Source organism: Pelobates fuscus, chromosome 1, assembly GCF_036172605.1.
Source record: "Pelobates fuscus isolate aPelFus1 chromosome 1, aPelFus1.pri, whole genome shotgun sequence".
Taxonomy (NCBI): domain Eukaryota; kingdom Metazoa; phylum Chordata; class Amphibia; order Anura; family Pelobatidae; genus Pelobates; species Pelobates fuscus.
The window spans coordinates 204776013-204848101 of NC_086317.1; the positions used below are offsets into that span (position 1 = coordinate 204776013).

Below are 72089 nucleotides of genomic sequence, written 5' to 3' on the forward strand. Positions count from 1 at the left end.
ACTGAAAAGGACAGGTCTCCTGTATGGCACTGTAGCTTCACGAAATAGTGCCAAAGACATACAATGGGGGTACCGTTGTACTCAGCAGAAGTAACTGAACACATAATAAAACTTTGTACAGGAATAGCACACACCAACTTTACAAAATACACATGAGAAGTTCTTTGTTATAAGTTTGTGTGCGAAAACCCCCAAAAAACACAATTTTACTCCAATATTTAGCAGAGGTTGGCGGTAAAATGGCTACGTAGAAAGTGTCAAAACAACTTAGGTAAATAGCCTGTGGTGTCTACTTTATATAAATATATACTTTTGTGTGGCAATTTTGTTTTCTTTTATGGCTATTAAGCTTACAAGACAAACATACCAAATTCTAAAATCGCTCCACATTAAAAGTTTATTTTACTCCTTGTGCTTTGTGACCTGTAACTACCAAAAAAAACCTTAAAATCCCAGACACATTATATATTCTGTAAATCAGAACAACTAAATGAATTTATTTTTATTTACTTTCCTTAACCTGCACTAATTGTGCACACATTATTATTGCAAAAACTGCAAAAAAAACACAACATTTTTCATTTTTTTTTCATTTTTCTGTATTTTTTAATAATAAATAAGCATTTATGTATATATATGTTACATCAAATTAAAGCCCTTTCTGTCCTTTAAAAAACGGTATATAATATGCGTTGGTGCAATAAATTAGTCAAATGCAAATTGCAGTTGAACGCAAACAGCAAAAAATGCAAAAAATGCCGTTGTCATTAAGGGAAAGACAAGCTTCCGAAGCTCTGTCCTTAAGGGGTTAAGGACGGAGCCAAATGCACACGTTGTGAACGAAACAAAATGTAAACAAAAGCTGGCATTTGCGCTATATGTCTGTCCAACCGTAATTCACCTCTTTCATATTAAATGCACCCCCCTTATTATATATCATTTTATTCAGGGGAAACAGGGCTTTCATTTAATATCAAATATTTAGCTATGAAACATAATTTAATATGAAAAAAATGGGAGAAAATAAGAAATTTTGTTATTTTTTTAGTTCTACATGACATTTTAACTGTCAACGTCATAATACTGTTTGCTTTTACTGCAATAAAATACACATATTTGTATTCAGCAAAGTCTCACGTGTAAAACAGTACACAAACACTGGCCAAAGTTAGCGTTAGTATTTGTTTGTGTGTGAAAAATGCAAAAAACGCCAATTTTGGCTAGGGTTTGTGACTAAGTGGCTACTATAAAGACTGGACATACCCCGTTTGCAATACCTTGGGTTGTCTACTATTGCAAATGGTATGCCATCATCGGGGTAATTTTCATTCTTGGGCTACCATAGGGTCTGAAAGGCAACGTACCCAATCTGGCAAATTTTAATGTGAAACACTAATATGTGTTCAGCAAAGTCCCCCGAGTAGAACAGTACCCCCCATGTACAGGTTTTATGGTGTCTTGGAAAGTTATAGGGTTAAATATTGTGCTAGCAAATTAAATTCCCTTTACTTTCGGCATGGGTTGTCAGGCAGGTCCCGCTAATTGTAAATAATTAAGATACCCAATTATATAAAAATATTACATAAATATATATGTAGAATTAATATATGTATATATATATACGTATGTGAATATATATATATTATATTTCTAAAATATTTTTATTTATATATAGGTATATATATAGTGATATTTAAGTATATATTTATGTATATAGATATATATATTATTTCGTTCTACGTGTTTTTTGATATAAATATATATATTAATATTACAATACAGTTAGAACGAAATAACACACATCTATATATTTTTTAATTATTTTTTTTAATTATTTTATTTATTTTATTTTTTAACGTATTTACATATAAAACATTTTTATATTATATATAAATATATATATATATAACAATAATTCTATATATATTTAATCAGTATCAGTCTACGTGTAATTTGATATTAATATATATATATATATACAATTATATATATATTAATAGTGAAATACACCTATACAGTGTATGTGTGTGTATGTATATGTGTACATATATACTTAGATCATATATATATAATATATATATATATATATGATCTAAGTATATATTATTATTTTTTTACACTTTTAACATTTATTTTATTTTATTTTCAGCCAGTAGGGGGACCACCTGTCATTACAGGCAATCCCCCTGCTGGCAATACAGAAGCCAGCTAACCCGGCCATGTGATTGTGAGGTCCTCGCAAGGACCTCACTCTCACATGGCCGGGGGGGACCGGAGGAGGAAGATCTGCCGCGGGCGGGCTCCCTGGGAGTCCCCCCAACCGCGATCGCCGGCACCGGGTAAGTAAGGAAAGACCGGAGGGCGTACTATTACGCCCGGCGGCGTTTAGAGCCGCCTATAATAGGACGTAATAGTACGCCCTCCGGTCTTAAGGGGTTAATAAATAGTATAATAATAATAATAAAAAAGACCAATAGTAGCACAGAGACTGGCCCTGTATATGTTTGAATAGAGCTCTCATATCCCCTCTGAACTGTAGATTTTTAGAAAACTTGTGCCACATGTATGCAGATGAACAGAAAGAATGCGAAAACCCATGGGTGGCAAGGTGTCCAATGATTTTCAGATCAATCCGCTGACAGGTTTCCATTCATTTCTGGGATTTCTATCACCACATCTTGGACATTTTGACATTCAGTGGAGTCTTGTGTATCGGGTGACTTTTTCTTGCACTGTCCATTAATGCAAGGTCTTACTATGGCAGGTAGTTCCATCTCTATAGTACTGGAGTTTTCCTCAGTTCCTGACGGGTTTTCATCTACTACTGCATTGTTTATTGGCATGTCTTGTGCATCTTGGAATTCAGCTGAGTCTTGTGTAGCTGGTGCCTTTTTCTTGCACAGACCATTCTGAGAAGGTTTTACAAAGGCCAAGCATATAGCACCAAGTGCCATCCCGACAGCACTGAAGTAGAATGCAGACCCATAATATTTTGTTTTGTCCACCAGTAAACCTAAATAAAAGAAAATAAAACAAAAAAGTAGAAACATTACTTTCAGCCATATAATCTTCTGCAGACATAGCTTGTACTTATGTTAACCCCTTAACGCCGTTACGGCGTTCTATGCCGTCCCGCATTAAATGGGCTTTAAAGCCGTTGCGGTGGCAGAGAACGGCTTAAGCCCCCAGCAGCTACGATTTACTCACCTCCGCCGCGATTCTCTTCTGGAGGGCTGCCTGACAGCCCAGGCAGCCCTCCCACGGCAAATGAAGCCCCCGGGGGCCATGTGATCACTCTCAAAGAGCGATCACATGGCCCCCTATAGCTGGTTGTGGATTTGCCAGCAGGGGTACTGTCTGGAGTGTCAGACAGTCCCCCTGCTGGTGGATAGTGTTGGTAACAAAATACACTTAGAATGACATTCTATATCTATCTATCTATATATAAAATACAAATAACCGCAAATATATATATACAGATAAATATATATAATTACATAAATAACTACATAAGTGTACACGTAGACTTTAAATACATATATATGTATATATATTAAAATTCTATGTGTATATTTAAGTAATATTTTAACATAATTATGTGATTTAATTAGTTAAAATTTGATTGACATACCTGACAACCCAGGCAAAAAGTGCAGAGTGCATTTTTCACACATGATCGGCACTTTTACTGACGATATTATTGTTGTAATACAAGTTACCATTTTGAAACACTAACATTTGTATTCAGCAAAGTCTCCTGAGTAAAACAGTACCCCCCATGTACAGGTTTTATGGTGTTTTGGAAAGTTAGAGAGTCAAATATAAGGCTTGCATTTCATTTTTTTCGCATAAAAATTTGCCAGATTGATTATGTTGACTTTTGAGACCGTATGGTAGCCCAGGAATAAGAATTACCCCCATGATGACATACCATTTGCAAAAGCAGACAACCCAAGGTATTGCAAACGGGGTATGTCCAGTCATTTTTAGTAGCCACTTAGTTAGAAACACTGGCCAAATATTAGTTTTTTGCTTTTTTCACACAAAAACAAATATGAAAGCTAACTTTGGCCAGTGTCTGTGACTAAGTGGCTACTACAAAAGACTGGACATACCCCACTTGCAATACCTTGGGTAGTCTACTTTTGCAAATGGTATGCCATCATGGGGGTAATTCTTATTCCTGGGCTACCATACGATCTCAAAGGCAACATAACTAATCTGGCAAATTTCAATGTCAAAAAAAGGAAATGCAAGCCTTATATGTGACTCTCTAACTTTCCAAAACACCATAAAACCTGTACATGAGGGGTACTGTTATTCTCGGGAGACTTCACTAAACACAAATATTAGTGTTTTAAAACAGTAAAACATATTACAACAATAATATAGTCCATAAAAGTGCCGTTTGTTTGAAAAAAATGCAAAAAACTTAACTTTTACTTAAAATATCATTGTTTTAATAAAATTTACCAGTTTTAAACACTAATATTTCAGTTCAGCGAAGTCTCCCGAGTAAAACAGTATAGGTTATAGGTATTTAAAATCTACGTGCATACTAATGTAATCTTTTATGTAATTATATGTATTTATCTCTATATATATATTTGCGGTTATTTGCATTTTATATATAGATATATATATATAGAATGTCATTCTAAGTGTATTATGTTACCAATATATATATATTAATAGCAAAATACAGTTAGAATGAAATTACATATGCATATATAATTTATTTAAAATTTTGTTTCAATATTTTATTTTATTATTTTATTTATTTATTATTGTAATTAGACGTATTTATATATAATATATGTGTATATATCTATTATATATATAATATATATACATATTATATATATGTAACGTCATTCTAAGTGTATTTTAATATTAATATATATACTAATATATATATAAATACTTTTAATTTAATTTTACACATGTTTAATACATTTTTTTTACTCTTCCTACCAGCAGGGGGACTGTCTAATATTTTAGACAGTCCCCCTGCTGGCAGATCCATAGCCAGCTATGGGGGCCATGTGATCGCTCTTTGAGAGCGATCACATGGCCCCCGGGGGCCTCATTTGCCATGGGGGGGCTGCCTGGGCTGTCAGGCAGCCCCCCAGAAGAGGATCGCGGCGGAGGTAAGTAGCTGCGATCTTTTGGGGGCTTAAGCCGTTACGGCGTTCTATGCCGCCGCAACGGCTTTAAAGCCCTTTAAAGCCGCAACGGCATAGAACGCCGTAACGGCGTTAAGGGGTTAAACATATATTTCTCAGAATTCTTAGCCCCAGTGTTTGCTCCATCAGTGCAAACATTCCTGCTTTTTTGTATAAAACTAGGACTAGGATTATGAACTAGTGAGCAGGCACTGAGTCAGATGTAATTATTACACATTCACACAGCGCCTGATACTTGTGGAGTTTATAAACAGTTTTCCAGAGGATGCTGGACTGACCAAAACAGTCACATCTGTCATATTGCAGGGTTCGCAGTGTTGCATAGCTCATTCAAATACTCAAAATAGGGTGACTCTAATCATTGTAGACAATATATGATTCTGTTATGATGGCACAAGGAAACGAGCCCTGTGGAGACACTCAGAGTATTGCAGGTTATCATTATTTTAAATTTTGGAGTGGGCATTGGCAGAGGCCAACAATGAAGATCAAAGGATGCCCAGTGCTGGCCCATGCACAGCTGGTGCTAACCAAGTGCTTGTCTTGTTGTGTGACTTCATGGGCTAGTGGGGAGATAAAAAAAAATAATTATAACAAATTGTATTAGTTACCTGTTAATGGGGGTCCCGTCAGTGATGTGAAACTTTGAATAAAGACAAAGACTCCAACTGCTGATTCCATCTTCTCGATGCCAACAATGTCCTTTTCCCCTATCAGCGGAATGTAAGTTGCTGCAACAGCTCCCATAATGTAGCTGTAAAAGAAGCTACATGCCATCAGTCCCAGAAAAGTATGAGCAAAAGGGACGGCAACAAGAGCCAGGCACAGCAGGATGACAAATGTCAGTTCAATGTAAATCTTATTAATTGGCTCCTTGTGCATGATAAGGCCTCCACTAATTCTTCCGAGGAGTTCAGCAAAGGCCATGAAGATAAGAATGCGTGTTGAAAGTTCTTCAGGTATGCCCAGACTTACACTGTAAGGAATAATGAATAGGGGAGGTACAGAAGTGCCAAAGACAGCAAATAATCCAAATAGTGTGTAAAATATAAAGCTAGTATTTTTCAATACAGAAAAATCAAGTACAAGCTCATCCTTTTCAGACTCTACTGGCTCAAGCATCTTCTCCTCTTTGGGCATGTCAGTCTTTGCCTTTGTATTGTCTACAGAATCTGTGATGTCTATAGTAATGCGTGTGTCCTTATTATCAACTTCTGAATGTTGTTTTGGGTCTTCTTCTGGTATAATAATGATTGGCTGTAGCAAGAATCCACAAACCATGATGACAAGTTGCAGAGCTCCGATGACGAACAGGCAAATTCTCCAGCCCATGTATTGCATAAGTGCAGTATAAGCTGGAAAGTAAAGAAAAAAGCATGAGCATGTAAGTGGGAAACAATCATCAGAAAAATATAAATCTCACAATATGTTTTTACATAGTTAAAACCCTTAAAACGTTCTTCATATTAGTATTCGTTTATACAGAATTTGTTGGCACTATATAAGTGTCAATAATAATAATGATAATCATAATAATAATAATAATAATAAAAAAGGAGCAATGATTAACTAGAAACGGAATTTACAGTGCTTAGGTCAAACATTGCCAAACTGGGATCATTATTGAGTTGAAACACAGTTCCCAATTTGCAGAACTGTTCCTGAATTCACTACAGTTTTGTTTGTTGTTGGGTTTACTCACCAAACTGTGAATTGCAAACCACATTTAAAAAAGAAAAAGAAATGTATAGTCACAACTTGGCTATTTTTGTTATTAGGTTTGCAATTCACTAGCATTCAGTCATTATCCATATAATTGTGCTTCGCAGTCTGCTGAAAAGTAGTTCTATGACCAAACATTTTTAGACTAGATTTAACCCCTTAACGACGAGTGACGGACGAGGTCCGTCACTCAGGGGAATGCGTTAATGACGAGTGACGGACCTCGCGGGGTTAATGGTGCTCCGGTCTGCCTCTGCATTAGAGGCAGACCGGGAGCACCGGATCGGGCTGTCAGAGTACATGTGCCCGCTCTGACAGCATGCCAGAGCGAGCACATGTGCTGTGTATACTCACCTCCGCCTCCCTGCACTTCCTGGTTCTGTGTGAAGTGCAGGGAGACGGATCTTCAGTGATCCTGCCCCCTGGTGGAAAGAAAATATAGTAAAATTAAAATCCCACCCCCCTTTACCCCCCCTTTACCCATTTTAATAAAAAATTAACCCCTTCCCTGCCAATTGATCACTGACTACAGTGATCAATTGGCAGGGATTACATTTTACTAAGATCTGATTTTTTTTTAACCCCTGAGGGTTAATTATTTTTTTTTTTAACCCTCAGGGGTTCAATTTATTTTATTAATTAATTTAAATATTTTAAAATTATAAATTTAGCTAGCTGGGGAGGGTGGAAGTTAGTGGGGAATTGGGGGATTTAGTATTACGCTAACTAGGGGTTAACGTTAAAAAAAGTTTAAAAATACGCTTTAAAAAGTTAAAAAATTAAGTTAAAAAAAAAGTTTTAATAACATTTAAGTAAAAAATTTAAAAAAATAAACCCTTTACCCAGTCCAAATAAAAATTAACCCCTTCCCTGCCAGTCGATCACTGCCTACAGTGATCAAAATACAGATCACAGTATTATACTGTTCTAATTTTTTTTTTAACCCCTGACGATTAACTTTTATTTATTTTTTAACCCTCAGGGGTTAAATTTATTTAATTAACTAATTTAAATATTGTATAATTAAATATTTTGCTAGCTGGGGTGGGTGGGAGTTATGGGAAAATGGGGAATTTACTGTTAGTGCTGCTTACTGCTAGTTAGGGGTTAACGTAAAAAAAAAAGCTTAGAAAAATGTTAAATCTGTAAAAAAAAGTTTTACGAAAGTTTAGGAAACTTTAAAAAAATGAATAATCAAAACAAAAGTTTAAAAAATAGTTTTAAAAAGTAAAAAAAGTTTTAAAAAGTAAAAAAATACATTTAATAACGCTCATTACCACTACACCTGGTACAAGCTAGCGGAAAAATGATCCCACGCTAAGGTTCAAAATATGCCTTTTGAAATACCCTGGGATGTCTTCTTTAAGAAATGGTATGGCTTTATGGGGTATTTGGTTTATATGGCCTGGTAAAATACTCTAAAATGGGACATGGGCACAGCGTAAAAATTTAAAGTTTGAAAAAAAATGGAATGGCTGTGTCCCAAATGTGCCCCTCCGATGTCCACATATACCTGGCAAAGGTACATACGGGGGTATTTTTGTACTCAGCAGACATAGCTGAGCAACATATGAAGTATTATACAGTGGTAGTACACATAAGGTTTGCAAAATATGGTGGGAACTAGAATTAGATTTGCAGATTTCTGTAGAGGAGTGGAACTCCTCTCTAACTATGGTAAATAAGTATATACACTGCCTTAACCTGTCTGAGTGCCATTTTAAAGTTTTATATAGATGGTACTATACTCCAGCCAGACTGGCCAGAATATATGATTCTACTGATCCAACGTGTTGGAGATGTGGAAGTCAGCCAGGTACTTATACACATATATGGTGGACCTGTCCTGCGGTTAAATATTTATGGTTATGGGCATTTAATATTTTTACAGCCATGACGACAAATAGAATTGAGGAGAATGCCGCTGCGGCCCTCTTACATTTAAACCTGACTTTCAATTCCCAGAAGGATGTTTGTTTTGCCATTCATTGCCTAGTCGCTGTTAAAATCATTATTGCGCGACATTGGAAATCATCAAAGCCGTTTGACAAGCAACTATTGATTGATCAGATCATGTTCCAAATGTCAATGGAATATGAGCTGATCAACAATTCGACTTTTATGTCGAAGAAGCAACAATGGTACAAAGATTGGTTAAAAAAATACAAGGGCTTATTTGGACACTCTTCTAGCTAGATAGTTTATTATATTTGTATTTTATTGTGAAGTATTTGTTGGCCTTACTAAGGGATAAATCAAATAGAATATAAAATAGATGTGGATCTAAATAAATGACTATATGCTCTAAATTATCTGCTCCAAAATTTGGTGATGGTTTTTTTTTTTTTTTTTATTTATTTTATTTTTGTTATTTATGCTGGTTCCTATGGGATCATTGTGACACTATCTTTCTGTACAATGTCAAATAATGTGTAATAATTTATTCAAATATTTATTTGTTTGTAACACTGTACATGAATTGAATCTCTTAAGACCCAACATAAAAAAAAAAAAAAAAAAAAAGGTTTGCAAAATATACTGTGCAAACTCACTTTGTGTGTAAAAAAGGCAGAAAAAACGCTTATTACCACTACACCTGGTACAAGCTAGCGGAAAAATGATCCCACGCTAAGGTTCAAAATATGCCTTTTGAAATACCCTGGGATGTCTTCTTTAAGAAATGGTATGGCTTTATGGGGTATTTGGATTATATAGCCTGGTAAAATACTCTAAAATGGGACATGGGCACAGCGTAAAAATTCAAAATTTGAAAAAAAATGGAATGGCTCTGTCCCAAATGTGCCCCTCCGATGTCCACATATACCTGGCAAAGGTACATACGGGGGTATTTTTGTACTCAGCAGACATAGCTGAGCAACATATGAAGTATTATACAGTGGTAGTACACATAAGGTTTGCAAAATATACTGTGCAAACTCACTTTGTGTGTCAAAAAGGCAGAAAAAACGCTTATTACCACTACACCTGGTACAAGCTAGCGGAAAAATGATCCCACGCTAAGGTTCAAAATATGCCTTTTGAAATACCCTGGGGTGTCTACTTGAAGAAATGGTAGGCCTTTGTGGGGTAGTTTGAATTTAAAACCTGCAAAGATGCTTGGAAATTGCACATAGGCCCGGCGTCAAAATTCAAAGTTCGGTCAAAACTGATATGGCTTGGTCTCCTATATGGCACTGTAGCTTCACAAAATAGTGCCATAGACATACAATGGGGGTGTCCTTTTACTCAGAAGACTTAGCTGAGCATAATTTGGGGGGTTTGAACTTAGTGGCACACATGAAATATACAAAATGCCCAGCAAAAATGCAATCCGTATGTAAAAAATGCACAAAATTATTTTTTACCACATACTTTGGCATGTAATGGTAAAAAAATGGGGGCATGTTAAGGCACAATATGCACCTTATGAGATACCCTGGAGTGTCTTCTTTTACAAATGGTAGGCCTTTGTGGGGTGTTTTGAACAGTAAAACTGTTATAATACCCCAAATGGAAGCATAGGCTCATTAAATCCGTCTCTCAAAATTCTACTGTGAATACTGAAAAGGACAGGTCTCCTGTATGGCACTGTAGCTTCACGAAATAGTGCCATAGACATACAATGGGGGTGTCCTTTTACTCAGAAGACTTAGCTGAGCATAATTTGGGGGGTTTGAACTTAGTGGCACACATGAAATATACAAAATGCCCAGCAAAAATGCAATCCGTATGTAAAATATGCACAAAATTATTTTTTACCACATACTTTGGCATGTAATGGTAAAAAAATGGGGGCATGTTAAGGCACAATATGCACCTTACGAGATACCCTGGAGTGTCTACTTTTACAAATGGTAGGCCTTTGTGGGGTTTTTTTGAACAGTCAAACTACTATAATACCCCAAATGGAAGCATAGGCTCATTAAATCCGTCTCTCAAAATTCTACTGTGAATACTGAAAAGGACAGGTCTCCTATATGGCACTGTAGCTTCACGAAATAGTGCCAAAGACATACAATGGGGGTACCGTTGTACTCAGCAGAAGTAACTGAACACATAATAAAACTTTGTACAGGAATAGCACACACCAAATTTACAAAATACACATGAGAAGTTCTTTGTTATAAGTTTGTGTGCGAAAACCCCCAAAAAACACAATTTTACTCCAATATTTAGCAGAGGTTGGCGGTAAAATGGCTACGTAGAAAGTGTCAAAACAACCTTAGGTAAATAGCCTGTGGTGTCTACTTTATATAAATATATACTTTTGTGTGGCAATTTTGTTTTCTTTTATGGCTATTAGGCTTACAAGACAAACATACCAAATTCTAAAATCGCTCCACATAAAAAGTTTATTTTACTCCTTGTGCTTTGTGACCTGTAACTACCAAAAAAAAACTGAAAATCCCAGACACATTATATATTCTGTAATTCAGAACAACTAAATGAATTTATTTTTAATTACTTTCCTTAACCTGCACTAATTATGTACACATTATTACTGCAAAAACTGTAAAAAAAACACACAAAAATTAATTTTTTTGCATATTTCTGTATTTTTTTTTATAATAAATAAGCATTTATATATACATGTGTTACATCAAATTAAAGCCCTTTCTGTCCTTTAAAAAACGGTATATAATATGTGTCGGTGCAATAAATTAGTAAAATGCAAATTGCAGTTGAACGCAAATAGCAAAAAATGCAAAAAATGCCGTTGTCATTAAGTGAAAGACAAGCTTCTGAAGCTCTGTCCTTAAGGGGTTAAGACACTTTTCAAGTGGCAAAGCCATTTTAAACACACCTTTTTTATTAAAAGTAAAAGAGAGCTGGTCACAAATGCTTGACGACAGCGTTATAAACTACTAGATAGCACTGAAATTCTAATGTTGTGTCCATGTTATATCCATATAACGTGTGGCTCTTTCTAATGTCACTTTTCATTTTAAAAATAGATGAACTAGAAAATGCCTTAAGCAGGAATGCCTTCAGTTCAGCTACTTTGGCCTTAAATTTTAAATTCACTCTGAATTCTCACTCTATTAAATAGCCCTGAGAATCTCTTTCCAGCATTCAAAATTTTTTTGCCACTGTAACAAGTTTATTCTCAAACCTGTGAAATGTTAGGGACTCACAAGGGAATTACAAATTTACCCCCATTTTAGTTATTTTTGCCTAAATTTAGTAATTTCCTAGTCAATTCATGTCAATACACCATTAAGTTTATAGCCACCTCCCCACCCCCTGCACCCACACCTGGCATCATGTGGGAGACATTTAAATTGTCTGGAGGGTTATTTTTCCACCATCATGCGTGGAGTAATAATTCACTTGATAGGTAGTGGACAAGTTCTTTGTACAGCTACACTAACCCCTGTATAAAGTGGGGACTTCGTAATAAAGTAAAAATACAAGGTGGAACATACCATTATCCCTCCATTTCTGCTCAGTGGATGAGGTATTGATAAGAGCAGTAGCTGACTGCCATAGTTATATATTTATTTCTACAGCAAACAGGGTGACAATGTTTCAGCCTACACTGGCCTTTTTCAAGTCATAAATTTAAGATCGTGCCTATCGATACATATCTGGCGGCCACTCCAATAGGGACACGAGTCTCGCCGCCAAGGATGTCCTTTTCCCCCTCTCTGGAACTCTGCTGCGCCGGATTTGGTGATATAGCTGCTGAGTGATTATAGCTGTTATAGCTTTCGCCCACAGACATTAGCCGAGACTTAATGCTGGGAGTGAACTGGTTTAATGGGGCATGGTACATGCAATGTATACACAGACCCCCAGCAGAGAGTCTCCATATAGTTCAATACAAACTCCTCTTCGGCGTCTCTGTGTCAAAAGACACCTCAAAAGAGGTTAAGAGGGTTAACAAGCTCCAAGGTGGGCTGAGTACTGGGGGGTATAAAAAGGGAAAATTTGTGTTCATGTTCGGTTACCGAACGGGAACGGGAAAAGGATACACACAAGTATTTTCAGTGTCAGGGTGTTCTGTCATACTGCTCCCCCCCTTGTATGGTGCTTCAGCAGACATGGCTTAACAGTTTTCGGGTCAACTTCGATATGTCTAGACTTGCTCGTTAGTTGGTGAGCTCAGTTTGCCTTGACAACCCTTCGGCGTTCCCGTTCTGCTTGCTGGGCCGGTAGTGTATGGTGAAGTTGTATGGTTGTAAAGCTAGACTCCACCGCAGTAATCGGGCATTGTCTCCTGCCACCTGGCTGCCACCAGTTGAAGATATGTGTTAGGGAGGCACAAGAACAGGGGAGAGAGATATGATAAGGTGAGATGGGACAGGATCGAGCAGGCAAGTAGTCGGGCGAGAGGAAAGGAGAAGCGCAGCCACCTCTTGTTTAGTAGTCGGGAAGAAAGTCTGAAGGGCAGGAAAGGCATGATCTACGTGCGCTTGAGAAAGAGAATGGCAAGGTGGGGAGAATTCTTTTCGTAGCGGTTCAATCTTGTCAGTAAAGTAGCAAGCAAAGCATCGGCTGTAAGGTTAGTTTGGGGGGTGGCCACAGCAGGGCGAAGAAGAGAGTTAAAGGTGCTGATGAGTTCTGTCTGCTGTGAATTGGGTGCGCTGTTCCAAAAGGATCTGCCTGGGAAAACCTACTTGAGAGAATATCCAGATCAGTGCATCTGCTACGGTTTCTGCTTGGATGTTAGTCAAAGCGACTGCTTCAGGATAGCGGGTAGCGTAGTCCACTATGGTAAGTATATACTTTTTACCGGAGGGACTAGGTCTCACTAGGGTTCCTATTATATCGACCGCTATTTGGCTGAATGGTTCCTCAATGATCGGCATGGACTGCAGCAGAGCCTCGGGGTGATCTCCGTTCTTTCCCACCCGTTGACAAACATCACAAGTTTGGCAGTACTGCTGAACATCTTGATTCCCGGTCAAAAGAAGTTCTGGGTTACTTTATGAGACGTCCAGCCTATGCCCAGATGTTCTGCCGAAGGTACATTGTGTCCGATCCGTAGGAGTTCCAGCTGATACTTCCTGGGAACTACAAGCTGGTGCTTCTGGGATGGGGCTGCCCCTCTATTATGATTCTCTGTTAACCGATATAGCCTGTCCTGTTCTCAAATAAACTTTTTCCTCTCTAAACCCCCTTGTTTGGTGTCTGCCTGGGTCCTATAATTTTGGAGTGTGGGTCTTCCCTTGCCTCCCTCCCAAACTCCTCTGGGGTGTCCCAAGCTAACTAGGCCAGGTCTACTGTCGGGGTTGGGGAGTCATCGCTTACCTGGATCTCCTCAGAACGTGAGCCAGCCGGGCTTGAAGATGAGTAATTACTGGATGAGCTTCCGCAGTGTTCCTGGTAACGTAGGCTGAGGTAAGGGTCCCCAAATCACTCCCGAGCAGTACCTCCGCGGGCAAGTCTTTCATAATCCCCACGTTCACAGTACTGGATCCAGCTCCCCAATCCATGTGAACTCGGCCAGTGGGTAGTCTGTAAATAGCGCCCCCGGCTACCCTAATGGCCACAGATTATCCAGTATGTTCATTGTCCCGAGCCAAGTAGCGTTGTACTAATGTCAGGGTAGCTCCGGTGTCTCTCAGTTCCCTAGCCGTTTGTCTGTTTACAATGACCAACTGTGTATGTTGTTGAGGGTTGTCCATGGTAGAAGCCTGAACAGGATCAGCTTCATCTAATACTCTCCAGGATCTTCTGGTATAGGCTGTGACTCTTTCCAGGGATACGTGTTCTCTGCTTCTAAGCAGTGGGCTGTGGACCTGGGTGGTACAGGGTTGGTATGACCCCACGAGGGTCTTGGGGGTTCCAGTGGGCAGTTGCACCTTACATGCACTAGTTGCTGGCATCGGAAGCATCTGGGCCCGGTCTTTGTTGGTGCTGTTTGGTTCCCAAGTAGTCCCCTGTAAGGTGGTTGAAGTTGGTTGGAGGTTCCTGGAGCAGCAACTTCGGTGCGGGGGCAGGTCTTACTGGTGGTCGTTCAGTTTTTCAGGTGTCTGTGTATACATCTGCCAGGCGGGCAGCCTCTGGTAAAGTGTGCAGTCTCCTATCTCAGATCTGGGTTAAGTAGGTTAAAAAAAATGTTCCATTAAGAATAATTGTAGGATATCCTCTCCCGACAAGGCTGGGCACCCTATATCCAGTATAAGCCAGTATAAGGCATCTCTGTGGAGGCGGCATTCTGCATAGGAGTCTTTATCCTCCTTTCGCAATTCCATAAACCGCCTGCGGTATGCTTAAGGGGTGACTGCATACCTGGCTAGCAGGGCTTCTTTCTATCTTTCATACTGATGAATCTCCCCATCTGGTATGGCCCTGAATGCCTCAGCAGCTCATCCTGATCATTTTCCAGCCAGTATCATTACCCAGTCATCCTCTGGTACTTTGTGTAGAGCGCACTGGTTTCAAAATCTGTGAGATTTCCATCAATCTCATCTGTCTCTTGAAATGCTTTTAAGGCTGTGAAAGGTACCTTCCTCCGTTCTGGCTGTGGAGTGGGGCTTTCAGTCAGCGGAGCTCCCGAACACTGTATTTCGGCTAAGTGTAGTTGGTATTCCCGCTTGGCTCTAGCTTCTGCAACCGAGTCCGCCAGTACTTTCATTATTATTTTGTCAGGAGGGTTTGGCCCAAACAAGGCCAAGCGAAACCGATCGTCCCGCATCTGTTCGGATTCTTCAGTGTTCGTGAAACTGCTTCGACGCTGGGATTGGTTCGGTCCAGCTTCATTAGTTCGGCAATTAAAGCCCTTTTCCGTATGTTTTTAGCATTTCATCCCTGCCTCTCCAGCACATCCTTCAATGTGGATCGCTTGAGCTGCTCGTAGCCATTCTCCATCTGCTGCTAGTTCCGGGTTCAGCATCCACTCTTGGGGAAAAGAAAAATCCCACAGCTGCCACTAGATGTGGCAGCCACCCAGGTAGGGACACGGGTCTCGCTGCCAAGGATTTCCTTTTCCCCCTCTCTGGAACTCTGGTGCGCTGGATTCAGTGGTTATAGCTGCTGAGTGATTCTAGCAAGCTGAATGATTATAGCTTTCCCCCACAGACATTAGCCAAGACATAATGCTGGGAGTGAACTGGTTTATTGGGCCATGGTACATGCAATTTATACACAGAGTACAGTTCAATACAAACTCCTCCCTGGTGTCCCTGTGTCTGGGAGATAACTGAGTGTACTTTGCTTAAACTTATTATCTCCCAGGCACAGAGGTACCATGTGTAAAACACATAACACCCCAAAACAAATACAATATTACAAGGGACCCCTTGGGGATACAAGTCCTATATTCCCGAATAGCCTGGTTCCGAGCGCCCAAAGTGTCCAAATAGCGCTTAGATCCCACGAATACAGAGGAGTCGCCACCGGGGTAAAGTTTTGACTGACCGCACACGTGGCGTCTGCCCAAAATAGTTCCAGAGGAAAAGTGGAGGTGGTTGGTCACTTTCGGAAGTCCCAAAACGAATAAAGCACCAAACAGATTATCTTGTTCCTAGGTAGCTATTGTTCGCCTAGTTTTTGCAAACAATCCTACCGAACAGCGCTCTGCTGAGATGTTTGGAAAGGGAGCAGGCGAGGATAGAAGTTCAGCGGTGTTTGCAAGTTAGTCTGTCCATTTTAGTTCTATACACTCGACGTTCGAACACCACTCCCTGCTTTCATGCAACAAGATGGCCTCTGACTCAGTTCCCACATGTTCGTTCATGTGAATGGCGGCCACCCAGCAGAACACTTGAAACAATTAGGTGTGAACCGATGATGGAGGTGTCAAGAGAGGTCAATAGGGTTAACAGGCTCCAAGGTGGGCTGTGTACAGGGGGTATAAAAAGGGAAAATTTGTGGTTTTGTTTGGTTACCGAACGGGAACGGAAAAAGGATACGAACAAATATTTTCAGTGACAGGGTGTTCTGTCACAACAGTGACAGTACAATAATGATATAATTATATGTAACTAAAATAGAATTAAATCATTCAATTACAAAACACAATATCACATACTAATTGGTTTGGTACTTCTGGTTACTACAAAAATAAAATTCCTCATGAGAGATCACATGTCAATTTCCTGACACAATGATATCATCAGAGACAATCTTAGCTCTCAAAGAGGGGGAACATAACATAATTAACAAAACATGTAAATAATAGCCCCACGTAAGAATAAAAAAATAGAGGTTAAACTTGGAATCACACAGAAATGTGATTCCCAATCAATGTGGTTACATGACCACTACTTCAAAATACTCAGATGATGCCCACAAAGGCGTTATCAAAGGGGAAAACCTATGATGCCACAGGAGTAATGGGGTTACCGGTCATGTGACCGCAAGCATGGTAGGTAACACTTTTGATGGCTGCACACTGTTTACAGGAAATGCTCAAACTAGGAATAAGTCAGGTGACGGATAAAATAAGAAAAAAAAATCCCTGTGGCTGCTGTCTGTTGTACTGGACAGTCTCCACATACATAAACATTGCACTACCTTGGAGTTTTTAATGATTTTCTTGCTGACTTCTAAAGCAGGGAACAAATAGTCCAGATTTTTTGCATCTGGGTCCTTATTTTTGCCATTTTGTTGCAGCTGGACAGGTTAAATGTGGTGGACTTTCAAAAGGTTGTATTGCAAAATTCCCACAGGTGTAATCTGGTCCATTGTGCACTGACCTGTTGGTTATTGTTACTTTAGGGAGGGCAGACACTAGTTAATTATAGATCTTACCTGGAACAAATACAATGACTGCAAAACATTCCCCTGTGGTTGCAGCAGAAATAACCAGGGACCGGCGCCTGTCAAAGTACTGTGACAAAATGGTGAGGCTTGGGAAGAAGCTAAGGCTGAAGCCAAGTCCTAAATGAAAAAAATATATATGTTATCGAGAATTAACATTGAAACAGAACTGCTACCAACTAGCTGCACTTAGATTCTAGGTAGCAAGCTTAATTGTTATGGCAAATTGACTGTGCATCAACCCTTTATTCATAAATAATTATTATTGACCAGATCTATAATTATTACTAACTATAATATTTACATTTAGAATAAGGAGACATTAGTTCATCTAACGAGTATAGCAATGTTATAAGTTACTACCTAGTTTTCATACATTTTTCTTGTTTAGAGTTATTTGTTTAGCTCTACATTTTCATGAATAAAATCCAAATGACAAACTAAGGGAAAACTAGACTTGGAAATATTCCCAGACTCGTTTTTTCCATTCTAATTTGTGAATCACAATTTTTGTATTAATTATATTACATTTCCTAGTAAATGTCTATTATTAAGAACCTGTTTTTATCCATAATTCTGGTTGAGGCTGATTTTTATTGTCAACCCATCTCAAGGAGTCCGAGCAACTATTTGCTGCTTGCAGTGATTAATTCAAACTGTAATTTACTAAAGTCCGACGGTCCATACTGAATGGGGCAAATTAATATGGTTGACTACTCATACAGACCCCTTGTAACAGATGCCCTGTTCGTTGGATTTCTAATTTTGTTGCTATCTATTCATTTACACTACCATTCACCTAAAACGGTATACGAATAGAAACAAACAAACTTTACCCAGCTAATTTGTATACAGAATGTTTTACCGAACCTATCGACCACCCAAGACAGTCGTGTGCAGTCAATTGACTTATTTGACACTATTACAAACCGCAACTCTAACGTTCTAAGTGGTTCACTGGGTGGCTGTCGATTCGTATGCACAAACACGTGGCGGTGGCCATCTTGTTTTGTCGAACGCGTTCAGCGGGGTTTGGTCGTCAAGTGTCTGGAACTATTTTCAGACACTCGATGGCCCGAACACCGCTGAGAATTCCAGGACAACTTAGATTCGTATTCATTCATCCGAAGAAGGTGGCATTCGGTAACCATGCACGAAAGAGACCAGCCGCACCAGCTGAATTCATGGAACTATTCTGGGCAGGAGCCTCGTGCATGGCCGGGCAGAAATGGGACTTCCACCTAACTTTCGAACCCCTGAACCGATTTGAATGATTTTTAAATATATTGTTCCCCCAGATAGGGGTTATCAGGAGATGTATGTTATATGGGGTTCTGATGTGATTTTGGGGTGTTTCTAGAAATGCATAACATTGTCCCTCTTTTTCATTTGGAGATAATTGAGTTGATACAGTAATTAACTCAAATATCTCCCAAGCAGAGGGGAGGGAATGTGTGTAATGTATGGTGTGTCTCTCTGTCTGACTCTATGTTTATTGACTTCACTGTGTGTCCCTGTTCCCAACAAGGTCCACCTGGGTGTCATCCTTGTTGGGAAAAGTTGCATAAAAGGCCAGTGTGGCCCCATTAAAAATCAGTTCAGCTTAACCCTCAACACGTAGCCTTGTCTCGTGCTTGTAGGGAACCTGCTTCACAACTAATCACTAGCTCTTGTAAGAGCTCTACTACCTATTTGGAGATTTGATCGGCGGCGATGACATCTGGAGAATACTGCAGCATAGCTCCATCTATAGGAAAAGGACGTCTTTAACTGCTTACACCCCTTTGATACTCAAGGGGTGTATGCAGTTAAAGACGCCCTATAAGTCTTATTTATTATTATTTTACACCTTCTTGTTGTGGTGGCTGGCTAGCAAGTGCAATTCTATCTAGCCCCCCTAAATATAGTAATATCTTAACTATATTCCAGTCTGCTGGTGCGGTCTCTGCCCCATATCTGCCTCTTTTGCTAACATCATCAGAAGTGATGATCTCAGTCAACTAAAATGCTTCCCCATAGGAAAGCATTGGATTGGCTGAGATTGTCAATTCTGATTGTCACGCCAAGGGTGCATAATTCATTGTTGCACTATAGAATATTGCCATTTAATGTAATTTATGTAGTGCATATTTGAATTGGCCACTTAGTAGAGTTCAGATGACAGAAGGGGTAATGTAAATTGCAAAGGAATGTGAAAAGGGCCAGATGGCTTACAACAAGCATGTCAAACTCAAAGGCTAACACAGGCAAAATAAACAAGGTTTACGTTTATATAGGCTGCAAAAAAACAAAAACTTCAGTTTTCACAGAGACGTAGGTTTATTTAGAAAAGTACAGTATAAAAAAAGTTGCCATAATACAGACAAGGGGCTGTGTAGGAGGGGGGCTGGCAGGGAGCGTTTACTTACCTCTCCTGCAGCTCCCTTCTCCTCTGCGCTGGTCCGGTCAGCTCCCTCTGCAAGTCCCAGTGTAAGTCTCGCGAGAGCCGCGGGGTCAGAGTGCGGCTGCGAGACTTTCACTGGGAGCTGACAGGGGAGCTGACCGGACCTCGCGGAGGAGAAGGGAGCTGACAGGAGCTGCAGGAGAGGTAAGTAAACACTCTCTGCCAGCCCCCTCCACTGAACTGCCAATGCCACTGGACCACCAGGGAGTGAGAGCCCCCCTCCCTGCCATGTATCAAGCAGGGAGGGGGGACGAAAAACTAAATAAAAATGTAAATAATAAAATATTAATAATAATAATAATAATAATAATAATAAAATTAAGAAAAATATTAATATAACAAAAAAATATTAATATTAAAATTATAATAATTAAAAAAATAATAATAAAAATGCCCACTCCCCACCAAGGCTCTGCATCACACTCTGCATCACACACACACACTGTATTCATACACACACACTGACCTCATACACACACACTGACCTCATACACACACACACTGCACTCATACACACACACACACACTGCATTCATACACACACTGCATTCATACACACACACTGCATTCATTATATACACACACTGTAAATAAATATTCAATTAATATCATTTTTTTAGGATCTAATTTTATTTAGAAATTTACCAGTAGCTGCTATACTTACCCAGTGAAAGAAGAAGAATGTTACACTGTATACAATTTCAAATAAAACGTATACAAACATAGCCAGGATTCAGCTGTAAGCATTTGCAACACTTACAACAATCAAGTAACATACATTCATATAAAATGTAAGTTACTTAGCCTTTTAGTAAGTTACTAAAAGGCTGAAAGACCTGAATTGGTCTTTCAGCCATATTTACTAATACTAAGTAAAGATTACTTAGTATTAGTAAATTATGCCCCTATTCGCTATACCGCGAGTAGGGGCATGTCTATTAAACAGTGAGCAACCTGTGGCGGGTGGGGGCCCTAAAGAAAAAAAAGGGGGGAGGACCTATTGTCCTCCCCACCGGCCCCCACCCCTGAGCGGTGGGTGGGGGCCCTAAATACAAATTGGGGGGGGGACTTAATGTCCTCCCCCCTGACCCCCACCCCTGAGCGGTGGGTGGGGGCCCTAAATTAGAATAAGGGGGGACCTAATGTCCTCCCCCTGGCCCCCACCCCTGAGTGGTGGGTGGGGGCCCTAAATACAAATGGGGGGACCTAATGTCTTCCCCCCTGGCCCCCACCCCTGAGCGGTGGGTGGGGGCCCTAAATACAAATTAGGGGGGAGACCTAATGTCCTCCCCCCTGCCCCCCACCCCTGAGTGGTGGGTGGGGGCCCTAAACTAGAATAAGTGGGTGGGGACCTAATGACCTCCCCCCTCGCCCCCACCCCTAAGCGGTGGGTGGGGGCCCTAAACAAAAATAAGGGGGGGACCTAAATACAAATTGAGGGGGACCTAATGTCCTCCCCCCTGAGCGGCGGGTGGGGGCCCTAAATACATATTTAACCCCCCTCCCCCCAGGTGACTAGGGGTCCCCTAGTCACCCCCTCCCCCCAAAAAAATAAACTCCTACCTACCCTCCTCATCCTAAAAATAATGAGGTGGGACCTTTAACTAAATACCTATAAAAATAAAAATAAACTTACCTTTCAATGTTTTCTTTCTTCTAAAATCTTCTTTTTTTAGCCCCAAAAAAGGCCAAATAAAAATACATAATAACCGACGCAATTAAAAAAAAACAAGAACAAAAAACAATAATCCATCTTCAACCCGGGGAGGGCTCCGTGCAGACTGAAGGCTTATAAAACCTTTCCCCGCCCTGCAATTAGGCTCAGAGCACTCTGATTGGTGGGTTTAAACCATCTAATCAGAGTGATCTGACAGGTAAGTCTCTACATTTACCTGTCACAGCACTCTGATTGGTTGGTTTGAAATCCACCAATCAGAGTGCTCTGTGTCATTTTACACAGCGTGGGAAAGTTCTTTGGAATTTTCCCACGCTGTGTAATTTGACTCATAACACTCTGATTGGTTACTTAATCCACCAATCAGAGAGTTATGAGTCAAATTACACAGTGTTTGTTTATTTTTAATTGAGTCGGTTATTATGGCTTTTTATATGGCCTTTTTTGGGGCTGAAAAAAAAAGATTTTAGAAGAAAGAAAACATCAAATGGTAAGTTTATGTTTATTTTTACAGGTATTTAGTTAAAGGTCCCCCTCATTATTTTTAGGGTGAGGGGGGTAGGTAGGGGTTTACTTTTTGGGGGAGGGGGTGACTAGGGGTTTGGGGACCCCTAGTCACCTGGGGGAGGGGGGGTTAAGTTTGCATTTAGGGCCCCCCCAATTTGTATTTTGGGCCCCCACCCACCATTCAGGGGTGGGGGCCAGGGGGGAGGACAATAGGTCCCCCCCCTTATTCTTGTTTAGGGCCCCCACCCACCGTTCAGGGGTGGGGGCCAGGGGGGAGGACAATAGGTCCCCCCCTAATTTGTATTTAGGGCCCCCACCTGCCACTCAGGGGTGGGGGCCAGGGGGGAGGACATTAGGTTCCCCCCCCCTTATTCTTGTTTAGGGCCCCCACCCACCATTCAGGGGTGGGGGCCAGGGGGGAGGACATTAGGTTTTTTTATTTTTTTTAACAGTTAGCAGCCACAGTAATTTTTACTTAGTATTAGTAAATTTGTCTGAAAGACCAATTTAGGTCTTTCAGTCTTTTGGTAGATAACTCCCTAATACCGTGGGAATTAGGGAGTTATCTACCAAGCGGCTCCAAGTAAAGTCCCGAAGTACCGAAGTTGCTGAAGTTCCGAAGTGCCAAAGTGTTCAAGTGCCAAAGTTGCCGAAGTTCTAAAGTGTCGAAGTGCCGAATTGCCGAAGTCCCAAATTTCGGAATGCCGAACCGAGCCGAATATTTTCCCCATGCTCATGCCTAGCTATCAATAACTATCAATAACATAAAAATAAATTTTTACCGATAGACCCCATGCCGCCAGACCAACCCCCAGTAAGGGCACAGACACCCAAAGGGATACCAGATGGGTCTGCCCCAGTTACCCAGCGGGACTTTCAGAACCTGGTCGGGGAACTCAAAACCCTCCTGGCATCCAGCACAGCATCCATAAAAACAGGTGCAGTCCACAGAGGACGATATTTCCGGCATTAAGCAGGGATTGACAACCCTACATGACTCGGTCCTGGCCCTACGAGCCCAACAGCAAGCAATCTCTCTCCACTATACCGCCTTTGATGACAGAACAAGGCGCAACCACCTTAAGATCAGGAGAGTACCAGACGCAATCATATCTGACGAACTGCCTCACTATATGAGGCGCCTCGTAGCCGCTGTCCTGCCGCCAATGCATGCCAAAAAATGTAACACAGATGGGATATACCGCCTACCATCCTCAGGCAGAGCAGCCCCAAATGCGGTTCAAGATGTGATTGTACGCTGCACCACCTCCCAAGACAAGAGCAGGCTGATGACAGCTCTCCGGGGCAAGACACCATTAACATTTGAAGGCGCACAACTCACAGTCTATCAAGACCTCACTAGATCCACGCTACAATGGCGAAGATCGCTGCACCTGGTCACCAGCACCCTCAGAGAAGCGGGACTGGAATATCACTGGAGGTCCCCCAGGTTCCTGGTGGTCACACACAGGGGAACTGTCCATAAACTCTCCACACTAGCAGAGGTCCCGGCATTCTGTAAGGCACTGGGCTTTCCCGCACCCACGCAGGATGCCGACCGACGCAGCAGATACCTGACTCCCCCGGACACAATAATAACCAGGACACACACAGTTTACCCCCAGCTGAGATGCTTCTATCTTGTTAGCCCCGAGACATTCCCAGTTTGCCGCTATGTTCCCAACCCTCCCCCCCCCCCACCCCGGGGCCCTCCAGGGCTTAGGGTAAGTTTAGAAGGAGGCCCTGAATCCACAACCTGTTCAGGTTGCATTAAGCTCACCCATATCACGCAGCCATCCTCCCGGAGCAGTTCACACACTCCTGATAATGTACCAGTGCTGGTCCATAATCTTAACGGTTCATTCCTGTTCTCACACTAATTGCATGGGTTCAGGGATGGCCACAGTGGTTATTTCTGAAGTTGGGAGCGTTAAGGTCAAGCCTGAGGCCCTCGTCTATATGGGACAGATAGGTTATGAGTTCTTCTAAATCCTCTGGCAAGTCCCTAGCTGCAACCTCATCCAACAAAGTATCCGAGAGACCATTCATAAATATGTCTACAAATGCCTGGTTGTTCCATCGCACTTCTGCAGCATAAGTGTGAAATTCTAAAGCGTACTCCACAAGAGGAAGGGATCCTTGTTCCATCTTAAGAAGAGTTTTGGCTGCATTCACTCATCTTCCTGGGGGATCAAAGGTTTGTTTGAATGCAGCCACAAACTCAGCATAGTTGTATACCAAGGGGTTGTTATTTTAACATAAAGGGTTTGCTCATATCAATGCCCTATCTACAAGTAGGTTGATCATAAAACCCACTCTAGTCCTTTTGATAGGGTAGGCCCTGGGTTGTAATTCAAAGTGTATGCTGACTTGGTTTAAAAACCCTCAGCATGCACCTCCGTAACGTAAAGGGGACGTCATATGAGTGGACGTATTAACTGTGGCAACCTCTAGGTTAAGTGAAGCAACTACAGGTATAGGATTTTGCGCTTCGGTTTGCAGATGTGCTGTACGAGCCAGTAAAGTCTGCAGAGCAAGGGCAAACTGGTCCATTTCCTCGAACCGCACATCATGGCCAGAAGCTTGTGGGTTGACACCTGCAGGGTCCAAGGTCCTATTCTAATATCACGGTCGTGTGATAACCCAAAACGCAGTATGTAAACCCACAAAAAATCCAAGCATGTATTACTGAACCTTAAAATGGTCGGATTTAACGTAGGTGAAAAAGAGTAGTCAGAGGATAGACAAAAATCATAATACCAGAGATCAGGAGAATGATACAAGAATAGCCGGGTCAGCATACTAGAAATCAGGAGGTCAAAATACAAACTGAGTCAGGGAACCAGAAAACAGGAACGTCAAAATCCAAGCCGGGTCAGTATACAAAACCAACAGTAAATATGCAAGCCGAATCAAAGAGCACTAAGGGGAAAATAAGGAACCACAATAGGGCAAGGAACAAGGCAAAAGGCACCCCTTTTATAAGGGAGCGTCTTTTGCTTTAAGGCCACGGGGCCGTGTCAATGACGTCATGACGTTGGAGCGCATGCGCCACGTCATAAAAAGGGGGTGACTCCAGCGGCCGGCGTGTTACATGCTTAACTCGTTGGAAGAGGAGTCTGCCCTGGATCCTGCACCACGTGGGCATGATGGAATAAGGTAAGAGATCTTGACAACTTTGCTGGGAGGGCAGATTGTGTGTTAGTCTGTGCCAGAGCACGAGATGTATGCAATACCATGAGGGAATGGGCAAAAACAACTTCACAGGAAGCTAGGGGAGGAAGAGTGTGTGTGCCTATCTGTGCCAGAGCCAGAAATGTTTGAGATGCCATGTGAAAAAAAAAGTGGTTTAACTCATTGGGAGTCAGGGCAGGATGAGTTGGTATGTTCACCTGTGCCTCAACCAGGAATAGGTCAGGTGCGAGAACCAGGAGAGTTTGAGGGTCTATGTGAGAGGATGGCCTGGCTGGGTGAGGAAAATACGTAAGTGTGGGCAACATTCTGTGCCTGACCATGGGGTGTCAAAGGTGTCCTGTGAAAATGTACAGAAAAAAACTTCTAGCAAGAGGGGGTTGAATGAATATATGTGCAAAAATGTGCCTGAAGCAAATGTATTTAATGTGCTGTGTATAAAATGTGGAGGGACAGCATGGCTATGAGGGAAGAGCAGAATGTTTGTGAGCCGTACTCCGTGCCAGACTCAGCCAGTTCCCAAGGTTCTGTTTGTGTGAGGAGATGGAGTGGAAGCGAGGGAGAGACAGTGGTTTCATCGGTAGGAAAGTCGACCCATCCACAGTCTGCCCAAAGTGAAGGGCAGGGACAGACTCAGCCTGTGGATCCAGGGAGTATGGCCGCATGGGAGCATACTGTTAGGGAAACAAGGAACCTTGTCACCTTATCACCACCACACGTCACGCATACACCCAAGCCAGCTCAGGAGCAGGAGTCTGTCTCTAAGCAACTGTCTGGTTCTGAACGAAAGGTTCAGAGTCAGATAGTGCAATGAGCCCAGCAGACAGACCACACAATAAAAGAGATGAAGGGTGTTGATACAAGCAAATGGGAGTGTTTTCTGTCTCATCTTTTGTGTGTTTACAGGGGGTACTGCAGAAATCTGTTGGTTTCTTCCCCTTAGAGATTCTACATGGGTGCAGTGGGTGTGGCCCAAGGGATGTGACCAGAGAGCAGTGGGAAATGGAAACAGGCAAATCAGGCATGTTTGTTGTGGATATGGCTGTTATATGGCTTAGGGACTAAATACAAGCCTTTTTGGGGGAGGTGTGAGAACACATGAGGGCTACCCCATTCATACATAAACAGTGCTATGAAAAAGATGAGTGTATGGTGTGAAGGCAAAAAAAAGAACAAGTGTTGATACACAAGGTAGAAGCATGAGAGCCTTCTCCTATTGCGTCTCTTATTTGGGGGAGGTGTCATGCCAAGGGTATGTAATTCATTGTTGCACTATAGAATATTCCCATTTAATGTAATTTACGTAGTGCATATATGAATTGGCCACTTGGTAGAGGTCAGATGACAGAAGGGGTAGGAATGTGAAAGGGGTCAGATGACTTACAACATGGATTGATTCTTTGATTAATCAAAGGCTCTGCAAGGTGGACTGTGAAATTCTACACTTGAAAAGCCTGTATGTCTAGTTCCAATGTAAACTAACTGACTTCAACCATATGGCCTGTAACTCTTAATTGATGAGTTAATTTCTTAAAATATTAATGATCATTAGCTTTCAAGGAAAAAAACCCTTGTGTTCCAGTATTAGATCCAAAAGAAACATTAATACTTATCCACAGATTAATAATTAAGCCTAATTTTTATTATATTTAGAATGGGACAAGCACAATCTTCTAATCAATCCTAAACATGATTGGCGTAACTTAACCATATGGGAAGGGATTGTGATGTCCGCTATATTGGGTCACAAGTAAGAAGTGTGCCGTATCTATGGAATGGAAAAATGGTAACAAATTCATAGATGCAATTATTATTTCGTTGGCACGTACAAAAGAGGAGATCGAAGAAAACATTTCTATTTGGATTCATGTTGGTCTGGAACACAAGGGGGTGGTCACTTATTGTTTCTAGAGGTTAGCCTTTTATTCACCTCTGGGCCAGGCTTGGTAATCCACAGGGTATATATCCAATGCTATCAAAATGCATATTGTACTTGCTTGGGGCCAAAATCTAATTGTGAGTGAGTCACCATCTTCCTTGCCAGAGACCCCCAGGGCAGAAGTTTTACCTGAGTTTAAACCTGAGTAAGTGATTGGGACTTCTGTTATTTTTTCCTTTTAGTTTTTTATCTGTTGTTGGTGTAAATAATTTGTTTATCATCTATTTTTTGTATGCATTGTGACTATTTGATGCTCATAATAAATATTCCTTTATTGTGTTCTGCCTTTGTCTGGTAAAGAATCACGTTACCAGAATAGACTAATTAGTGTTATGCAATAACATAAATATTGTGCTAAGTTGTATTTGGTGTTTTTTTTTTTTTATTAATTTACGTGGGGGACGAAGGCACCCCATTTATAAATTGTCTTGGTGGTGGCAGTGTTAACATTTTAATATTTATATTATTATGGTTAAGTTTGGGTAGTGTTAAGTGGGAATTTATCATTATTTCCGTTTTAGTGCAGACAAATAGTGATCTTTAACCCTTTCACCACCACAACTATGTCAGGCACACTCTTGAAGTAGGGTGCTTTCGTGACATTGATGATCTCCGTCAAGGAGGCGGGCCAGCACTGCCCCAGAAAGCCCCCAGAGAAGCCATCTGAGAAGTGGCCACTGCAGGTGTCCTAAGGCTGCAATGTTTTTCTCTGAAAAGGCAGTGTTTACATGAAAATGCATGCAAAGACTAACTATAGTCACCAGAACAACTACATTAAGCTGTAGTTGTTCTGGTGACTATAGTGCCCCTTTAAGTATTAGTCGTGTATACTGAATTTAGTGTTTTACCCTGTCAGTTACTACCATGTCACTGGCCCTACAGGCCTTTATGTTGGTGAACCTGCCTGCTTCAGCATGAGTTAGAAACTCAACTGGAAGATAAAAATCAATAACAGCTGAGGATCTGCCTTTTGGTTTTCTGCATTAGGGGCTGATGTGGGTGCAGGGAGGGCTAAGGTAGGTGCGTTGGGGATAGGGGCTATACAAAAAGTCTACATGGCGCTTAACTGTACTTTCTTGCAGGCTGCTACAGCTCCTTATCTCCTAGGTGCTCTGCCCTTCCTCCTCCCACCCCCTGGCCACCTCTTCCCCCTCACAGAGAGCACTGCAGAGGGGAAAGAGACCAGACAGCAAGAACTGTGACAGAACACTGTGTCTCACTGAGAAGGGGTCACCTAACCTGTGATTGTAGAGGTTGCAGGAGTCCCATAACCTCCCACTTTAATATGTGATTAATTATGTTTTCTAGGCGGTGAGGTCTATGATCTCCTCAACTAGAGCATGGCGCCTATCTGCCTCAGGCCCTCTGTCCATGACCTATCTGCCCGAGTCGTCAGTCCTACACTGAACAAAAGTCCAACATAAATATCAGGATTAGTGATGTCCCGAACGGTTCGCAGGCGAATAGTTCCTGGCGAACATAACTTGTTCTTGTTCGCCACGGATGGCGAACATATGCGATGTTCGGTCTGCCCCCTATTCATCATCATTGAGTAAACTTTGACCCTGTACCTCACAGTCAACAGACACATTCCAGCCAATCAGCAGCAGACCCTCCCTCCCAGACCCTCCCACCTCCTGGATAGCATCCATTTTAGATTCATTCTGAAGCTGCATTCTTAGTGAGAGGAGGGGCAGCGTGCTGCTGCTGATTTAATAGGGAAAACGATAGCTAGGCTAGTGTATTCAGTGTCCACTACAGTCCTGAAGAACTCATCTGATCTCTGCTGTAAGGACAGCACCCCAAAAAGCCCTTTTTAGGGCTAGAACATCAGTCTGCTTTTTTTTTCTGTGTAATCTAATTGCAGTTGCCTGCCTGCCTGCCAGCGTGTGTGTCAGGCTCACAGCGTATACTGTGCCCACTTGCCCAGTGCCACCACTCATATCTGGTGTCACAATAGCTTGCATTTAAAAAAAACCAAAAACTTTTTTGACTGTAATATAATAGCAGTCAGTTTCCTTCACACGTGTGCCTTTCAAGGCCTGCCAGGGCACAGTGTCACACCAGTGCAACTCATATCTGGTGTAACAGTAGTGTACATTTTTAAAAAAAAAACTAGAAATTTGACTGTGAAATAATAGCAGTCAGTTTCCTTCACACGTGTGCATTTCAGGGCCTGCCAGGGCACAGTGTCACAACAGTGCAACTCATATCTGGTGTAACAGTAGTGTACATTAAATAAAAAACTAGAAATTTGACTGTGAAATAATAGCAGTCAGTTTCCTTCACACGTGTGCGTTTCAGGGCCTGCCAGGGCACAGTGTCACACCAGTGCAACTCATATCTGGTGTAACAGTAGTGTACATTTAAAAACAAAACTAGAAATTTGACTGTGAAATAATAGCAGTCAGTTTCCTTCACACGTGTGCGTTTCAGGGCCTGCCAGGGCACAGTGTCACACCAGTGCAACTCATATCTGGTGTAACAGCAGTGTACATTTAAAAAAAAAAATGTTTTTTAAATGTAATAGATTGAATAGCAGTTGTTGTCTGCAAGCATGCGTGTCAGGCCTACAGCGTCTACTCTGCCAACTTCTGCCAGTGCACAGTGCCACTCATATCTGTTGTCACAGTAGCTTGCACGCATAGTACCACTAATCGAAAAAAAAATGACAGGCAGAGGCAGGCCACCCCTCAGGGGCCGTCGTGGTTGTGGTGCTGTGATTCCCTTTGGCCCTAGAATAATGCCCAGTGTTCAGAGGCCACGTACCCTGAACTCGAAGTACTGAGGACATAGTTGACTGGCTAACACAGGACACCCAATCTTCTACAGCTTCCGCTCAGAACCTTGACGCACCACACTCCTCCAGCTTAGCTTCGGGCACCTCTCAAGTTACCACTCGCCCGCCTGCCGCCACCACCAACACTAGCACCACAGCCGCTTCACTTGATATGTTAGAGGAGTTATGTACACATCAGTTGGTAGAAATGAGTGATGCGCAAGCATTATTGCCAGAGGATGTAGATAACAGGGATATGTCTCAGTTAGGCAGCATTACACACATGGACGTACGGTGTGGTGATGATGATGTTGTACCCGCTGCTGCTTCCTTTGCTGAGTTGTCAGATACAAGTGAAGCGGTTGATGATGACGATGCGTCCGTGGATGTCACATGGGTGCCGGCTAGAAGAGAAGAAGAACAGGGGGAAAGTTCAGATGGGGAGACAGAGAGGAGGAGGAGACAAGTTGGAAGCAGAGGGAGGTCGTCGCAAGGAGCTAGTGGCACAGTCAGACAGCATGCATCGGCACCCGGGGTCAGCCAGACAGCACGCCAATCAACGCATGCTGTTGCCACCACCAGAATGCCGTCATTGCAGAGCTCAGCAGTGTGGCATTTTTTTTGTGTGTCTGCCTCTGACAACAGCGATGCTATTTGCAACCTGTGCCAAAAGAAACTGAGTCGTAGGAAGTCCAACACCCACCTAGGTACAACTGCTTTGCGAAGGCACATGATCGCACATCACAAACGCCTATGGGATCAACACATGAGTACAAGCAGCACACAAACTCAAAGCCGCCATCCTCCTCCTGGTCCAGCATCTTCAGCCCTGTCCTCCTTGCCCCCTCTCAACCATCCGCCACTCCATCTCTCGCCTTGAGCAGTTCCTGCTCATCTGCCCACAGTCAGGTGTCTGTCAAGGACATGTTTGAGCGTAACAAGCCAATGTCACAAAGTCACCCCCTTGCCCGGCATCTGACAGCTGGCTTGTCTGAACTCTTAGCCCACCAGCTTTTACCATACAAGCTAGTGGAGTCTGAGGCGTTCCAAAAATTTGTAGCTATTGGGACACCGCAGTGGATGGTACCCGGCCGAAATTTCTTTGCACAAAAGGCAATCCCCAACCTGTACTCGATTGTGCAAAAGGAAGTAATGGCATGTCTGGCACACAGTGTTGAGGCAAGGGTCCATCTGACCACTGATACCTGGTCTGCAAAGCATGGTCAGGGCAGGTATATCACCTACACTGCGCATTGGGTAAACCTGCTGACGCCTGCCAAGCATGGAATGCGTGGCTCTGCAGAGGAGTTGGTGACACCGCCACGACTTGCAGGCAGGCCTGCTGCCACCTCCTCTACTCCTCCTACTCCATCCTCTTCCATAACCTCCTCGGCTGAGTCCTCTTCTGCTGCTGCGTCTTGCTCCACAACAACGGCACCCCCCCAGCTCCCCAGGTATTATTCCACATCCCGGATACGGCAGTGTCACGCCGTCTTGGGGTTGATTTGCCTGAAAGCAGAGAGTCACACCGGACCAGCACTCCTGTCCGCCCTGAACACACAGGTGGATCAGTGGCTGACTCCGCACCAACTGGAGATTGGCAAAGTGGTTTGTGACAACGGAAGAAATTTGTTGGCGGCATTGAATTTGGGCAAGTTGACACATGTGCTGTGCATGGCACATGTGTGTAATCTGATCGTACAACGCTTTGTGCATAAGTACCCAGGCTTACAGGACGTCCTGAAGCAGGCCAGGAAGGTGTGTGGCCATTTCAGGCGTTCCTACACTGCCATGGCGCACTTTGCAGATATCCAGCGGCGAAACAACATGCCAGTGAGGCGCTTGATGTGCGACAGCCCGACACGTTGGAATTCAACACTCCTAATGTTTGACCGCCTGCTCCAACAAGTAAAAGCCGTTAACGAGTATTTGTATGACCGGGGTGCTAGGACAGCCTCTGCGGAGCTGGGAATTTTTTTGCCACGTTACTGGACGCTCATGCGCAATGCCTGTAGGCTCATGCGTCCTTTTGAGGAGGTGACAAACCTAGTCAGTCGCATCGAAGGCACCATAAGCGACATCATAACATTTGTTTTCTTCCTGGAGCATGCCCTGCGAAGAGTGCTGGATCAGGCCGTAGATGAGCGTAAAGAGGAAGAGGAAGAGTTGTGGTCACCATCACCACTAGAAACAGCCTTATCAGCATCGCTTGCTGGACCTGCGGCAACGCTGGAAGAGGATTGTGAGGAACAGTAGTCAGAGGAGGAATGTGGCTTTGAGGAGGAGGAGGAAGACCAACCACAACAGGCATCCCAGGGTGCTCGTTGTCACCTATCTGGTACCCGTGGTGTTGTACGTGGCTGGGAGGAAGAACATACCTTCAGTGTGATCACTGAGGATGAGGAAAGGGACATGAGTAGCTCGGCATCCAACCTTGTGCAAATGGGGTCTTTCATGCTGTCGTGCCTGTTGAGGGACCTTGTATAAAAAGGCTGAAGGAGAACGACCTGTACTGGGTGTCCACGCTACTAGACCCCCGGTATAAGCAGAAAGTGCCTGAAATGTTACCGAATTACCGCAAGTCGGAAAGGATGCAGCAGTTCCAAAATAAATTAAAAAGTATGCTTTACACAGCGTATAAGGGTGATGTCACAGCACAACGGGAATCTAACAGGGGAAGAGGTGAAAGTAATCCTCCTCCTCCCACGACCACGCCGGCAAGGACAGGACGCTTTACAGACGTGTTGTTGATGGAGGACATGCGGAGCTTTTTAAGTCCTATGCATCGCCACAGCCCTTCGGGGTCCACCCTCAGAGAACGACTCGACCGACAGGTAGCAGACTACCTCGCCTTAACTGCAGATATCGGAGCGATGAACCCCTTGACTACTGGGTGTGCAGGCTTGACCTGTGGCCTGAGCTATCCCAATTTGCGATAGAACTTCTGGCCTGCCCCGCTTCAAGTGTCCTGTCAGAAAGGACCTTCAGTGCAGCAGGAGGTATTGTCACTGAGAAGAGAAGTCGCCTAGGTCAAAAAAGTCTAGATTACCTCACCTTTATTAAGAACTGACAGTGGGCGATACATTCGACTAAAAAAGGCCTGATGAGGGGGACTACTTAACACACCACTCCTTTTTGGTGGCACATTAGATTACACGCGCAGTGCCCCAAATTTGAAGTAGGAGGACCGACCAAGCATCTTTTTCCATCTCCCGGTTCCTAAAATCGATGCCATATACACGTCCCCTGATAGGGTACGTAACAGGGATTAAACTGATAGCAATAGTACTACTTAACACACCTTATAATAACGCAGAGAGAGGCAACGCAGAGAGAGGAGTCTGAAGAAGAGGAGTCAGAGGAGGAAGGTGGCTTTGAGGAGGTGGAAAACCAAACTAAGCAGGCGTCCCAAGGGGCTTGTTGTCACCTTTCGGGGACCCTTGGTGTTGTACGTGGCTGGGTGGCTGGGGACATCAGTGAGGACAAGGAACGGGACATGGCTAGCTTGGTATCCAACCTTGTGCAAATGGGGAGTTTGCGGTTGTGCAAATGGACTGTTTGCGGTTGTTTGCGGTGCGTTAAACGGGGAGTTTGGTCTGTCACTGTGAAGCGGGCGTAACCCTTACACTACCTGATCGATACAACATCATACCTGATGTTTTAAAGCACGTTATTCCAAACAATTTAGGAATGTTAGGTGATTTATGCCCTTTATGGATTAAAACCAGACTCTGCATCAACTCTGTAATTTTCCATGGGAGTTTTGCCATGGATCCCCCTCCGGCATGCCACAGTCCAGGTGTTAGTCCCCTTGAAACAACGTTTCCATTACTATTGTGGCCAGAAAGAGTCCCTGTGGGTTTTAAAATTCGCCTGCCTATTGAAGTCTATGGCGGTTCGCCCGGTCGCGAACATTTGCGGAAGTTCGCGTCCGCCGTTCGCGAACGGAAAATTTTATGTTCGCGACATCAGTAATCAGGATCCCTCAGGTAAGGTTTCCTCAGACGGAAATCTTATGGCACTTTCCATGTGTGAATGTATTGTACTGGGAAATATTAGTTTTGCCACTACAAAGTTCTTTCACTCAGTCGCACAATGCTGGCCATAGGAGCAAGGAGAGTTTAATCTTTCTTTTCTACTAAGAGCTGTAAATGAGGGGCACTTACTAACATTTCTGGTACAATTTTGTATGATTTTGGGATTGGGGCACTTACCTGACATAACGCCAATTGAGATGTACATTGTGTTCACATTGCTTGCAAATGTGGTTACCAGCATGCCAATACTACAAAGCAATCCTCCAGCCATGACTACAAGGCGATGTCCAAACTGACTGGTCAGGATACTAGCAATGGGAGCTAAAATTAAACAGATGACACTTTTGTTCCTGTAATTAAGAGTGTTCCATAACAAATCTAAATACATTTAGGGGTTATTCACTCAACTGGGAATTGCACATTTTGAGGAAAATTATAGCCTTTTTTCATCTTGCAATTCCTTTGTCAATTTGACACCCTTCCTAGAATATAATTTTTCTAGAATATAAAACCTTTCATGAAGAGAGCCTGAATTTAATGCTGAGTATTTCTTTGGTGATTCCCTTATCACTGAATTGTGGATTGACTAAAATAACCAGATAAACTTCCAGCCTATGAGCTGGTGTCTTTCTACGTGAGAGTGGGGCTAAAATGTCAAATAAATGTCTGCAGGTAACATGCAGTTCTTGTAGATCAAAGCATTTTCTATCCCTTCATATAAAGTCAGGTTACCTGACCTCCAAAGAACTATTCCTTTAAACCACTTACCTGTGACTGTGAAGACAAATGCACAGATAGAAAAGATCCATGATACTTTGTCGTTACTTTCATTAAAGTAGTCTTTTAGTTCATCAAAGAAAATTCCAAAAGTATTGATGATTCCGTATGTGAAGGCTTCCACAAAGAAAAAGGCCACGGCAATCACCCAGCCCCAGCCTCCATCAGGCACCTTTGTATAAACATTGGGGCGCATAAATTTCTTCATAGCAATCATGTTCGCCCTGAGGACACAAAGCCATAATACATCATACACATATTGGGGAAAAATTGTTACATTTACACAGTATTAGGAAATTATCTCTGAAGAAGCCACATTCTTTTGCTTTTCTAATCTCTATGGGCAGAAATAAGATGGCTGTAAAGCTAAATGGACACTCCAAGCACTGCAGATTATTTTAGTGGTCTGGGTGCTATAAGTCCATGGGTGTTGTCCACCAGTTTGCTGACAAACCATTTTGGAGCAGTTAAACATAAAACAGGAATCCCCTTGCAGCCACATTGATAATGTAGAATTTATACTTCTGCAGCATCAATGAGAACTTGTTTCCAGTTCTCTCAGTCTGACACTGCCATTCAAGGTCAGATAGATTGGCAATTTCTTATTCAGATTTCAGAAGTGTAATTTTCATATTATCAGAAGAGCATGTTTTTGTCACTATTACTCCAAAAAGGTGTGAGTGCAAATATGGAGATAATAAGAGATATAGAAAAAGGGACAGCGCTGACAACACCTGCTAGAAATAATAAAAGGGGGGATCCCTCTTCCCCGCTTATGGACAGTAAACAAAGAAAAAACAACAGAAGGGGTCACAGATTAATAATCCTTAAGGTACAGTGGAAAACAGCTTAAATAAGAAATATATGGTAATAAATACAGAAATGTCCAGATTTTAAAGTCCAGAGGTTGAGAAAGTCCCAAATTAGTATACCAATATAGATGTAAATATACAGTAGCCAGAGGTGGTATTCGGAGGTATGGGAAGGATTCTTCTACGGGAATGTCATTGCCTCCCATTATATTACTTCCAGTGACATCCCCATAGAAGAATTCTTCCCATACCTCCGGATACCACCTCTGGCTACTGTATATTGGAATCCACTGTAGTGGTTATGGTGCTTTGTGTCCCTTTAAACAGACAATTATTCTTAATACTTCATCATTTCTTCTCATTAAAGTATGTTTTTAATAGCAGATAATTGGTTCATATGTCAATGCCTAAAATTCTGAAAACACAGTAGTCAACCAACACAGATCTTCAATTTGAATTATATTAGTAAATGTAGTATAGTGAATGTTGATGTAAATATAATTATTTATTCAAAAGACTGTCCTTCTAGTCCTTTTCTGTCCACATGTTATTGTAAAGGCTTGTGGTTGATATGTATTTGGCAAATAGGTTTCTAAACAAGAATTAAATATCAAAGGAGGTTTAATACTAACCTGTAAATGTACAAATATTCTCACTTTTCTTGAATTTCTTGAATTAAATTCAATATTAACCTATAAGTGATGGGTGACCACTGCACTGAAGGCGTGTGACCTATACACTGTGCAAACAATGTGCAAAGCAAGGAGGAAATAAGGCTGTCTGCCCGTGACATCACAATGTTTATGAGGTATGCAGGTAAGGCTGTAATAGATATATTTGATATGTTAACTTTTATTTATTTTTTTTATTAAAAATGTGCTTGAACTCACTTTTTTCTTTTTCTTTTTTTTAAATCTCTTTTATATCTGGTCATTGCAACCTGGATGTGTCTTATGGTTATTTTTTTACTTATTCTTATTTTTTATTTTGTCTCTTTCTGGTTTGAATATATTTTTTAGTGTAGTCCTGTTATTTCATATTTCCTCCATAGCGTTAAGCTCAGACACTCTTGGGTCGGTTAATACCTATCTCTCATTCCATGCTTTACCTTTGGTAGAGTTGCTGCCTTGCATCTTGCTGAAGATCTTCATAAATCATGACAACCTTCTAGCAGGTTCTTAAGTCTTTCTCCAGTCCTACTTGCTGTAATGAGTTTCTGTTTTTTTTTTCAAGTTTTATGGCTTTATTTATGTCGTACTTATTGCCAAAATGGTAAAATATCTCCATAGTGCATAACCGCCACTTCTAGGAAAGCCTTTAAGTACAAAGCATGCTTACTTATACTGTACTTCTGCGTTCACATTGACTTGGCTTCTGTATGATGCCTCGTGCATCTATTGAGAAATGCTGTGCAGGTGCATGGGTAAATTCTAAGTTACATGGACCTGGACTGCCAGGTATTCCATGTGAATTAAAAAGTGTGAGATTTTAACACATTAGCACCTACAAAGGATATAGGGTACTTGAACCAAGTACCATATGTGGTAGAGCCAGGGGCGGACTGATCAAGGGCCCGCCCTCCTGGTCCTGGTCCAAGGTTTTCTGGTTCCCTGCTATTCTTCTACCCCTTCTTTCTGGTGCTTTTACACATATATTATGTGTAGGCTGCCCAGCACACAGAATGGATGTGTGAGCCACAAATCCCTGACTCCCACATCCCCGAGTGCCCCCCAAAATGGCCAGATTTACTTTTAAGGGGTTAATCCAACCAAAACCAGTGTTTTAATAAACACTGTTTTTAGATGGAGTAACCCTTGCTGGCGTGCCTCCCCAGCAATTAAAATAAAGCAAATGTAATTACACACTTCCACTAATTTTGCTTTGGACATCACAAGCAGCATCCCCCACATGTACAACCTTAAAACTAGCCACATGTGTTTGGAGTCTACTTGTGGGGTTGCGTGCGTGGGGGATGTGGTTAGTGATGTGTTCCTGTATGTCAAAGTGTTGTGTTAGATTAATCCTTTCTCTTGTTTTACCTATTGTACAGCGCTGCAGAATATGTTGGCGCTTTATAAGAGATTGTAAAAGTTGTGTGTGTGAAGGCTGTGTGCAGTATTGCAATGGTGGGTATGCTGTTTGTGATGTGTATGTGAAGGGAGGCTGCATGTCATTTTGTATGTGTGGGGATGCTGCTTGTGGTGTGTCTATACAGTGAGGCTCCTTGTGGGTTTTTGCGTGTGTGAATGGGGCTATTTGCAGTGCATTATGTGAGTAGAGAGGGCTGGCTGTGTTGCAGTGTGTGTGGGATAGAATCTGTAGTAGGCATCTGGTGGTTACTGGGGTTGTAGTGTGTGCGTGTTTGGATAATAGAGGTTCTACTGTGTATAAGTTGGATAGTGGCTGTAGTGTGTGTGTGTAGGGGGATAAATGCTGAAATAGGTGCAGGGAGGCACAGAGGCTGTGGTGGGCACTGTGAGGCGCGGGGACTGAGGTGGGCGCAGGGAGGCACGGGGACTGAAGTGGGGGTGTGGTGGAATCTCGGTAAAAATAAATTTAGTAGGCCGAGATTACCACGTGGCATGTGTACGTGCATATGCTGACGTATCGATCAGTTGGTTGCACGAGGCAAGATACGATCAGTAGTGTACGGAGCATGTGCAAGAATACAGCATGTAGTATTCCCCTCCTCCATTGTGCTGGACAGGCCATGCGGTCAAGCAGGAAGTTAATTCTTATTTGTATTGATTGGTCAAGAGAATGTGCGGGTGGAGCTTAATATGGGAGGAGTTATGTGCCTATATAAGGAGCCTGCACTATTGTCCGGGGCTCAGAACTTGCTGTATTTTGGTGACATTAGTCCCTCTGAGTCCCGGTCGGTGAATCGAATAAAGAATCTCTTCCTTCCTGAAGAAACCTGTGTCCATCTCTCTGTGCTTGGCTTCTCCGGTATCATTTGGTGCATTGGCCGGGAAGCTCATCGTTCAACGGTAGCTGAGAGGCAGAGGCGTGAGACGGTCTATCTTTGCCCACATTCTCTACGGCTGCACCCCTGAACTTCTGCGTGGACCTCCCTTCGTCTCGGCGCCACTGGTCTGTTGTCCAGGAGATCATCGGCCTCTACGTAAGAAGTGCTGGGGTGTCCCCGTCGATGAGTGTGAACTCAGGTTCAGGAACGAGGAGGTAAGACAACTGCTGTTTTAGACGGCAGACCCACTAAGGGTATACCGATTGTGCGGTAGGCCCATAAGGGGTTATTTGTGTATGGAATCTGCCCCCTCTGTCGGAGGGAAGGAGCGAAGGCGCACCGCTCAATCGAACGCTCTTTAGTCAGACCGTTTGATTTGGTTAGTCAGGCGGGGTTCTGGTGTAAATAGCCCTAGCCGGACACCGGTGTCTTGTCTAGACTAGCGTTCTAGGGTGTATATTACGTTCGCTAGGTCGGAGGGACCGGGAGACTAAGCGGCGCCTGTGTAAATTCGGTTCGCTAGCTCTCAACCTATCTTGGCTAAGTGGGAAGGCGTGTAAATTTGGAACCCACTAGATTTTTTATAGTAATCGACTAAGAGGCGCCTGTGTAAATTCTGTCCTCTAGCTCGCTATATGTGGTGCTTGGGCAGTGTGGCTAACCAAAACGGGTGTACATAGTTTTAGGTAGTCCATTCAAGGTACTGGCCAATAGTTTAGTTGGGATTTGTAAATGTGTTAAAGATTGTTTAGTAAAGTGTATATCTTGTTAGATAGCGCGAGCTCAGCCGTCTAGCGAGAGTGTTAATAGTGTGTTGCTGTATCATAGTGCACGGTACCATAACCCTGTATATTTACTGACACTGTATATAAGTACTAATCACTGTCGTCCATTGCATGTTTAACACCATAACCACTAATAATTGTATTGTGACCTTAAATTGTGCTTTGACCTATGCTAACCGTACTGTAACCGCTATTTGTAAAAGACGATGTTACTGGGGTGTGTTATAGACGGGTAATTCATATATAGAGAATTATAGCGTGGGTGACTGTATAGTTTCGCCAAAGGGCATAATATTGATTATCTAGTGACTGGTGTAACAGCTGTGTGTGTACGGGAATTCCCTGAGTGTTTATTGTGTTATTGTGTAAGTTTCACTTGGTAACCGTACCACGTGGTGCTGTTGCCAGAGGAAACGGGTGTGACTGTTGAAAAGTACGTGTGCATAGTATTCGTTGTCAACGACGTTCCATTGATAAGTATGGGCGCGTCGGAGTCAACGATTCCGGATCCCTTAGGTTGCATGGTAAAGAATTTTAAAAAGGGATTCAAAACATGTGATTTTGGGGTTAAAATGTCTCCTGTACGTTTGGTCACTTTGTGTACTAGGGAGTGGCCTACTTTGGTTGCGGCATGGCCGCCACGTGGCAGTTTGGATCCAACTCTGGTACAGCGCGTACACGTGGCTGTATCGGGTAGGCCTGAACTTTACGGGCAGTTTCCTTATATTGATTGTTGGAGACAGGCCGTAAATGACTCGCCAAAATGGATTCAGACATGCCACGAGGAGCAATGTCGCCTCATGGTGGCTAGGACTTGTTTGTCCACTAGGATTGGTGTTAGGCCCATTTTGGACACGCCCCCTGAGTCCGAGATCCCTTTGCCGCCCCCTTACTTTCCTTTAAGAGGAAGTGACGCGAATGCAGGAAGTCCTGCACCCCTTCCCCCATTGCCCCCATCCACTTCCGCTTCCTCCTCCAGTACAGAATCCACCCCCTCTCGTACTAAATCTCCCCTTCCGGAACCAGAACCAACCCCCATTAGATCTGAATATCCTGATTTGGCGCCACTTCAGACTTCCGGTCAAGCTTCTTCTAGCTCGGCTCGAAGTGTTCTATTTACTAACTTTTCCCAAAACCAAGCTCCCACATCCTCATGCTTTATTACCCCCCGACCGGAACCTCTAACTGATGCCCCTCCACGTAGCCCCATACTAACCCGACAACTGACCGGTACCCAACAATTAAAACATTATCAGATGCCTCTTCGTCTGAATCCCGGGTCAGCCTATATCGATGCCGCAGGTCAAATGGCACATGCTGACCCAGTCTTCGTATATGTCCCGTTCACGACTACCGATCTCTTGAATTGGAAGACTCACAATTCCTCGTACACTGAGAAACCACAAGCTATGACCGATCTGTTCACCTCGATAGTTCAGACACATAACCCGACATGGGCTGATTGCCAGCAGTTATTAATGACTTTGTTCAATAATGAGGAAAGGACAAGGATTAATCAAGCGGCCATTAAAGCGCTAGAGGATAGAGCCCGTGCTTTGAATCAAGCCAATCCAGCAGCATGGGCCGCAACACATTATCCTAACACCGACCCCGACTGGAATGTAAATGGTGCAGATATGGTTCAACTCAGAGCCTATAGAGACGCTATAATTGCTGACATGAAAGCCGGAGGGAAGAAAGCCATTAATATGTCGAAGACAGTTGAGGTGATTCAGAAAAGTGATTGAAATCAATGTGTTTTTAGATGTTCAACAATCCTATCTTTTAACATGGTTTCCATCACTTTCCCCACTACTGAAGTAAGGCTTACTGGCCTATAGTTGCCCGACTCCTCCCTATTGCCTTTCTTGTGAATGGGCACAACATTCGCTAACTTCCAATCTTCTGGGACTACTCCTGTTAACAATGATTGGTTAAATAAATCTGTTAATGGTTTTGCTAGTACACCACTAAGCTCTTTTAATAGCTTTGGGTGTATTCCATCAGGTCCCATTGACTTATTTGTCTTTACTTTTGACAGTTGAAATAGAACCTCTTCCTCTGTAAACTCACGTGTATGACTCATTTATCCTTTTTCTTAACTGAGGTCCCTTTCCTTCATTTTCATCTGTAAATACCGAACAAAAATATTCATTGAGGCAGTCAGCTAGACCTTTATCCTCATCTACATACCTTCCTTCTTTTGTTTTTAATCTAACTAATCCTTGTTTTACTTTTCTTTTCTCATTTATGTATCTAAAAAAAGTTTTGTCCCCCTTTTTTACTGACTGTGCTATTTTCTCTTCTGTGTGTGATTTGGAAGCTCTTATAACTTGCTTAGCCTCTTTCTGCCTAATCTTACAGGTCATTCTGTCTTCCTCACTCTGGTTTTTTTTATAATTACTAAATGCTAACTTTTAGTTTTTTACTATTTTGGCCACATTTGCAGAGTACCACAGTGGTTTCTTGAATGTTTTGCTTTTACTGACAAGCCTAATGCAATTTTCTGTTGCCTTCCGTAGTGCAACTTTTAAATAATCCCATTTCTCTTGGACTCCATTTAAATTGCTCCAGTCTGATAATGACTCCTTTACACATATTCTAATTTTAGAAAAGTCTGTTTGTTTTTGTGTGGTGTGACTCAGTCACTGTTCTTATATTAAACCACACTGACTGATGATCACTGGATCCTAAACTTTCACCTACAGTAATATCTGATACCAAATCTCCATTTGTTAACACTAAATCTAGTATGGCCTCTTTACGAGTTGGCTCCTCAATGACTTGTTTTAGAGACAATCCCAGTAGGGAGTTTAGAATATGTGTGCTCCCGGCACAAGTAGCTCTTTTTGTTTTCCAATTCACATCAGGAAGATTAAAGTCACCCATGATGATAACTTCCCCCTTCATTGTCATTTTAGCTTTTTTCTCAACTAGTAGATTATCTAACTCTTCAATTTGTCCTGGGGGCCTATAAATCACACCTACACGAGTTACTGTGTGATTACCAAATTCTAACGTAACCCAAACTGACTCTATGTTCGCCTCACTAACCTTTATTAGGCTAGATTTTATGCTATCCTTCACATACAGGGCCACCCCTCCCCCTTTCTTGCCTTCCCTGTCTTTTCTATATAAAGAGTACCCTGGTATTGCTATGTCCCAGTCATTTTTCTCATTATACCATGTCTCAGTAACAGCGACTAAATCTACACTATCAGTTGCCATTATTGCCACAAGTTACATAGTTACATAGTTACATAGCTGAAAAGAGACTTGCGTCCATCAAGTTCAGCCTTCCTCACATATGCTTTTGCTGTTGATCCAAAAGAAGGCAAAAAACCCAGTCTGAAGCACTTCCAATTTTGCAACAAACTAGGAAAAAATTCCTTCTTGACCCCAAAATAGCAGTCAGATGTCTCCTTGGATCAAGCAGCTATTATCCCACTAATTAGAAATTGTATCCCTGTATGTTATGTTTTTGCAAGTATTTATCCAATTGCAATTTAAACATCTGTATAGACTCTGACAAAACCACCTCTTCCGGCAATGAATTCCATATCCTTATAGCTCTTTCTGTAAAAAAACCTTTTCTTTGCCTTAGATGAAATCCCCTTTCTTCAAGCCTAAATGTGTGACCTCGTGTCCTATGTATAGCCCTGTTTATGAATAGATTTCCAGATAATGGTTTGTACTGGCCCCGAATATATTTGTATAATGTTATCATATCCCCTCTAAGGCGCCGTTTTTCCAAACTGAAGAGATTTAAATTTTTTAACCTTTCTTCATAACTAAAATGCTCCATTCCTTTTATCAATTTTGTAGCTCGCCTCTGCACTTTTTCTAGTGCCATGATATCCTTCTTTAGAACAGGTGCCCAAAATTGCACAGCATATTCAAGGTGTGGTCTTACCAGCGATTTATAAAGAGGCAAAATTATATTTTCATCTCGAGAATTTATGCCCCTATTTATACATGACAAAACCTTACTGGCCTTAGCAACGGCAGATTGACATTGCATATTGCTACCTAATTTGTTGTCTATAACAATTCCCAAATCCTTCTCGTGTGTGGTTATCCCTAGTTCACTACCATTTAGGGTGTAAATTGCTTGTGCATTCTTAACCCCGAAGTGCATAACTTTGCATTTTTCTACGTTAAATTTCATCTGCCATTTTAGTGCCCAGTCCCCCAATCTATCCAAATCCCTCTGCAGCAAGGCAATATCCTGCTCACATTTTATTACTTTACAAAGTTTTGTGTCATCTGCAAACACTGATACATGGCTTTCAATGCCCATTTCAAGATCATTTATAAATATGTTAAATAGAAGCGGTCCCAAAACAGAACCCTGAGGGACACCACTTACCACTTTTGTCCAGCTTGAAAATTTACCATTTATGACAACTCGCTGTACTCTATCCTTAAGCCACTGTTCTACCCAAGAACAAGAATATTCATCTACACCAATTTCTTTTAGTTTGAAGACTAACCTATTGTGAGGAAGTTCATGGATCTTATTCCCTAAACTGCGAGCATTTGTAGACATGACTCTAAGCTTATCATTTTTTAACACACTTGCTACAGGCACCTTCTGTCCTTGTTTTGGGGGACATCCTAGCAAAACCTCTGAACTGCTCACTGAGAACATTTGTTCCCTTTTGAGAAAGATGCAAACCATCTTTTTTGTACAGTTTATTTCCATTCCAAACAGAGCTACCATGAGAAATAAAGCCAAATCCTTGCTCCCGACACCATTCACCAAGCCACAAGTTAAAGTCCCTAATACGCATCCGTCTGTCATTCTGAGTGTTATGCACAGGCAGAACTTCAGAGAATGACAGTGTGGAAGCCAGCTTCCGTATATCATTGGCAAAAACACTAAAAACTTCCTTAACCTCTGAAACCTCATTGCAAGCCAAGTAATTTGTCCCTAAATGGACAAGTACATCCAATTCCCCTTCCTGCTTTGCTTGCTTAACAATATTACAGATACGTCTCCTAACTCTGTGAGCAGTAGCTCCGGGAAGACACCTCACAAGACCACCATTGTCCATCTCCACACCTCTTATGATGGCATCCCCCCAACAACAACTGCTTTCTATTAGGCCTCACCATAGTCTTCAAGCCTCTCTGCACAACACCACTAGCCTCAGTGCCTCTCTGCACAACACCACTAGCCTCAGTGCCTCTCTGCACAACACCACTAGCCTCAGTGCCTCTCTGCACAACACCACACCTCAGTGCCTCTCTGCACAACACCACTGGCCTCTGTGCCTCTCTGCACAACACCAGTAGCCTCAGTGCCTCTCTGCACAACACCACTAGCCTCAGTGCCTCTCTGCACAACACCACTAGCCTCAGTGCCTTTCTGCACAACACCACTAGCCTCAGTGCCTCTCTCCACAACACCACTACCCTCAGTGCAGAAAATGAGTTATGTAGAGCAACAGACTGTGCAATATGCCTTTTATCCACAACTCTAAGTCTACCAGATCCTACAGTAATCCATCTGCCATTCCTAGTATGTCTCTGTGGCAGTGGCTTTGCAGCAGTTCCAGCCTGAGTTTGTTTACCAGATAATTTACAAATCTCAGACTTCAAAAATACAATCTCCTGCCGCAAGATAGAGAACTGTCTACAGATTAGACAACAACCAAACCTCCAAAAAGTGGAACGTGAAACAAATGCATAGCAACTATTACACTGAACTAAGTCTGCCATTCCAATGAGGTAAATAATTTAAATCAAACAAATCTTAACTTTTTATTTATCCTCCTGAATACCTCAGATTACCTCCAGTTTATCTCCAGAATATCTCCAACCCCACACACTTAGAAGCAACACTCTCCAGAATATCTCCAACCACACACACTTAGAAGCAACACTCTCCAGAATATCTCCAACCACACACACACAGAAGCAACACTCTCCAGAATATCTCCAACCACACACACTTAGAAGCAACACTTAGATGAAGCAACCAAGCTATATTAGCCAAGCTAATGACAACAACCCTTATATACTCCTAAAATCACCACCCACTAGGAATGTTTAACACCTGGGTAGGCCTCTGCTTATTTGCAAACAATAGCTAATTTAAACAGCAATCAATAGCAAGTAGCTAACTAATCAAATCAGATGCCTTATAATTACCAACAGGAAATCAAACCTTGTGCAATCAGTAACCTTTTCCTACGAATCTTACCTGTAACAGTAAAAAAGAAAACTCTTAGCACAAATCTTAGACAGTTGAAGCTTATGTAAAACTCTCCAGAATATCTCCAACCACACACACTTAGAAGCAACACTTAGATGAAGCAACCAAGCTATATTGACAAACATAACACTCACAAAACATTCTCTGATACTAATTGTGCCTGTCAAGTTATTTTCTAAAGTGAGAATTGTTGAGATTTCAAAATGAATTTTACATTTTAGGACAAAATAGCTGATTTGGAAACTTCCAATGTGGCTATTTTCCTCTAAAATTTCAAAGTCACTTTGAATTCACCTTGGATTAGACACAATTCAAATTTTGGTAAATAACCCTGTTTGTGTTCTGAGAGTAAGAAGACTGTAAACTGTAGCCATAATGAGGTCAGCTCTTTCTAAAGGATATGCAAATTCTGATAACTAATTAGATGTGGTTAGTAGGGATGTGCATGGGCATAACATGACCCCAACCGTACCCCTACTAGGGTTAGGGGTAGTGGTAGGGTTAGAGCTAGATTCCTGTCATCATTCCCTTAATTTTCCTTGATTGGTGCGGCCACTTAAACAAAAGAATAAACTTACCTAAGATGCTGCGGATCACGGGCAGATGCGCTGGTCCCTTCCCCAGCAAGCGTGGCGTTCCTATGGATGCGGGCCGCTGTAAACGCAATAAAAGATATTGCCCTGCCTCCAGCAGGGTTAGAGATCATGCAGCCGTGTGTGTGCGGCCACACAAAGAGCACACACGCACGTTCTGGAGTCAGGTAACCCCTGTCCACCAATGAATGATAGGGAAGGGCTATAAAAAAACACTTCTTTATTTCTTCTTTGCCCTGTCGTGGCTTCCACTTCTTTGGTTATCCGAGAGCACATTTGGAATTTTTATTCCTGTTTTTTGATCTTGGCTTATTCTGACTATTCGCAGGGACGTCTATAATATGATTAGGACCCTGGGCAATGCATTTTCTTGGGCCCCCTGGGCCCTGCTCCTCCCATCCCTCCCCCCTGATTATGCCCAATGCGCAATCACACTGCCAGACATACTGGCACATACAGACACAGACAGACATTAAAACATTCACAGATACATACTGACACACAAATATATACTGGCAGACATACTGACACACACACAGACACACAAATATATACTGGGGACATACTGACACACACACAGACATACATACACACACAGACACATACACTGACAGATATACTGACACACACACAAACACATACACTGACAGATATACTGACACACACAGACACATACACTGACAGACGTATTGACACACACAGGCATACTGACATACACACAGACACACTGACACTCACACAGGCATACTGACATACACATAGACAGACATACTGGCACATACACACAGACAGACATTAAAACATTCACAGATACATACTGACACACACATACACTGACACACAAATATATACTGGCAGACATACTGACACACACACAGACATACATACATCCACACACAGGCACATACACTGACAGATATACTGACACACACACAAACACATACACTGACAGATATACCGACACACACAGACACATACACTGACAGACGTATTGACACACACACACACAGGCATACTGACATACACACAGACACACTGACACACACACAGGCATACACATAGTATGTATCTGTGAATGTTTTAATGTCTATCTGTGTGTATGTGCCAGTACGTCTGTCGGACACACACATACACTGGCACACAAATATATACTGGCAGACATACTGACACACACACAGACATACATACATACATACATACACAGGCACATACACTGACAGATATACTGACACACACAGACACATACACTGACAGACGTATTGACACACACAAGCATGCTGACACACACAGGCATACTGACATACACATAGACAGACGTACTGACACACACAGGCCTACTGACATACACACACACATACATACACAGACAGGCCTACTGACATACACACACACATACATACACAGACAGGCCTACTGACACACACATACTGACACACACAGACATACTTACACACAAGCATACATTCAGCCACACTCCGGGTTCTTACCTTTTTCTGGAGGGTGGTATCCCTGGTCCAGTGGCAGGCTGAGGCAGATGGGAGTTCTCCTCTGGAACTCCCCTCTTCCTGCCATTCTCCTCCCGCGTGGCTGTGATCTTCGTCGGGAGGAAGTCCAGCCGGTACAGGAAGGGGCCCGGTCGCGGTGTTTAAGCGTCACAGCGCCAGACCGGGCCCCTGCTCACACATGCTCCCCGGGTGGCCCTTAGTGCATGAGCCACCCGGGGGGCCTCCTTAGTGTGCAGGCCGGTGAGGCTCTGTGCAGCCACACCGCCCGGTCCATGGGGCAGCGCAAATCGCGGGGCCCACGGGGCAGCTGCTATGGGGCTCCCCAGGAGCAACTGGGCCCGGGGCAGCTGCCCCGTTTGCCCCGCGTTAAAGATGGCCCTGACTATTCGTATTTCTGGTATCCCTGACCCTTAGGCTTTATCTTCTCGTTTATACTCCTGTCTGTGTTCGGCTTGTTTCTGACTACTCTTTCTATGATAAATCGGACCATTCTAAGGCCCGTTAATAAGTTTTTCTAGTTGACTAGATTCTGTGTGTTGGGCCACAGCCCCCTCCTGACATTACGACAGGGCCATGGACCCTACATGTTGGCTTGCGAAAGAAGGCTGGAAGACAATGATCACCAGATGGATCAATTTGCCCAGGCCTTTCAAACTTTGTTGGCCCGTACCGCTCACCTCCCACCGGCCTCCTCTAGCCCATCCTGTCGCTGTTGTACCTATAGTATACAAGGCTCCATCTATCTCTCTCTCACCACCCCCTCATTTTGGTGGTAATGCTCAGAAATGTTGTGGTTTTCTTAACCAAATAGAGTACCACTTTGAGGACTCCCCTGTATCCTTTCCTTCCGATAGATCTAAGATTGGCTGATTAATCAATTAACTCGGAAGACATTAATCTGGGCAAATCCTTTATGGGGGAGCAACAAGTCTATCGCATATGATTATGCGGAATTCCTAGCGGAATTCAAGTTAACTTTTGAGCCGTTGGGTAAGGAAAGAGAGGCAGCCAAAGCCCTCATGTGCATAAAACAGGGTAATCGCTCTGTTGCGGATTATGCCATTGAGTTCCGTACCCTTGCCTTAGAGGTGGACTGGACAAACAGTAGCCTCGTCACAGCTTTCGTTGAAGGTCTGTGCGATACCATTCTTGATGAGGTTACTGCCAGGGACTTGCCAGAAAAACTTAATGGGTATATAACTTATTTGATACAGCTAGATAACAGGCTAAGAGAAAGGGAAAGGATTAGAAACAGACCTAGAAAAAAAATGCACTTTTCTTGCTCCCCGTGTCAGGATTACTGTATGATTCAGCTCGTAGAATTGTGTAACACAGATGACTAATAGGTAACGTATTACTGGGCCTTAGAATGACCGGACTAACATACCAAAGAATAGTCAGGAATAGCCGAGGTCAGGGGACACAGAAAGGGACACAACGATAAAGGAAAGCCAGAGGTCAGGGATACCATAAATACAGGGAAGTCAAAATCAAAGCCAAAGTAAAAAAACAGAATATACTTGAATAAGGAACGCGCTCTCGGACAACCACTAGGGTAACCACGACAGGGCAATGAGAAAAGGTATTTTTAGGTTTAAATACCTGCTTTACTGTCTTCAATAACATATGGACGTGGGGGTATATTTTGCTGTGGATCCACAGCAGCCGGCGTCCATTAACATGCCGCAAGTGTCAGTTATGCAGATGCACGGCCGATGGGTGCAGAGACCGCAAGGTGAGAAAGAATATGTTACATTCCGCTTCTCCAACCCTGTTGATAACAAAGCCCCTATTGTAGCTGCCGAACCTGAATCTATGCAGTGGGGTTTATGAGGTTATATGAAGCAGAGAGACAATTCAGGAGGAGTGAGGGACTGTGTATGTATTGTGGCAAGAAAGGGCACATGAAAGTAAATTGCCTGATTCGTCTAGAAAACTCTCGCACCTAAGTTCCATAAGGAATATGTATATGTCCCCCACTATGCCTCTTCCTAGATTTCTCCTTTCTGTTACCATTATCTTACACATCCTTGAGGTTAATTGCAAAGCCCTATTGGATTCCGGAGAAGCATAAAGCTTTATTGATGCTCACTTTGTGTCTACACAAAAAATACCTATAAGGGAGAGGTCAACACCTTTGGCCGTTGAGGCCATAGATGGAAGACCGCTTATGAAACCGCTGATTACCCATGAGACCTTACCTGTTTCATTGCAAGTAGGGGCCTTGCATAAGGAACAGATCACTCTTCAGGTTATCTCCTCACCCTCTTGTCCCATTGTGCTTGGTTTTCCATGGCTAATCAAACACGATACCGGCAGGGAGGAACTATGACATAGGGAATAGAGATTGCTATATACTTTTAGCGTTGAAGGAATGGAGACATCTGCTGGAAGCATCCAAAGTACCCCTTATTATCATAACAGACCACAAAAATCTAGAATACATCGGGGAGGCTAAAAGGATGTTTTCCAGACAGGCTAGATGGTCTCTGTTTCTGTCTCATTTTAACAACATTATAACATATTGATAAAAATACACAGATGGGTCAGCGCTTAATAACACCAAAGGTAAACGACATAGGCTGCAACCCTAAAAGGGAATCCCTCTCAACCCTTTAGGATAATACAAAGAAAATAAACAGGAAAGGACTACACCACTTACAGTAAGATAAAATAAATTTAAATAAAAAATACTATGAGTCTTTATCAGCTGTGCAAGCAGTCACATATGAAAGTGTCTCTTATTAAAAGAGTAGGTTCGGCTGTAGTTCCTAGGTTCTTTACGCTTGGAGGGTGGTCTGGTTGCCTTTGGTCTCCGTATGTGGGCAAAGAAAAGACAGAGATAACCTAATAGTGAAATATGTCAAGACTTAGTAAGCCATATATAGGTAATAATAATATTGTACTCACATATACGGGAGCTTTGGCCAGCTCTAGTGCGGATCACCTATAGTGGTATAATCCCCACTATTGGGATATTGTGAAGGTTGGTCTCAGTTGAAAGTGGACTAGGTGCTCAGAGAAGAAATAAAAAATAGCCACAGATAGTGCTCTCAGTAAAACAATAGTAGTTGCGTAAAATGTAAAAAGATGGTACTCACAAGTGTAGAGCAGGCTCACTGCTCTATGTTGACAGCGTTGGTGGTATGAATAGCATTAAAACAACTGCAGGACGACAAAAGTATAGTTATCAAACCATTTTATACGTCGATTTGTTTATGTTTTGTGTATTTGGTTTACAATAAAGTTTCTTACCATTTATGATATTTTTACAAAAGAGGTAATTCTAGCGAGGTGGGTCCCATCTATTTTTCAATTGGAGACCTAACCTCACTTTTTATATTTTTCAAGTATTTATGTTAATTGGTTTCATGCCCCCTATTACCTCTGTAACCTTTTTTTTATGGCAACAGTGTAGGTTTTTCCTACATTTGTGGTCGTATTTTCTTTACATATATAATGCATATATATGATTCCATTATAAGTGTATTTTGAGATATGTGTGTATATATCTCAAAGTACACTTATAATGAAATCATATATATGCATTATATATTCTAAAATGCTTTAATTTTTTTATAATATATTATACATATATAATATATGTATAATATATTTATTTTATTATTCTTTTTTTTTTTTTTTTTACTTTTTAGCAGCCTTGGGGGCTGCCTGACAGCTTAGACAGTCCTCCTGCTGGCAGCTCCATATATGTGAGGGCTGGAGCTGCTGCAGATCCAGGTAAGTCCAGGGCTCCTATTTGCCGCGGACGTCCTAGGTGCATCCGCTATCCTTAACTACTGTTTTTTTGTCGGTTGTACCTAGTACGTCCACGGTTGTTGTATTTATAACATCATTCTAAATGATTTTGATTTAAATATATATGTATATTAATATCAAAATACAGTTAGAACACATATTTAAACCGTTTTATAATTTTTTTGTGTGATTTTTTTCCTCTATTATTTTTATATATATATATATATATATATTATATATATATATATATATATATATATATAATTAACATTATTCTAAGTGTATTTTAATATATATATATATATATATATATATATATATATATATAAATATATATATATATATATATATATATATATAATTATATAGAATAATGTTAAAATACACTTTTAATAATCATTTATGTATGTGTATATAAAAGTATTTAGAAAAATACCTTTTACGGTCGAAACGTTGCGTTGCATTTTGTCACAATAAAACTGCCTGCGGCTTGAACTCGGAGTGCCTGTGATTCTTCCTTTTTTACATATGATTCTGGGATTGCTGGTCCTGATCCGGAGCACCCGTGGCCGCTGGGATGGAGTGCGGTTCACATTATCTACTCTATAAAAGTATTTAGATCATATATAAAGGAAAATGAATTGCTACTTACCGTAATTTTCTTTTCCTGGTCATAGGCCATTGCAGCACAACAATGGGGTAGATCCTCCCTATCCCTAATTAGACAGGAACCTAAATAAAACAGAAGGTATAAGCAGTGGCGTACACATGACCCATGAGGCCATGACATATGGCGGCGGGCACCTGGTCGCAGGGGTTGCAGGGCTGCGACCGCGGTATGTACGCCAGTGCATGCAGATGCACACACACTTAAAGGACCACTACAGACACCCAGATCACATCAGCTCAATTAAGTGGTCTGGGTGTCAGGTCCCTCTGCTATGTTTCACTGACAGTTAATCCAGCCTCTAGTGGCTGTCTCACTGACAGCCGCTAGAGGATCTTCCGCGATTCTAAGACACTGAATGTCCATAGGAAAGCATTGAGTAATGCTTTCCTATGGGCGGTTTGAATGCGCGCATGGCTCTTGCCGTGCATGCGCATTCGGAGCTGAGAGGCGCTGGAGAAAGGTAAGTGCTGAAGACACACACACACACACTCTCACGAACAGACGCACATACACACAGACACAGACACACATTTACTGACAGAGACACACTCAGCGACAGACATGCATACACACTCACTTACAAAACATACACTCTTAATGACAAACACACACTCACTAACAGACATCAAACAGACTCACTAGCAGACACACAAACACACTCACTAGCAGACACACACTCAACAGACACACTCACTGACACTCACTAACACACACACTCACATTAACACACACAAACCCCCTTTTTTTAAAAAAATTGAACCTCCCCAGCCTCCTTACCTTTTGGAGTCCTGAGGGGATTCCCTGCGGTGCAGTGGTGCTGCTGGGCTTCTGGGCGGCCGGTCACTGGGCGGGCAGGCAGGCAGGCTGGTCGGCGCACGAGGGAGCACTCTCCCCTGAGTCTTGTTTCCAGCAATATCCCAGGCCGGGATCTTTGTGCTGCCACGGCCCATGACCAGGAAAAGAAAATTACGCTAAGTAGGAATACATTTTCCTTTTTCCTGGCCAAATCCATGGCAGCACAACAATGGGTAATACCCAAGCAATAACCAAGTGAGGGAAAGAAATGCACAAGATTTCCAAATTATGAATACAAAGTGAAAACACACACACCTCATAAGGACATTGTAAATTAAAAACTGATTGCCTACTATTGCCACATTACCAGATTGACCTACTCAAATGTACCAAAGAAAATGTCTGAAAAAAGTATTGGCTGATAACCAAGCAGGCATTTAACCTATAAATTCCAGGGAAACTTGTCCACTGATGCTCAAGAGGGGGAACAGCTCTAATGGAGAGCTAACAGACCTACAGGTACTGTAACCCCTAGGACTTAGTAGCCTGAAAATAGCCAAGACTATCCCTCTGCTGATGGCTTATATAGAGGCATGAAGACATCTCCTGGTGCTTGTGCATTCTTTATGCTGAAGTGCATAACTTTGCATTTTCCAACATTAAATTTCATCTGCCATTTGAGTGCCCAGTCCCACAGTCTATCTAAATCCCTCTGCAGCAAAGTAATATCTTGCTCACATTGTATTACTTTATAGGGTTTTGTGTCATCTGCAAACACTGAAACATGACTTTCAATGCTTTTTTTCAAGAATAGATCTTAAGACATATATCTAGGACAAGAGAAGAACATTAAATTACGAAGTCTTCATACCAATCAATAGGCTTTTAGAGCTGGAAAAATAATTTCTTTATTAATATGGAGAGAAAAAAACACTTTATGACTAAATTCAGTGTGACAAACCCATCTGTATAGACTTGTATTGCTGGTTCGTCTGTTTGCCTTCAGTTCGTGGATTTCCTGTCCGTATGCCCTTGTTCGTCTGTTTTCCCTAGTACCGATTGAAACTACCGAACCAACGGCCACCCAGGAGAGGAGTGTGCGGCTTGTTAACACCTTGACCACAATTAGAACGTTGTGGTTAACCGCAAACACCTCTCCATTCCATTCGTACGGGTGGTCGTCGTTCGTATGCCGAACACGAGGCGGCGGCCATTTTGGACACGAGGCGAATCAGCGGTGTTCGGTGGAAAACCTATGGATCTAAAAACTGACTCTTTATCTACCGAACACCGCTGGAGACTGCTGACCCCCTTCTATTTCTGTGGCAGTAAGGGTGGCAGGAGGCGCCGTGTTCCGTCTGCCTGTTGCCCGGGTTCATTTGGACTGGGGAGTGGGATCCGGACATGTGAATGTGGGAGTTATGAAGGATTTGCCTGCTGACGTTTTGCTGGGAAATGATTTGGCCCCTTTGGTTTCTGCATATGCTCCCATGGGACCTGCCGAGGCCAACCCAGTGACTACCCGTGCTCAGACCCTAGCTGCTGGAACCAGCCCACCTGCTGCTGAGACCCAGGTAAGAACCGATTCCCCGACTGACACCCCAGGGCAGACTTTAGTTAGCTGGGATTGCCCAGAGGAGTTCGGGAGGGAAACCCAGACAGATCCATCCCTCCAGAGATATAAGGACAGAGCAGATACTGGAGAGGAAGGAACAGATGGGGAGCGGTATGAGTGGGTGGGGGACAGGTTATACCGGATCCCTAAGCCGTCCCAGAAGAGTGTTGCCCCTCCGCCAAATCGACAGCTGGTAGTGCCCGCAAAATACCGGCAGGAGATTCTGCGGATAGGGCATGATGTTCCGCTAGCCGGACATCTAGGGTCCCGCCGCACAGCCTATAGGATTATGCAGAACTTTTTTTGACCAGGGTTTAACCAGGCTGTGCGGATATATTGTAGCACGTGTGACACTTGTCAACGGGTAGGTAAGCGGGGGGACCACCCAAGAGCTAGGCTTATGTCGATGCCTATTATTGGGGAGCCCTTTGCCCGTATAGCTGTTGATATTGTGTGTCCACTGGCCAGGGCTAGTCCATCCGGTAAGAAATACATTGTCACCGTGGTGGACTATGCCACTCGCTATCCAGAGGCAGTAGCACTGTCTAACATAGAGGCAGAGACAGTTGCTGATGCCCTGGTTAGGATTTTTACCAGGGTCGGGTTCCCTAAAGAGATCCTCTCTGACCAGGGAACCCAATTTACCGCTGTGCTCACCCAGCAGCTGTGGAGGGTATGCGGCATTAAACCGATACTTAGTTCCCCATACCATCCACAGACTAACGGTCTCTGCGAGCGATTTAATGGCACCCTCAAACAGATGCTGAGGACCTTTTCTGACACTTGCAGAGACTGGGAGCGATTCCTGCCTCATCTGTTGTTTTCCTACAGAGAGGTGCCCCAGGAATCTACTGGGTTCTCCCCATTTGAGTTGCTTTATGGGAGAAGGGTCCGCGGACCCCTAGATCTCATTAGAGGCCACTGGGAGGGGGAGACAGAGCAGGAAGGAACCCCCATAGTACCGTATGTTCTGGAACTCCGGGACCGCATGGAGAAACTGTCTCTGATGGTAAGAGAGAACCTCCAGGTGGCCCAGGGTAGACAGAGGGAATGGTACGATCGGGGTGCCCGGCAGCGAGTCTTCCAGGTTTGGCAGAAGGTGCTAGTGCTCAAACCTGTGAAGGCGAACAAGATGCAGGCATCTTGGCAGGGCCCGTATAAGGTGTTAGCTCAGGTGTGTGATACTACCTACCTTATAGCCAGCTGTTCAGATGACAGGATCCAGCGATCCTTTCATGTGAACATGCTAAAGGAGTATCAGGAACGACCTGAGAATGTAGCTGCAGTATGTGCCCCTGCTACAGACGATACCGAAAGTTTACCCTTACCCGACTTGTTAGCAAGAGATTCCCAGACTGACATGACTAGCCTCGTACAGCTAGGGGACAGGTTAAGCCCCACAGAGAAGGGACAGGCAAGGCAGCTTCTGTGGGAGAAGCAGGCGACATTCTCCCAAGAGCCCGGCTACACTACCCTAGCTGTACATAAGGTAGAGACTCCTGGACAGAATCCCCTGCGACAGCCCCCTTACCGTATCCCTGAAGCAGTCCGAGAAGGAATGCGGAAGGAGATACAGGAGATGACCCAGCTTGGGGTCATCGAGCACTCCGATAGCCCTTGGGCCTCCCCCGTAGTCCTGGTGCCTAAGAAGGATGGGACCACCCGGTTCTGTGTGGACTACAGGAGGCTCAACGAGCGGACCACCACTGACGCCTACCCGATGCCCCGGGTAGACGAATTATTAGATCGCATTGCCAGGGGACGCTATCTGACCACCATAGACCTGTGTAAGGGCTACTGGCAGATTCCCCTGGCCAGGGACGCTATCCCCAAGTCGGCCTTCGTCACCCCATTTGGCTTATACCAATTTAAGGTCATGCCATTTGGGATGAAGAATGCCCCAGCTACCTTCCAGCGTATGGTGGACAGGCTCCTTGATGGATTCCAGGAATTTGCTTGTGCATACCTGGATGATATTGCGATCTACAGTGGGTCCTGGGAGGAACACCTGGTGCATGTAGGGGTAGTACTGGACAAAATTCGGGCCGCCGGCCTGACATTGAAGCCAGAGAAGTGTTATCTAGGCATGGCTGAAGTGCAATACCTGGGTCACAGAGTGGGGTGTGGGAGCCAGAGACCAGAGCCAGCTAAGATAGAGGCAGTAGCGAACTGGCTCACACCTATTACTAAGACCCAAGTATTAGCCTTCCTAGGGACTTTCTACAAGAACTCTATTACTTGTCATTAAGTGTTTTGTTCTTGCAAACGACTAATGCATACATGACTACTCTTTCCAGAGCCCGTTCTGTGCCAAAACCTGTATTTTTTACAATAGAATTGAACCTTTCCTTGGACTGAAGGAATATAACATTTAGGGATGCCTGAGTGTTTTATTGTCTGGGTTTTCTTTAGTTTGAATATTGTGTTGGTCATGAATAGTGTTGGTCATAAATAACTTTGCATACGGTGGTTTAAATAAAGCTGGTTGGTGAGTTTTTAAATGTGTGCGTTTATTAGTTATCTTAAATAATTGTTCTTTTATTTTGGTTGGTGAAAATACCAGGGAGCTTTGCGTATCACTGGAAATGGAATGGTCACATATATTGCACTGACCCAGGTATTTTATCAGGTAACGTGTCAAGGTAACATTCAAAATGTAGATGAATGCACAAATGGTGTAAAAATACAAAACAAAAATAGAATCTGCAATTTTATTTTTCTATGCTTTTGGATTACCATTTGAGGAATTTCACCATCACCACAAGTTAATTTGAGATAAAAAAAAAATGACTCCTGATGAGCTAAAGCATTTTTATAATTGCCTATTATGTTCTTTCAAGTGTAAAAAATTTGGTGCATGCCAATTACACCACGGTATTTGTTTAATTTTTTAAAATTAATGGGGAGGTGGGGCCCCGGAGACTGTTCAAAAAACTATATATGTAGATATATTCCTGTTTGTGGGAAGGTATTTAATGACAATTAGAACAAAGTACTTATTCTACATTATTTCTGAGATTGCAGTGCCATTAAATTGTTTAAACATATCATAAGCAAGTGGACTAATCATTGGTTTCCTTAAACCTTTTTTAAAAGCTTGAAGAAAAAAAATGCAGAAATAATTTTATATTTATTATAATCAAGTCTAGTCTGCACTGAGTAACTGGAATTAAAGGCTAGCTAGCAGTACCCAAACTGTATGCTAGGGCGCCATGACAGACATAGAGGGGTGCAGCGAAATGACCCATCGGGTGACCCATTCACTTAGGGCCACCAGTTGGGTAAACTGATTTACTGCTCATCAGGGGACCGGTCTGGCGCAAGTCTTGAAGAGCCTGACCGGCCTCCTGTGATATCGGCAGGCTGGGAGGAAATGACAGCAGGGGCTCAGCCCCTGACGAAGGTGTTACCACACACCGAAACGCGCGTCGGGCGAAAAGCTCGTCGTTTTTCTCCTCACTTCACCTATGCACTTATGCACTTAATGCACTTAAGGATATCTATTTGCACCATGGGCTTTTAGACCCATCTATCAGCTTGCAGTGCTACTCCTAGAAAGTATAGGTTAAGGCTGACCAGGCAGGTTACTTTAATACTTAGATTCAGATCTAGTTTAGAACACCCTCGAAGGTGTTTCCAGGAGCCTAGGGTCTAGTTCAGAGGTTTCTTTAGCAGAGAGTTTCTTTTCTCCCCTTTACTGTTCAATCCCTCTACTAGCCCAGCACCACTGGCAATAACTAAGCTGTAGACACAAATAGGATTGTCTGTTGCTTTGGGATAGATAGCAGTTTATCCCACTTTATTTCAGTACCAATCACTGTGTCTTCTATACCTCCTGCCTGCAGCTATACATCTATAGGGATTTTTTTCAACCACCCATCCCCCTCCTAAAGGTACATACAATAGGTATCTTGTATTACCATTTCCAGTACAAGATTGATTTCTTCCTTTTCGGCTGGGGGGACTTTTATAATATAGTGTCTCTTTGTTACTATTTGAAGATTCAATAAAGATTTACTCCTACAATTAGTGTTACAAAGGGCACTAGCCACGATTATTTAGGTAGCTTATTTTCGCTCCTTTATTACTACTTTCTATATTCCCTAATATTCATACCATACTCTCTAGGACTTGTAGGCAATTGTTACTTTTACTTTTATTGTCATTTTCTTTCATTGCCAGCCTGGGAAAGCCCTTAGGGGATTTTCCTTTCTCTTCTTTTTTGGCTCATTAATCTATCCGGGTACAAGCCCTATGGTGGGACTGGTACCACCACCTGACCACACTCCCTTGTCTTCTCCTTTCATGCCTTCTTGATTCTATCCTTGAGGGCATCTGGCAAAGACAAGGTAGTATCTGTTTATCTATAATTAAATAATACATATAACAAATATTAAAATCTCATTGGATTGGAATATATTTTCGAATGACTCCAATGCTTAAGTCGCCATTCAACTTAATAATTTACTGAATAGGAGTTGTCCTTTCATAATCCATACATCCATGATTAACGACTATGCAATCTGTCTAACTGGAACTTGCTTACATGGAGGATTTTATTCTTTCCTCCTTAACCACTAAAATTTAATTTCTCAAGAAATTGTCAGCAAACCTAAAATGTATTCGTCATTCAAGGCACTATCCCATAGGGGATTTCATAACTCTTCAATGTACTCAAACCAAGGGGTCCATATTTCTTTATATAGGGATAATTTACCATCAAACTATATAAAATGTTTTTCCATTCTGCCTTGGTGTGATGTCTGACTAGTTATTTTAGCCCATGCTAGTGGATCAGGTTTTAGCCAATCTCTGGCAATGCATATTTTTTTTTTTTCTTTAATTCTTTATTTTTCTCAGCTCACGAAAAGTTATAGCATTACCATGTAAAGCACATGCAGTTTGAAAGATATCATTGCAACAGCACGTTTAGACATTTGATGGTACAGCACAAGTTGCATGGTTTTACGTGTGAGTGTGTCGGTGAGTTGAGGTGTTTTGTTTTATTTTGTAGTGTGAGCCTGGCGGAGTGCCATGTGAGTATGGTGACCACTGGGTGCGCTTTGTGGAAGTGGTGCATGTGGTATGTGTGGCCATGGCAGGGTTGTTTGTCCCTTCCTTCTGGGATAGAGCTTGCGACCTATATGTCATGTATAGTCAGGAAGGGGGATGGGGGAAGTTAATGTCTGGTGAGTTACCCGGAAATGAGTGTGTGTCTGGACGGTATTGGTAAGGTGTATCAGGTGTACGCATATAAGTAGATCAGGTCCGTTAAAAAGGTCCTGGTTCTAAGCAGCTCTGTATTGTGTCTATACCGCACTATGTCCCCTCAAACCAGGGGTGCACATATGAGGTGGAGACAGGAGTAGTGTGCGGTTATAACATTAAAATTAGTAAGTGAGAAATAACATAACAGTAACAGCAAATAAAATTATAAGAACGGAGCACAGCGAAAGAACTATAAAGCATGAGGCTGGCTTAAAAGTCCCAGGGTCGGCTGGGCCAGTGGAACCGTGTCACGGGTTAAGTCCCTGAGGTCGCAGGGTAATCTTGGGCGAGGGTTTCGTGTCCATCAGGACCCCGCAATCATGCTCTCAGGTTCCAGTTCCAGTGGGTGGGGTGGATCTCGTCGCCCGTGGTACAAACTCCCTGATTGTGGCCATGTCCATCTGTGACAGGTTTCTGCCCTCCGCGTAGCTGCGTGGCGTGTTCTTTAGTTTCTGCAGGTGGTTCTCCAGCTCTTGGTAAGTATCTGCTCGTATTGTGGCCTCTTGGGTCAGTATGAGGACCGTGCGGGAGGGGCCCCATCGGTATGTCACCCCTTGATCGCGTAATTGTTGGAGTAGTGGTCGCAGGTATTGGCGCCACAAGAGTGTGTTCCGAGAGAGATCCGGGAAAAGGAGCAGCGAGGCGCCCTCAAAGGCTAGAGGTGACTTCCCCCTAACCGCAGCTTGCAAGAGGGCTTTGTCGTGCAGGGTTTTGAATCTGAGGATGAGGTCTGGGGCGGTGGTTGCTGGCGCCTAATGAAGTGAGGTAAGTCCTGCAGACCCACCGTTTCTGGGACCCCCCTTAGTTTTAAATTGTACCTGCGCCTCTGGTCTTCCAGGATATCAAGCCTGCGGTCGGTCTGCAGCCGTTGCTGATCCAGGGTAGTCAGGCCCCTCTCTAGCACTGTAATCCGGCTTTCATGTGCGTTTTGGGTGGTCTCAAGTTGGGCCAGTTTTGTGGTCGTATATTCGACGGCTTTTCTGAGGGGGGCTAGATCTTCCGCTAGGTTCGCGCGAAGTTCTGCCAGGAGTTCTTTTAGCTGTGTAGCCGTGACCGGATCCCGGCCTGTGGAAGCCTCCAGAGGGGCACTGATCTGCCTTGCCGCCTGAGTGGTTCTTTCCATCGGGGCCATAGCCCGAGGAGTATGCGGTATTGTCGTCCTCCAGCGCCATTTTGTTCCATACGGCCCTCTGGGAGTTCCGAAATAGGTCTCCAATGTCGCGGCCCGGCGGGCTCTTGTCTGGCTTGGGTTTTTTGTTCTTGAGACCCATGGTTGTTGCTGTTGTCCAGGGGTAGGTTTTTGCGGATCACTTTATCCTTTATTTCGGCCGTTTTGGAGTGAGTTTGAGCGGAGCTCACTGAGCTTGCGACCGTCCAGGATCATCGCTAGGCTCCGCCCCATGGCAATGCATATTTTAACCGCTAGTAATATATTTATTACTATTTGTTCTGTTTATTTATTGTGGGGAGGTTTAAATGGAAAAGCCAGGTTTGTGGTTTAAATGCAATGTTTACCTGCAATACCTTTTTATAATACATTTTCAATTAATGATTTTAGTTACTGAATTTTCTCTCACTTCCACCAAATGTGCATTAGTGTACCTTTGTGTGTGAGAGCATCTCCAGCATCCCCCTTTATTTAATTTATTACATTTATTAGTACGCCAATGGACCATATGCCAACGGTTCATGAACTTAAAGAAACACCTCTTGCAGATTTATAGAATGTACACTTTTCCTATCCATTGTCCAAACTTCTATCAATTTCTCCATTGGATTATTTACCTCTGTCCCTTTCCTATTTCTGTATAGATGACAATCTTAAAGTCTGTTAATTATTTATTAAATTTTTTTGTTTTTGAGATTATTTTGGGGCTATAATGCTTTGCCATAAACTAATCTAGTTGCGTTGGAGAAGGAACCCAATTTTTTTTTTTTTTTTTGGTGAATCAGTTTTTTTTAAGGTGTGAACAAGATAATGCTTAGGCTCGCATAGTATAGGTACATAATTTAAGTACAGTATATATCAAAATAGGAACTATAGTCAGGTTCAGTTATAGCAGTGGTCCTTTTCATAAATTGCAATGCTGTTTTGTATGGATACCGTGTGTATCCAATTGAGCTCGTCAGGTGCGAGATCAAGGTGGTTATACTAATTTTCATAGGTACATTTAGATTGCATGCTTAATAACGTTAATCTTTATCGTTTGTCGATAAGTATTAGAGTGTGGTGTGATGCAATGTAGTGTGTTATGGGTTAAGAGGGTCAGTGTATAGAGAGTATAAGTAGGTTAGCATAGTACAAAATAACTCAAACGAAAGAGTAAAATAAATTAATGTGGATTGAAGAGGAAATCAATCAATAAATTGATTATTTTGTGTATCTGCCCCTGGCCAAATTAAAGAAATAGTGCGTGCGCGCTCCCTGAAGTAATTCACACTAGACACAAAATTCAGGTTAATGAAAAACTTGAGGAATGTTTATTAGAAGGGGTGGCATGCCCCTTATAAAGCAAAATTACATCATAGGCTTTGTCAGAGATAACACAGAATTATACATCAATAATTGGTTAGGGGTTAAGTGGCTGATTTATTGCTCTTCCTACCGGGTGTGATGTCACTGGCATCTTGCAGGTCTCCGTCAGATTCCAGCGCCATCTTGTTAGTGAGGGTGTTAGTCGATGACAAAAAGAAGAAACTCCCTGGCCCTAGCGGCCATTTTAGGTAAATCACATATGAATTGATAAATGCTGATTGAAATTATATAAAGTAAATAGACATTTTACTAACTAAAATTAGGATAATATTTCATGTCCACAACAGTCCCCCCTTAAAATGACTATTTACTACACAGACAACAAAAACTGTCCCTAATTGGCTGCAGCTCATCTGTCTTAACAGGCCTCGAACGCTTCACTCCGTGGGTATCCCGCAGTGGCTAACCCACTACTTCTCCCACGACAGACTTTTGCCAGTAGAGACAGACGCTATCCCTTCACTATCCCTAAAGGAATGCAGTTGTCTGTTTAAACTGGTGAGATTGGAGGGGTGTGTGTGGTGTGTCACATTCTGTGTCATCGATGTCTTGGTGTAAAAATGTAGGAGTTGCGTGATCAATGGTTTGTCCTACAGTCTTCTGTAAGTATTTCTGTATGCAAGGCAATACACAACAAGTCAGGAAGAGAAAGAACTGTCACAGTAAGGACCGCCATCCCAACCTGGAATAAAGTCTTCTGCCAACCATTCATCCATCCAAACCATCTGTCCCATGTATTGGGGACCCCAGCGTTCCTTTGTAATTCGTCAGAGAGACTGTCCAATTTCTCTATTGCCATAGTTACTTTACCATTGGGTCCAGTATTATCTGGGATAAAGGTACAACATGTCATGGTATCGGGGAGTATTTTACATACGCCCCCTTTTTCTGCCAGAATCATATCCAGGGCCATCCTATTCTGAAACGTCATCTGGGAGGTAGCTTGCAGTTGTTCTGCCAAGCCCTGTAGGGCATCTCTAGTATAATTAACAAACCGCTGTTGGTTATAGTAAATATAGTTAATCCAGTTGACATTCTTGTTAGCAGTGATTAGTAGAATCAAGGAATCGAATCCTGCTGCTACCTCATCTCTGTATAGAAAGAACGAAGAGTTTAACTGTAGTGCTATATTACACAGAATATCCTAGTGTCTTTAAAGTGTTCCCTTATAGACACTCACAATATAATAATGAAAAAAACGAAAAAAAAAAACAAAAGGAAAAAAAATGTGTGTTTCACCATAAAGTGATAATAAAAATGATACAAACTGGATATCTTAGATGTATTCAGATATAGATATCTATAGAGAAGATATAAAATATATATAGTGTAATATGATTAACACATATGTAAGGTGGGGGTGGTAGAGAACTCACAAAATCAAGATGAATTCAGGCGTGTCTCCCCTAATAGGGAATAATAGCAATGGAATGGACTTCCAGCGATGTAGCTCCTGGTGTAGAATGATCAATATTCTTTGCTCACTCAAAGTAAAAGAGGAAAAATGATGGTGCAGATTGTATAAAAAGTATTACAATTTATTACAAATATTGCACTTACAATGTTGCAGATAAAAAACAGCTTGTCTCCACACCAAGGTGGTCTCCATGCAAATCAGCCAATCGGATCACAGCAGTATATAACAGACACATTTGCAGCAGTCAAAAATTAAAATAGAAATAAAATCAAAAGTTCATATGAACTAAATGAACAGGTCCAACGCGTTTCGTCCTTCTTGGACTTCCTCAGGGATATGAGATGATGCTTCAAAGGGAGTTCTTCTTATATGACCGCCGGAAAGTGAAGAAACCGCTTGCAGGTGATGGCGTGCGTTCCACTCTGGAACGCATTCGGTACTTCCGGGTGACGTCATTTCCGCTATTGCGGACCAAGTTAAAAGCTTTCTATCGAATGTTTCGTCAGAATGGTGTTGCGAAAGTGCATGCAGGAAATACATATATAGTCTAATAATACAGCGTATCTGATAAGTATTAGGCATTTTAACATCTTTAGTTAATTGGAATAAAGACAGATCAAAATTGATATATTTATTCAGTGAATTTTAAAATATATGAATATAAGAAAGATTATACAAGAACAAATTTCAAGCTCTTATATATATATAAAGAGCTGTATGCAAAAAATAAAATAAAAAAAAATATGAAAAATGCAGTGAAATGAAAATAAAATAAAAATATGAATATTAAATAAGTCCAGCTAAATCTATTTCTTGATTAAGGCCATATTTTAAAGTCTTCAAATTAAAAATCCACTGAGCCTCTTTTGTATTGATCGTAGTTGTAATATTTCCTCCTCTCCAGTGTCTTTCTATTTTGTCTATCCCAATTGCTACAAAAGTATTCCATTGAAAATGTGGACAATAAGTGCAGTGTTTTTGTGTCAATCAATTTTTATTCAGTCGTCAAAGGTAACAATAATAGGCATAGTAAATACAATTTTTGATCTTTACAGTGGTGACATAGTTAAACAGGTAAACATGAGGTTAGCAATCTGTACACATTAGTGGGGTATGTTTAAGTGGTATTCAGGTTAACGTAGTCATTCAGCCCTGAAATGAGGTCAGTTTCTGGTATACAAGAACACGATTTTGTGGAGGGGCTACCCTCCAGAACAGGTGTCATCCCTTCTCCATATACGTCAGGGTTTGTGTGTGAGCGCAAGGGTGAAAAAACCCTTTAGGGCGAATGCTATCCTGAGCTAACGTTCTAGTGGGTGCATTTGGCATTAGCCATCTTGCGGTCAGCCCAGTCTCCGTCCCTGTAGGATGTTGCTCAGTTCCTGTATCTGTTCGGGTGTTTTTGTCTCTTGTCTTAGTTGTGTTCTGACTTAACGATGGGTAGTCCGACCTCACTTATTATCGTTTCCCGACCACCCTCTTCCCGGTGGTCTAACGAACCTGTCTGTACTGTAGATGCCATGGGCATCCCTGTCGGTGTGGTGTGGTAGCCAGGGTTCGCCCTATTTCGGTCTCGTCTAACTCTCTAGTCAAAATCCAACCCGTCGGGTTGTTCCGTCTCTTGTCTGGTATGTCAGGAAAGGGGGGGGGTGTGCAGTAGGGGGTGATTGTCGGGGTAAGGGGTTGGAGGGGAAGGGCAGGGGTCAATGAAGCTTCTGGCCAACATCCCGGGTGAGGTCCCCCCGGGCGTGCCCTAGTTCCATGTTCGGACAGCGCACGTCTAGGTCACACGTCCTTTCGTACTGGGCCCAGCCCCCGGAGCCCGGCATGTCCCTGTGTCTTTATGCTCTTCCCGTGGAAATGTAGTGCCTCCACGGGTACCATTGTAGGGCGCACTTGTCCGAGCGTCCCTGCAGGGACGCAGTCAGTATTTCCATCTCATAAATAGATTCCACCTTATCAACCCATTGGCTAAAAGTGGGCACCGAAGCCCTATTCCAGTGCACGGGGATCAGGGCTTTTGCGGCATTCAGCATATGGATGGTCAGTGAGTGTTTATATTTCCTGATGGGGACTGAGGTGTGGTGTAGGAGCATCGTCATAGGCAGTAGGGGGAGATCGCATCCAGTTATTTCTTTTATTTTCGAATTAATCTGTCGCCAGAATGGTACCAGTCGGGGGCATGACCACCATATGTGCACGGTCGTTCCCACAGCTGAGTTGCATCTCCAGCATGAGCCTGCGTTGTTGGCAAAGTGTCTCAGGATATCAGGCGTGCGGTACCAGTGGGACAATAGTTTATAACCGGTCTCCTGGACCTTAGAACTAATGGAGCATTTATGGGTGAGTAGTACGATCTTGTCCCATTCTTGATCCGTGAGTTGCGTGCCCGTTTCCCGTTCCCATTTGCTTCTGTAGCCCAAGGGGGTATTGTCCATGTTTTCTCGTAGAGTTTTGTACAGGAGTGACACTCCGTGGTCCAAGTGAGCTCGGTTTGTACACAGCCGCTCGAAGCTGGTTAGTTGTCTGTGGAGATGGTTCTGACCCGCGATTCTGCCAACATACGTCCTCACCTGGTGGTAGCGGAATTCGTCCAATTGTGTGGGTCGTGCATCTCCCAGTAAGTCGGGTAATGGTCTGAGCGTTGCTCCTGCGCACCATCGGCTCACATAAATCCAATCGGGTTGCGGATAGCCCTGGAAAGCTGCTGGGGGCAAACCTCCTGCCAGCTCCGGGTTGTGGGTGATAGGGGTCAGGGGGTTCGGTGACGTGGTTAGTTGCAGAGTGTGGCGGGTTTTGCACCAGGTCTTGAGGGTCGCGTCAATCATGGGGTTGTCTACTCGTAGCTCCGGGAAGGTGGCCCGGCCCAACCATAGTTTAGATGGAAACTGGCCTTGTGTTTGCTGGAGTTCCATTGCCACCCATTGCTTCGGGCTGTTACTTACGTGCCAGTCCACGATCCTATGCAGATGTGTGGCTAGGTAATAAGATTGAACCGACGGTAGTCCCAACCCGCCGGCCATCTTAGGACGTTCCATGACAGTCTTACGGATGCGTGAGGGTCTGTGATTCCATACAAATCCGCGAATGGTCGAGTCTGCATCCTTGAAGAATGTGTGTGGTATAGAGATGGGCAAGGTGGCGAAGAGATATAGCAGCCGTGGCAGCACGTTCATTTTGACCGCGTTAATACGGCCAAACCAGGTGATGTAGCTCGTCGTCCATCGCTGCAGGTCCTGCTTTATGCATTTTAGGAGGGGAAGGAAGTTCAGCTGGTAGACCTGTGATAGGTTTTTGGGCAGCCAGGTACCTAGGTAACGCAGTTTCTCTGAGCACCAGGAGAAGGAGAATTGGTCGCTAAGTCTGCGGGCGCCTTCTTCCTCCCGCATTATCGGCATCGCTTCCGACTTGTCCAGGTTGAGCTTCAGGTTGGACACTAATCCGAAGTTGCGGAAGGCCTGTAGGAGGTTGGGGACAGAGATCAGGGGCTGTTCAAGGAAGAACAGCATATCATCTGCATATGCCGCTACTCTATGTTCCACCTTACCTATGCGGACCCCCGTAATGCCCCCATCCCGTCTGACCGCCTCCAGGAATGGCTCCAGGGAGAGGGCAAACAGGAGGGGGGACAGGGGACATCCCTGGCGAGTCCCGTTACATATGGGGAACGGTTGCGATAGGCCTCCGTTCACTCGGATCCTAGCAGTCGGCGTCGAGTACAGGGCGGAGATCCAGGTGCGCATATGTGTCCCAAAGCCGAAGTGCCTTAGTGTCTCATTCAGGTATATCCAGTCTACTCGATCAAACGCCTTTTCGGCGTCCGTCGAGAGCAGTACTGTATCTCGGTCTTTGGATCTCGCGTAGTGTATAACGTTTAAAGCGCGGATGGTGTCATCTCTGGCTTCCCGCCCCGGGATGAAGCCGACCTGATCTGGGTGTATTAGGTCTGGTAGGATCCTGGATATTCTCAGGGAGAGCGCCTTTGTGAACAGCTTCAAATCTGCATTGAGCAATGAGATCGGCCTGTAGCTGGAACAGAGTGTGGGATCTTTCCCATCTTTAGGGATCACCGTGATCGTTGCCGCTAAGGTGTCTGATGGAAAGGCTCCGCCATCACGTAAGGCATTGAGGCTCGTAAGGAGCTTGGGCAGGAGGACCTCTTGGAATGTCCGCAGGTACGTCAATGGGAGGCCGTCTGGGCCTGGTGCTCGGTGTGGTTTTGAATGTTTCAAGGCTGCTGTGAGTTCCATTAAGGTCAAGGGTCCATCCAACTCCTCCGCAAGGTCCGGTGTGAGCTTGCGCGTGACGGTTTGTGATAGGTAGTCCGACACCCTCCGGCTATGAAGTCTCGCTGCATCTCCTGTTCGGGCCTGCGACTGGTGGTAGAGGTCCTTATAGTATTCCCTAAAGGCATCCATAATCCCCTCAGGCAAACCTTGCGGGTCGTCCCTGCGGGTTGTGGATTTTGAGTATGTGCTGAGTTATAAGTGCAGTGTTTTGATACACTATGATCTAGTTTTTTATTTCTTATGTTTTGAAAATGTTCTAATAATCTAACATGAAGTTTGCGGATAGTTCGGCCAATATATTGTGCTCCACACCCACATTGCAATAAATAAATTACATGGGTAGTGGAGCATTGAATACATTTTTTAATATGATATGTTTGTTGTGTATATGTACCTACAAAGGTGTTGGTATTCTTTTTTTGAAAAGTACACGTGGAACATTTTCCACATCGATAAAAACCTTGTAATATTTTATTGGAAAAAATCTGTGTGGGTTGTGTAGGGACGGTTTTAACTGCAGGAAGTATACTTGGAGCCAATTTGTTTTTTAGGTTGTCAGCCTTTTTATAAATTATGGTTGGTTTATTGGGTAGAATATTATTTAAAAAGTTATCTTTTTTCAAAATATGCCAATGACGATTGATTATATTTTTGATCTCTCTAGCTTGGGAGTGGTACTTAGTAACAAAAGCGAAATCAAACTTATTTCCATTTTTATTTTTGTTTTTTGAATGTTTTAAAGTATTAACATTTGAATTAGCAAGTAGTTTCTCACGATCTGTATTAATTGAAGCAAGTTGTGATTCTTCAATCATTTTTGGGTCATATCCTTTTTCTATATATCTCTTTTTTATGATTTGTGACTGGGTTTTGAAAGTGTCTGTATCTGAACAATTACGTCTTAGACGTGTGAATTGTCCTTTTGGGACATTTTTTAACCACATACGGTGGTGGGAACTTGAATAATCAATAGCAGTGTTGCAATCTGTATTCTTAAAGAAAGTTTTTGTTTTTAGAATATTATCTTCTATATAGATAGTGAGGTCAAGAAAATCTATATGGGTAGTGTGACAAGTAGAGGTAAAACTTAAATTATATTCATTATGATTGATATATGAAATAAAGTTGTCCAAACTAGTCTGATCTCCCTCCCAAACAATAAAGACGTCATCTATGTAGCGTCGCCATAGGACAAGATTCCCCCCCAGCGTCTGGCCCAATGCGACATGACTAGATTCCCAATGGGAGACATAAAGATTGGCGAAGCTGGGGGCGAATCTCGTCCCCATGGCGACACCACATAGCTGTAAAAAATATTGGTCATTAAACCAAAAAAAATTCTTTGTAAGAACAAAGTATATACAATCAATCAAAAAGTCAATTTGTTTAGCCAAAATAGATGAGTGTTGAGTTAACCATTCCCTAATTGCCCATAGTCCTTTTTGGTGGGGGATACTGGTGTAGAGAGAGACTACATCTACTGAAGCCAGAATATAAGTAGTTTTCCATTCTATCGTTTGTAGGTCTTTAAAAGGTGTTTTGTATCTTTAATATATGAAGGTATCTTTGATACATACGGTTGTAAAAAGAAATCTACATAGGCTGATAGATTGCAAGAGAGAGAATCTATACCACTTATGATGGGGCGGCCTGGAGGATGTGTCAGGGATTTATGAATCTTAGGCAAGAAATAAAAACATGCAGTTTTGCAATATGGATTATATAAAAAATTATATTCGTCTTTATTAATTATATTATTTTCTAATCCTAGTTTAAGAAGATTTTCAAGTTCTTTGAGAAAAGGAATCGTAGGGTCCTTATCCAAAATTTGATAAGTATTTTTATCATTTAGGATTCTATACGATTCCTCCATATAATAGGCTTTTGACAAAACTACCGTGCCCCCTCCTTTGTTCGCTTCCTTAATAACTATCTCGTGATTATTTTGCAGTAACTTTAGTGATTTTCTTTCTGCCTGAGTAAGATTACATGGTAAATATTTGTTTTTATTGTGAATTTTTTTGGTAAGTTTGTCAAAATCTTCCTGTACAGATTTATTGAAAACCTCCAGATATTTATTGCGGTCTGACCATGGATAAAAATTAGATCTTGGTTTCAGATCAGAATGTTGTATAGAGGTACCAGAATTAATAGAGATATTTATATTATCTGGGTGGGAATTTTCAGAAACAATCTTTTCCTTAAAGGAATTCTCATATTTAATTCTCTCAAAGAATCTCTTTCTAGTAAGTTTTTTAAGAAAGGACTGATTGTCCAAAAAAAGTTGAAAAGCATTCAATGTATTACTTGGGGCAAATTTTAAGCCTTTTCGTAGTAACAACAATTGATCTTTATTTAAAGTGATACCTGATAGGTTAAAAATTCCTTCTGAGTCAGTTAATGTTGTCTGTGGGGTAGAGCCGAATGTGATATTTCTTCCTGATCCTCTACTTCTATATGGGGTCGTTTTTTTATGGGGGATCTCAGACTTGCAAATCGGTTCTGGGTGGGGATAGAGTATAGAGGACGATGTCCTCTTTGGTCTGGCTCCTTCTCTAAAAAATCTCCCTGTTGTTTATATGTACGTGTAGAATTGTAATTGGAAGGTTTGGATGTATGCAGGGAACCTTTAGGGTGTTGGTTAAAAGATGTGGTGCGTTTTCTATACGGAGTCCTATCAGTATTGTGTTGTCGAGTGTCATGTGACCTGCGTGTGGTAGAGTGATTAGAAAAACCTTTAGAGTCATAATGGTTCTTTTTGGACCAATTTTTTTGGCAACCCGTTCTATAATCATCTTGGTCTCTTTTATATTTGGATGATTTAATATCAGACACTTTTTCATCTATGGCTTTTATGTTGTCTTTTAATTGTCTGTATTTCTCCTCCAAGAGTCTTTTTTCCTCTTGGCTGTTCTCTATTTCAGTTTCAAGGGAGTTTATATCATCCTCAATTTTCTTAAGTGATCTCCTTTGGAAATCAATTAAGCTCCTCATATATTTAAAGGAACATTCATCACTAGCTGAATTCCATTCATCTAACAATATTTGGTCACCTGTTCCAAAAGCAGGCACCTTTAAAATTCTAAGGCCTCTGGGTACAATATTAGCATTTAGGTATTGTTCTAAAGATGTAATTTCCCACCATTTTTTTGTGGGCCAGACGCTGGGGGGGAATCTTGTCCTATGGCGACGCTACATAGATGACGTCTTTATTGTTTGGGAGGGAGATCAGACTAGTTTGGACAACTTTATTTCATATATCAATCATAATGAATATAATTTAAGTTTTACCTCTACTTGTCACACTACCCATATAGATTTTCTTTACCTCACTATCTATATAGAAGATAATATTCTAAAAACAAAAACTTTCTTTAAGAATACAGATTGCAACACTGCTATTGATTATTCAAGTTCCCACCACCCTATGTGGTTAAAAAATGTCCCAAAAGGACAATTCACACGTCTAAGACGTAATTGTTCAGATACAGACACTTTCAAAACCCAGTCACAAATCATAAAAAAGAGATATATATAGAAAAAGGATATGACCCAAAAATGATTGAAGAATCACAACTTGCTTTAATTAATACAGATCGTGAGAAACTACTTGCTAATTCAAATGTTAATACTTTAAAACATTAAAAAAACAAAAATAAAAATGGAAATAAGTTTGATTTCGCTTTTGTTACTAAGTACCACTCCCAAGCTAGAGAGATCAAAAATATAATCAATCGTCATTGGCATATTTTGAAAAAAGATAACTTTTTAAATAATATTCTACCCAATAAACCAACCATAATTTATAAAAAGGCTGACAACCTAAAAAACAAATTGGCTCCAAGTATGCTTCCTGCAGTTAAAACCGTCCCTACACAACCCACACAGAT

General features: G+C 42.5%; 1 protein-coding gene across 1 annotated transcript; it reads right to left on the reverse strand.

Annotated features, from left to right (window-relative positions):
- Positions 1 to 2627: 2627 nt before the first annotated feature.
- LOC134608595 (monocarboxylate transporter 7-like) lies at positions 2628 to 35184 on the reverse strand. The gene is made up of 5 exons (XM_063451575.1): positions 34959 to 35184; positions 34368 to 34511; positions 17610 to 17738; positions 5798 to 6541; positions 2628 to 3013 (listed from the first exon to the last, which is right to left on the reverse strand). The coding sequence occupies exons 1-5, from the start codon at positions 35182 to 35184 to the stop codon at positions 2628 to 2630; spliced, it is 1629 nt and encodes a 542-aa protein (XP_063307645.1).
- Positions 35185 to 72089: the final 36905 nt, after the last annotated feature.

What these genes read in the sequence shown, in the direction of transcription:
- LOC134608595 (XM_063451575.1), bottom strand. Translation starts at nt 35,184, where the DNA reads ATGATTGCTATGAAGAAATTTATGCGCCCCAATGTTTATACAAAGGTG. An exon ending in ATTTGTCTTCACAGTCACAG is followed by an intron (nt 34,512 to 34,958) that starts GTAAGTGGTTTA and finishes GTTTAATTTTAG; the next exon opens with CTCCCATTGCTAGTATCCTG. An exon ending in AGTCATTGTATTTGTTCCAG is followed by an intron (nt 6,542 to 17,609) that starts GTAAGATCTATA and finishes TTTACTTTCCAG; the next exon opens with CTTATACTGCACTTATGCAA.